Raw genomic sequence first — 72089 nt, forward strand, 5'->3', positions numbered from 1 at the left:
TTTAAAAAAATCTCTCCAGGTGATTTTAAAGCACGGACAGGATTGAGAACCACGGGCTTAGCACAATACAGAACCCTGGGGACTGTGGCCACGTAGGTAATATTATACTGTTCCAAAGTCAATGATCTTTCAGGCAAAGATTATCGAGGTAGAACTGTAAAATACTTCAAATAGCATGAAACGTGGTGTGGCAATTTTAAAATATGGCCCCAAATTCTTTGTCACTTCTCCCATTGAGAAGTAGGGTATATGTCCTCACCTCTTAAATATGAATGGATCTTTGACTGCTTCGTTTTAAAAAGTACAGCAGAATTGATGCTATCTTAGTTCTGAGGTTACATCACAAAAGTGCGCAAAGTAAAATTTCCACTTTGTGGGCTAGGAGACTCTTTTTGGAGCCCTGAGCCACCATGTATGTCCAACCAACTTGAATCACCACGCTGTGAGGAAAATCAAGTCGCGTGAAGAAGGCACATTTTCTCGATGTCCGACCTGAGCTCCCAGCCACCATCAGCTTCAACTGAGAAACTGACAGATTATTTACAAATTCTGGGACTTGAAAACATCAGTATAAATAAGTGGTACAATATAAATGGAGTACTGTCTCTGAATTTGCCCAACAAACATGCATTTTCTAGTTATTGTTTTGTTTTGTTTTTTTTTGCAGTACGCAGGCCTCTCACTGCTGTGGCCTCTCCTGTTGCGGAGCACAGGATCCGGACGCGCAGGCTCAGCGGCCATGGCTCACGGGCCCAGCCGCTCCGCGGCATGCGGGATCCTCCCGGACCGTGGCACGAACCCGTGTCCCCTGCATCGGCAGGCGGACTCTCAACCACTGCGCCACCAGGGAAGCCCACATTTTCCAGTTTTCCTCCAAATCTAAGATCACTCTTGCTTTAAGCAATCAATGAAATTACAAGTGTTTGAGGCTCCATATTGTTTTTTGTGTTTTGAATAGATAGAGGCTACATTTTAATTGAAATAGATGGAAAAAATACTCTGAAAATGATATAAGGTCTGTAACATAAAACTGCCTAACTTCAAAGAAACAACCAATATTATTTTGAAATATTAGAGAAATGAATGGACTTTAATCATTGAAATGGTGATCTAGAAGGCTGAATGGGGGTCCCCAAAAAAGGCACATCCATGTCCTAATCCCTGGAACCGGTGAATGTTACCTTATTTGGAAAGGTCTTTACAGACGTAATTAAGGCTCTTGAGATGAGATCATTCTAGGTTGTATAGATGGGACCTAGATCCAATGACAGGTATCCTTTCAAGTGGCACAGAGGAGAGATTTAAGACCCACCAAGAGGAGGCAATGTGACCACCAAGGCAGAGATCTGAGTGAGACAGCCATACATTCGTCAGGACTGCTTACAGCCACCAGAAGCTGGAGGAGACGAGGAAAAGATTCTCTTCCAGTGCACCAGAGGGAGTGTGGCCCTGCCAACATCTTGATTTCAGACTTCTGGCCTCCAGAATTGTGAGAGAATAAATTTCTGGCTTACCAACCAGTCTGTGGTAATTAGTTACAATAGCCACAGGAAATCAATACAGTTGGGAAAAAAAAATCTTCATCTAATTTTCTGCTTCTACACAAGTGCAAAATTTAATAAATTGCAATTTTATTCTTTATAGTTGTCTCCTTATGCTTCTACTTACAAGACAGATTTCAGCTTAAAATATCATTTCTATTATAAAAGTGTCAAATTTTTATAACTATTGTTATTTTTCTTTAAGTTTAATATTTCCCATGCTTTTTTGGGGGGGCTTTTTAATGTATGATCTAGCAGTGATTTTTAGGCTGTATTTATCAGCAACCTAAATAGAGTACAAAGTGAAGCACTTGAGTGAGCATTCTGAATTGTGCAGAAAGTTTGTTTAAGTACGTTTATATGTTTAATATATAAATTCGGGAGGTGAGGGGTGGAAAGTGAAGCACTTGGTACAGAAAGGATAATAAGGAGAATGATATCCTTGCTAGAAAGGATACAGTTTGTAGGGAAATGTCTGCAGACATGCTTTAAAGAAGGCTGGCAAATTCCAATAGTGGAACATCCTACAAAAGAACTTACCAGTCAGTACTCCTCAACATTGTCGAGGTCATCAAAAATGAGGAAAGTATGAGAAATTGTCACAGCCAAGAGGAGCCTATGGAGACATGAAGACTAAATGTAATGCTGTATCCTGGAACAGAAAAAAGGACATTGGATAAAAATTACGGAAATCTGAATAATGACTTTCGTTAAGAATAATATAGCAATATCGCACTACACAGTAAACGCACTACACAGTAAAGATGTTCATGAATAGGTGAAACTGGGTGCCAGATATGCGGGAACTCCCTGTGCTATCGTCTCAATTTTTCTGTAAATTTAAAGCTGTTCTTAATGTCTATTAACACACACACACACACACACACACACACACACACACACACACACACACACACACGGCTGTCTCTATCAACATTCCTATTTTAAGTAAGAAACTAAGGTTGAGGGAAGTGAAACATTTCATACAAATCAGCAATGTTGAGGAAATTTTCTCGACTTTCCCAGAATGCTAGTCCATACTGCAGAGAGTTATTTAATAAGGCTAATTATTGGCGATGATCTGAAAAGGTAACAACACCAATAAACTTTTCTGGACTTGCAAAGAAAAAACAGCTGGTTCTGCTGGCAGTCGAGTTTCCACAGCTAACTGGCGTGCCATCTGCTCGCAGCATAGAGTGGTAACCATGGTTCACGTGTCACACCAGCGTTCGTGTTAAGAAGTTTGCCCCAACAAGCCTGGACAACTTCGCTTCCGCGCAGGTTGCTGGGGGGAGGGGTGGCGGCGGCAGCATCCAGAGTGTGTATATCGTTTTTCCACACTCCATCTGCTCTCCCCTCCTCAGGCTGTGCCCGCGGTCTCCCCGCGCCGCAAGCCGCTGGACGGGCGGGTCTTTTACGCATAACAAAAGAGTCCTCCTCCTCCTCCTCCCGCCGCCCCGCGCCGCCCCCACCTTGGCTTCCCGCGGCCGCCCGGGCCCGCGTACCCGGCAAGAATTGGCTCCCGGGCCCGAGGTTTCCAGGTACCCGGAAGGGGGAGGGGGCGAGGCGGCAACAATTGGGCGGGTGAGGTCGAAACGCGCGCCCAGGAGCGCCAAGACTCCGAGGGGCGGCGAGCCCGGGCCGTGCCGCCGCGCGATTGGCCGGCGCAGCCTCGCCGGCCGCCGCTGATTGGTGGATTCTCAAATTCGGTCTCAAGGCGCCAGAGGAGGTGTTTTAGCGGGGACTGCGATCCGGAGCTAGAGTCGCGCTCGGCGTGTCGGAGCGCTGGCGCTGCCCGGACGCCGCGGGGTCCCCGCTAGCGCAGGGCACTCGGAGCGGGGAACTGCGCGCCTCGCTTTCCCCGCCCGATGTCGCCGCCCGGCTGCTGATCGACTCGCCCAGCTGATCCCGCGCTGCTGTGGGGTCGTGGAGGTCCCGGTAGAGGCAGGAAGGCTCCTTCGCAAAGGGGGAGTAAGTAGCGTGCGGCCCCGGCGCTGGCGGGGAGGCGGGAATTGGGGCGAAAGGGGACCCTCCCGCCCCGGCTGCCAGCCTGCCACCCTTCCCCTCCCCGGCTGCCGCAGGACCAGGCGTGCGAGGGGTGTCTGGGCTCCAGCTCTCCCTCCGGCCGGGCACTAGGGAACTTGCCCTTCCTCACGATCTGGGGGTTTCATTGGAAAAGTTTATATTTGGGGTCTGCTCGGAGGCCTGGGAAAGAGCTGCGCTGAGCGCTGAGTGGGTTTGGTCTAGCGATCAGGTTTCCTTCCCCCCTGATTCAAAACCCCTCAAAGCCGAATTCCTCCCCGTTCTTTGCGCCAAAATTAACTGACCTAGGAGACCCTGTGCTTTCTGACAGATTTGCCCTACACTCTCCTGACTTGAAACTTAATTTTGTCCTGTTGCTTTTCATTAAAAAGTATTATTTTTATCAGGGTTTTTTTCTTCACAATTTCAGTAATTACTAAGCACACTTAAGTGTTTGTGCTCGTTCGTGTGCGTTTCGGAGAGTTGGAGTGGCCACAATCCTGAAAATTCCCAGGATGAGTTTAGGGAGCGGAAGTTCATGTTCATGAGCAAGTAATAGATATTTTTGTTGAAGGAAAGAGTATCCAATTTAAAGTCATTTTCTAATGTAACTGTGCATTACAGATGGAGGTAAATTGTTTAACACTAAAAGACCTGATCAACCCCAGACTAGATTTTGCAATTGAAGATGGGGAAAATGCCCAAAAGGTAAGTGAACTTAAATACCTTAGGTTCTATCATATTTACGATGGTGATGTCTAATTCAATTCAGGATTCCAAAATGCCACTTGTATTTGTCTTAAAAACATAATAATCTTGATGAACATTTTAGGACTATGCTTTTCTTTTTTTTTTTTTAATGGAGGAGGCATCCAACCATTATTGTTGAATTTCTCAGTCATTGTGCAGTGGTTAGATGTAATGTTGAAACTGACTTATATGAATCAAAGATATGCTAGACACTGCAGTCAAAGGTTTGTAATAACTGTAGTTATCAAGAGTAGAATTAGCTAATGCTGGGCAGGAATATTAAGCCTCAGTTCCCAGGAAAATAGACTTTTTCACTCTAAATGCTAGATTATTAAAGTGCAGTGAAATGTTCTTCATCCTGATGGACCAGCTCCTAGAGGTGGTTCCATTCTCCCAAGAACATGACCAGTGTCTCCCATATAGGGAGATAAAGTGACTGAGCTCACCAAGGACTCTTTGAATATTTTACAGTGTTACTTCTGGTTTTGCACTGAGCTTTCCCTTGTGGTTTTTGCATGACTTGTGATCTGTAAGACAATAGTAGCGTCTTCAAGAAACATTACAAAGTGAACCGGCCATAGCAATGTCTAAACAGGACCCATGTCAGCACCAATGCCCTCACCAGCCGGTGCCCTACCGAAAAGGTGTAATAGCTTGTTAGTAGCGAACATCTAAGCATTTTTGGGCAGAGGCAAGTAGATATGACAGACCTGGGTTTACAAAGTTTAAATATCAATCTGAGCATAGCAACTTCCATAGGCATTGAACTTCTCTGGTTCCTGGGCTTAATTTTAGGCTTAGCACCCACAATGAAATTGCCTGGTTGCAAAGCACCTGTTATATGGGCCTTTGAAGAATACTTGACAACCGTTAATTTTGGGTAGGTGTGAAACTGTATGCTTTTTCATGTAGGGTTTTTTTTCCCTCTACCATTTGATTTATTTTTGTTAGGAAAAGAAGTATACCAAAACATTATTCTTTTAAAGAGCATTTTTAAAGAATTCGCTATGCCATCTGAGAGTGGCAATGCCCAGACTTTAAAGTATATATTCAGAGTTTTGGCTTTGGGAGTTTCAGAGCAAAACTTTTTGTTTTCCTTTGTAATTTGGATGGGACAGCCTTGAAAGAATGTGTATACTTTTATATAAAGTCAAAGTGTCCACCTCTTTCCTTCTGGGTCAATGACTTTTTATCGTGCCTTCAACAACGTTACTTCTCCTACTCTAGTTAGCCCAGTAAGTGCTGTGCCCAGCTGAGCTTTCATATTTTAGTGGGTGTAGAGAAAACCTCAAATGACGCCATAGAGGTTTGGGAAAGTGGTTAAAATGTTTGAAATAGAATACACGAGCAGGGCTTATTTCACCTGTCAAAGAGACGGCAAAAGGAAGAGAACAGAGCGCTCCTGCGAGATGCTAGGCTGGGCTTTTGTCTCCCTTTTCACATTGCTGTGAAGTAAAGGAAGGAGGATTTCTAGGGCTGCCGAGAACGTGGGATTCGGAGTCAGAGAGATCTGGGTGTGATTTCCTGCTTTACCATTTGTTAACTTCATAACCTCAAATAAATATATTTATTCAGTCTTTCAACAAATATTTATGTTTCAGGGGCTGGGGGTACAGCGGTTTAATAAGTCTCCTAGCTTCCCTAAGCCTATTTTTTTCTTCCATAAATTGAAATTAATAAGTAGCCTCTCCTCTTTGGGTGTCTGTAAAGCACCCAGCAACCCATACTGTTCACACCTTACTCGTTTTTTTTTTTTTTTTTTTTTTGCGGTACGTGGGCCTCTCACTGTTGTGGCCTCTCCCGTTGCGGAGCACAGGCTCCGGACGCGCAGGCTCAGCGGCCATGGCTCACAGGCCCAGCCGCTCCACGGCATGTGGGATCCTCCCGGACCGGGGCATGAACCTGTGTCCCCTGCATCGGCAGGTGGACTCTCAACCACTACGCCACCAGGGAAGCCCCACACCTTACTCATTTGAACTGACAGCCCAAAGATGAATATGATGCAGGCCTGGCCCTCGGTTACCTGAGACACTTTCAGGGACTGAGATGTAAAACTCACCAACTAGACTGTGATTTGGTAAGAGCTATAGGAGTGGGAACCAAGTGCCCCAGCAGAACAGAAGATTAAGAAAGAAATTCATGGGGAGTCTAGGGAAAGTTGGAAAGCTTCACAGAGGTAATATCTGGGCTGAGGACTTCAACTATAAGGAAACAAGAAGGAGTAAGAAGGTCATTATAGGCAGAATCTATATGAGTATATGTGCTGTGGACATTCAAGAAATGTTCAAAGTTTCCAGAGTGGCCAGAAGCTAGTGGTACTTCTTGAAACCCTCTGGTGGGTGCCTGGAACAGTATCCTATGGGTCAGTCGGCATTTAGAGGACTTATCTTTCTTGACTGTCTGATCTTCATTGCTCAAGGTCTACAGGTAGGCATGCATCTTCTTACCACTCACGGAGAAACTTTTCTTTAAAACATAGAGGAGTTTTCAATGCCATTACCCAATCTTACTGTGCCCAAGTTGTGAGATTATAAGCAAGACTCTCCTCTTCAGTTGTCTACAGTGCATTTAGGAATGACAAAAGTAGAAAAAGGATGGTTTGGGATGAAGCGGTGGACAACAAGGATTGAGCTGTTGGGAGGGCTTTGTGAAGGAGATAACACTTGAGCTAGGGCTTGAAGGGATGAGTGCTAAGACTTAGGCAAGTAGAGAGGAAGGAAACTAGTAAAGAAGTAAATCAGCATGGTAAATTTGGGGACACACCTAGACTTAGTGGGCATGGGTTTTCTTTGAAGGTCATTCATCTTTTGGGAGTGGTTAAAAAAGAAGGTGAGTTCAACTTGAAGCATATATTTGTACCCGTGTGATTACAGGTAAATAAATATGTACAAGAGGCAGTTGGTTGCCTGATCTGGGAATTCACGGAAAGTCCTAGCCAGATACAAACTTGGGAATTAACAACATACAGGTTGGTTTTAAAGCCTTGTACATGAGTGGGTGAGCTGCCCCAGAGAGAGCAAACAGGGAGGTGTGGAGGGCTGAGTTTCTAAGAGTGGAAAAAGAGGAGCCAGTGAAGGAGGCTGAGAAGGAACAGTCAGAAGAGAACCAAGAGAGAAAAAAGTGGTAGCTCAGAAGGACTGAGAGTTTTATAAAGCAAATAGTCAACAGTCTTAACCGTTGCAGTGAGGTCAAGTGCAATATTTTGCCATTGACTTGTCAACTGACAGATGACCGAAGTGAGAGCAGTGGATCAGAGCAGACTGGTGGTTTGAGGAACCCCCTGGGAGACAGGCAGGGGAAAGCCCTCCGTGTGGATTACTAATTCTGGAAAGTGTGCTCTGAAGGGAAGGAGAGTTGTTAGTCAATAGCTAGAAGGAGACGCCTCCTGACGTGCCTGTCATATTTGCAATGAGTCTTAAACAGCAGGTCGGGTTTCAGTGGGCAAAGCTTAGCCCGTGGCTTTAGAGTCAACGTGATGGTGTGCGCAACGGCTCAGATGTGATAAAATTTGGGGCAGGTTTGAAGAAGAACGATGGACTGTTTGGACAAAATGTGGGACGTGCATGAGATGGGACCGGAAAAGAGGTTGGCAAAATGTCACCAAGGGCCTTGAACAGGCTGATGTCTATGTACTATTTGAGGTAACATGATCAAAGCTGTATCTGAGACAGAAGCAAGACTAGAACCAAGATCTTCTAATTACCAGGTCCTTTCCATGTCAGCTTACAGCTCAGTCATAATGCCGGTATAATAAATAATAATGATGATGATGGTGATGAACATTTGCACAGCACTTCACAGACTACAAACTGCTTTCACTCTCATTATCTGATCTAATCCTCACAGCAACTGCATGGCAGGTAAGCCAAGGTGCGTCACCTCCATTTGCACATGAGAACTGGAGAACCCGTTTCCTGGGGACTCTCTCCAGGCCCTCTCTAAGTGAAGAGGTGATTTCCAGGGTGTTGCAGCTTGACTTCCTGGCAAGCAGATCTGACGTGGAGATTAGTGTGCAGGTGGTTTATTAGGGAATGCCCTGAGGATGGGAGCCCATTTAAGGGAAGGGAAGGCAGCAGAATTAGACAGAGGGAGAAGCAGAGCTGCAGAACAGTCTCAGTGGAAGTTGGGTTTACCCCATAGGGAGTTCTGGGACGACCCCTCGGAGGAGTCCTGAGTCGGGGTAAGGGGACCAAGCTGTTACATGTCAATGCTGCATCTCCCAGCCACTGAGGACAGTACCGGCCTCTCGGGAAGGCGTGTGATCCCGGATGAGTCAGCCCTCTTCAGCCAAAGCGTGAAGAAGCTTACTGTTGACATTACTCCAGCAGCTGGGGAAATGAGTCATTCATTCCAGAAGTGAGCCAGGTGCATCCCAGTGTCCACCACATGGCTGGGTAGCCTTGCTGGAAAGCCTTGGAGATATATAATTTGGTCTGAACCCCTTATTTCAAAGATCTGAAAACTTGGGCCCAGACAAAATGAACAATTTGTGCAGTATCAGAAAGATATACAGTGGAGTCAAAAACCGCTCTATTTCGGAATTCTCATTCCAATCCCCTTTCCTTTGCCTTCTACAGTGTCAGGATTGCAGGATAGACAGACTGATGGATCAGGATGTGATTAGATTGCAGCTGACTTTCTGCCCACCTGAAACCTCAGAAAACAATTTGCTTGGCATTTTTTTCTGTTGAGTAGAGGTGTGATAACGATCGTAACCTACCATGTGACGTAACTCCCCTTCTACTTTAAGTATTACTTAAACTGTAGTGAAAATATATCAAAGTGCTGGAGGAAATAATTCACCTGAATTGTTCCTTGGTAGGGAAAAAGTAGGAGCTCAGTGTTCCTGGGAGGACAGGTACCATGAGGGCTGTGGAGAAGAAGGATGAATCTCTGCACCTCAACAAGCCTGGGACACGCCCTCCACCATTAGGATACCTTTTGAAATAACTAGATAATCAAGGCCCTGTGTTCCTTGAGCACATGCGAAGGGGAAGGCATTGTGCCAAAAACTGTGAGGAATGGGACGTGTGGAACTAGCTCCCTGACCTCCAGAAGTGCACAGTCTCGTCAATGAGACAAGACACGTGCCCAGGGAGTTAAATAGCTACACTGTGCTATGTTATATTAGCTCTGAGGGCCAGGATGGATGGTAATAAAGAACAGGAAGTGGAGCAGGGGGAGAGAGAATAGCTAGGTTTTATTGAGTGATCACTATATGCCAGGAACTATTCTCATAACTCTGGAGATCAGTGTTTTTATGAACTTCATTTTCGGTTGAGAGAATTAAAGTGAGAAGGGAATTGCCTGCTCTCACCCTGCTGATAAGTAGCAGAGGCCGGTAAGCTGGCCCTACCAGCCCACACGCAGAACTGCTTCCCATGCTGCCTCTCCACAGAGGCTAGTGGGGCCCCGTGGCCTGCTGGATACCTTTTGTTGGAGCTGCGAAAAAGATAACTTCCTCCCAGTTCACACCCAGGACAAGCTTACTTCTAGATGCAGAATTTTGGAAACTTCTGCTGTCAGCTATTTCTTGCCTTACCAATGACTTTTATACTGAATGAGGTTGTATGTGACCTTGGGCAAGGCACCCTCTGTGTGCCTCAGTTTCTTCATCTGTAGGCTAGAAAAATACTACTACCTCGGTTACAGGATTGGATGAGGAGTTAATAGGTGTAAAGTGCATGAAACAGGTATCATGTGTAGCACGTAATATGCACTCAGTACTTTCCCTTGAGAGTTCCCTTGTAGAAGACTTCATCAGAGGCCAACAGGCCAACTCTTGTTTTCTGGATCAGCAGAAGCTGCCAGCTAGCCATGGTGAGGTTCTGTCCTAGGGTAGCAGGAAAGGGGTGGAGATGGGGGTGACGATTTCTCACGCCACTGCCGCAGTAAGCATCCAGCCTGATGGGAAGAGCAGAATCTTTCTGGGTTTGAATGGCAAAAACTTATTTTAGGGGAAAGAAATTTGTTTCGGTAATTTAGTTATTCCAAACGCGAGTTGTGTGTACTTAGTCCTTTTTCTTAATGGATTAATGAACCCATCATTAATCTTTTCTTTTAATTATCTAAGATAATCTACTCAAAGAGTCTGGGGGAAGGTGCTAGGCCACAAACTATTACCAAGCTGCAACACATTACGAACAGAACTTGAGAGTTCAGCACTTAGAAACCTCTACAGTCATTCAGTCGATCTGGCCCCTGTGACATCTAAACCTGTGCTCAGTGGTCTCTTCTTGTCGAACAAGCTGTAGGTCAAGTTGAGTGGCAAATTCAACAGGAGAGTCACATGTGATGGGAGTTGCATATGAGTCCTATGAAGTAAGCCCATGTATCAGTCTCGGGGAGTTTTCAGTCTGTGAAAAACCCTGGTCCTTCACCAGGGGTAGTTTGAGAAGCACTGCTCTGCGGGAGTGACATTAGATAGCTGGGTGGTTTGAAACGTGGCATTTTGTTGGATGCCCTTCCATTAATCTGTCCTGGTAATTGCTCTATTAGCCCTGGTGAACATTGAACAAAAGCATAATTGCTCTTCACTAGTGCAAACTCGTAAATAGTGTTTAAAAAAATATGTCACTTAGAAGCAATATGGGCTCAACCCACATTTGCTCTTATTATCATCCCCGCCTATTACAAGCATCCACCAGCGACGCATAACACTCATGACTTCTTTCACAGAGGTGCCGTGAAAAACATGCTTAAAGGGAGTAGCAGCCACTCTTCGGTTCCCATGATCCTTCTGTTTATTTTCATTAGTCCTACCTATCCTGATGCTTTTCAGCCCTGAACGTATAGGTCTGTTTGTGTTTTCATGACTTAGTGAATAATGGGAATAAAGTGTACTGTTAGCTGATACCTGCCCTTTCTCATTTTCGCTAAAAGGTCTCTTTTTTAAAATAGGAAAATATATTTGTTGATCGCTCAAGGATGGCCCCAAAGACACCAATAAAAAATGAACCAATTGACTTATCGAAACAAAAAATCTTCACTCCAGAAAGAAATCCCATCACTCCAGTTAAGCTTGTCGACAGACAGCAAGCAGAACCATGGACACCCACCGCTAACCTAAAGATGCTCATTAGTGCTGCCAGCCCAGACATAAGAGACCGAGAGAAGAAAAAAGGACTGTTCAGACCCATTGAGAACAAGGATGATGCATTTACAGACTGTCTGCAGGTAAACAGGCTGTGCTCCTAAGACCTTTCATAGAATTTTAAAATGTTTACCTGATTATTAAAAAGTCACAGAATTCTCAGTTTTTCAGTTACTATTGAGTCAAAAGCAGTACTCCACTTAATCTTTTTATTTATTTACAGCTGAAGTGGAACTCTTATTCTATATCTCATTTTTCATAATGAATGCTTTCTTTTCTTCTGTATGATACTGTCTTCACCAGTACACATTTTTAAATGATAATTTTTTTAAGCAATGATATTTAATAATTTTGATCTAATAAAGAAATTTGGATTTTTTTTAATGCTGCCATGAATTATAATTTTTGCTTTGATTTTAAGGGTAATATTAATCTAAATGTTTTTGACTTGGGGAATTTTAGCATTCTCACGTATGTTCAGTTCGTTGGTTTGGGGCTTTAAAGTTAAATCATCTTTAAATTACCTGTCCTGAAGGGAACCAGAGCTACTGAATAAGCAGCATATCTATACTTTTAAAAAAAAGTTTTTCTTGGGGCTTGAACTGAGCCTTTTTCAAATGTGAGTTGATAAGACAAGGACACTAGTTTAATGTACTTACAATAAGAAAGAATAAGGAAGAATAAGATTTAGCTCCCCCTGTTCAGTTCCATCAACGCTTGGTAAATTGTGAAAAATAAAGAGTTTGGTGACACACTGCAGGCAAGTACATCTCAAATTTTCACGTTAATAGGAATTACACAGGATCTTAGGAAGAGACAGATTCTGATACATCAGGTCTGAGGTGAGGCCTGAGGTTTTATATCTCTTAACATGCTCCTGGTGACGCTGATCTCAGTCTAACAAGCACACTAGTAGCAAGGGTGTAGCAACCTATAAATCAAGGCTGGAGCAACCTATAAATGACTGCATTGTTCATTTTTTATTTTAAACAGTAGACTCAGCCTCAAATCACAAAGGAGGAAAAGTTCAGTTCAGAGAAAGCAATAGGTAAAATGTTAAGAAAATTAGATTAGGAAATGTATTTTAACCAGAATCTAGGATGGTATGGATTTAGATGTTCCCCTCCACTCGCCAATACCACCCATTGCAATTTCTCTGTTCAGATGTTAACTGTGACATTTCCCCCCTCCCTCTGTCTGCCCTCTGTAGCTTGATGTTGTTGGGGACAGTGCTGTGGACGAATTTGAAAAGCAAAGGCCAAGCAGAAAACAGAAAAGTTTAGGACTCCTGTGCCAGAAGTTTCTAGCTCGCTATCCAAGTTATCCACTGTCAACTGAGAAAACTACCATCTCCCTAGATGAAGTTGCTGTCAGTCTTGGTATGTATTGTGGGATCACCTGGAGGCCTGTCTCCAGTTACGGTGAGACGTTGATTCCTCGGGCAAGCCAAAGGCTTCAGATCACCTCCTTTACTAAGTAAAGAGCTGACCCTCAAAAGAGTGAGGACAAGGGCTTCCCTGGTAGCACAGTGGTTGAGAGTCTGCCTGCCGATGCAGGGGGCACGGGTTCGTGCCCCGGTCCGGGAAGATCCCACATGCCGCGGAGCGGCTGGGCCCGTGAGCCATGGCTGCTGAGCCTGTGTGTCCGGAGCCTGTGCTCCGCAATGGGAGAGGCCACAGCAGTGAGAGGCCCGCGTACCGCAAAAAAAAATAAAAAAAATAAAAGAGTGAGGACAGAGGAGCAGGTAGAGCTTTTCTTCTGTCATCATCATTATGCATAGAATTCCAGGGAGCCTTTTAGGCCTGAGGGTCAAACAAATATTTGGTTTTTTTAAGCTTAAAAAATATGTTTACAGAAGACTCACATTACAAATTAATATCTAATATCTTAATCCCATGTTATTTCAGACAGACTCAAAAGATATTTAGAAATATCCTTCTGTTTATTTTTTAAAATGCTTCAAAGAGTTCAGAACTGGTGTTATTTTTGTTATAAAGCACGATTTGAAAGCAAGAGCATTATGTTTGAAGCCCTATACTGTGACCTTCACAGCAAGTCTGCCCAACTAGTAAAAGCACATCTGGATATAACTCAAACAGCTAAGCCTTATAACAAAGAGGAATACATGCGTTCGCATGGCGTGGGTGTGTGTAATGTGCAGTGGTGTCTGGACTATAAATATAGACTGCCGATTCAGAATAGAGACTCCTAGTGGACGTGGATTGCAGTTGGTTTCAGAATGAACATACTGTTGACAATAAATAAGTAGAAATCACATGATTTGAAGATATCAGAGTGTCCCCTTAAAAGATTAGGAGGGTTTGCATACAGGGGAAAGAAAGGCTCGAAGAAATCAGCCCAGTAGGCTTTATGATAGAGTATATTTTTAGTTTGTTTATTAGTTCTATATCTTCCCATAGCCCAAAGAATGTGACCCAGTAGATGGTTATCACTCTGAATTATTCAAACTGATGGCTAAAAAGATTTTATTTGCTGGAAATTGAGGTAATGAGGAACCAGTGTGTTGTGATGGGAAGACCATGGGCTGTACTTTGAGTAAGACAGAGCTGGATTTCAAGCCCAGCTCTCTAATTTATAGACTGTGAGAGCTTTAAAAAGTTAATTATTCTTTTCTCAACTACAGCCTAGGGACCATAGCACCTACCTTGCAGAAACTTAGAAAAGTTGGGGATAATGTCAGTAACATGCCCAACTCAGAGCCTGGCTTACTCTTATTGCTACATGGAACAGTTTCTACTCAGCTCTCATTAGAGGTACTCCCCCCACCCCCTCCACCTTCTTCAAGCCATCCCGTGATCCTCTACAGCTAGGAGGACGCAGAGGGCTTTGACGGGGGGCCATTTTAGAACCCGGAAGTAGAATACAGTATTCTGGCATTGGTAGCAATGAACCAAGAAGGGGAAGGTGAGCCAGCTGGACAGAGGCTTGGTGTAGACATAGCTGAGGAACTGGGTCCGGAAACTAGTCTTAAGAAGATGAGGGTAGGGACTTCCCTGGTGGCGCAGTGGTTAAGAATCCGCCTGCCAATGCAGGGGACACGGGTTTGAGCCCTGGTCCGGGAAGATCCCACATGCCGTGGAGCAACTAAGCCCGTGCGCCACAACTACTGAGCCTGCGCTCTAGAGCCGCGAGCCACAACTATGAGCCCTCGTGCCACGACTACTGCAGCCCGCGCGCCTAGAGCCCGTGCTCCCCAACAAGAGAAGCCACTGCAGTGAGAAGCCCGTGCACCGCAACGAAGAGTAGCCCCCGCTCGCCGCAACTAGAGAAAGCCTGCGCTCAGCAACAAAGACCCAACACGGCCAAAAATAAATTTAAAAAAAGAAGAAGATGAGGGTAAAACAACAGATCATACGATGTCTTTCTCATTGGGGTTCACGAAGCCACCTTCTTCCATATACCCAGGCCTCATCAAGAGTCCTTGCACTGATATCAGTGCAGAAGACAAAAGATTAGATGTTGGAAAGCTACATTACAGGTCCCAGGGAGGACAGAAGAGTGGGATCCTACTCTCATATGGGCTGTAAATCCCCATGTTATAACCGCCTGGAACAGAATGCCAAAGATTTTTGCAACAGCTTCCTGCTGTCTCACAATTTCCAAGACCTGCCAGATGAACCTGCCATCTCTCTTCACGTGAGATCGTAAAAATGGAGTCCCTTCCTAGAAGCTGTTTCAGGGGTAACCATCTCCTGGGGTTAAGTCTAAACTCCTGCTCTATCCCAGGTCACAAGCTTTAAGGCCATATTTTAACCAACGATGTGCAAAGCATTCAAATTGCATTCATTCCCAGTTTCTGGTCTCATGTAGATTCGATACTGATATTATAGATAAGAGGTTAAAGAACTGGGAGTGACTTTAGTAAATGGAAAGTTACACAGCCTGGGAAACTATTTATTGGGCTGAGATGCTGTTGATAAGCTCTATGGGGCATAAGGGAAGCATGGTAACAATTGGTAAATCCTCAAGGGCGTAACTAATGCCATGCCTACGATTAATCGGATTGCCTTGAATACAAAAGAAAAAGAAGGCTCAGTGCCAGGGAAGACTTTCCTGGCAGAGCAAGCCCCAGAGTTACCTGCAGGACTTGAGACCTGTGACGTGGGACGTTTAGGTGCACCCAGCCAGTGGACAGTTAGTCCAGATTGCAAAGGTGAGTGATTATTCAGGCAAGTAGCTGCCTATGGGCTTTTGCCAGCACCACCTTCTGAACACTTATGGTGCACAGCAAGCATCATCTTCCTCTCTTAGTTGTCCCAATCTTCCTTTATTTCTTGAGATGTCTAGCCACTAGATGGAGACTTAGCAGCTTGTGTCTAATACAGAATAACAAAACAGCCAGACATATGGCTGGCCCTGGGCTGTCTCAGTTGCATTCACATGACATTTCTAATGGGAAGGTTTGTAACGTTCCACTCTCAACAAGATGTGTTAATATATGAAAACAGACTGGAATAAGGAGCCAGGCAGATCCGGACAAGGGGCTGCTGACTGCTCTGGCCAACACCTTCCAGCAGGCATCTGGCACCAAAGCCTGAGCTTTTGAGAGTGAAGAGCCTTTCCAGGTCACGAGCCGAAATGTTCTGACTGCAAAACGCCTCTTCATGCATGGGGTAGAATTTCCTCTCAGCTCCACAGTTTTCATTGTAACCTGGTTATTTCTTGTGTTAAATCTTTGAAAGGCCAAGAGCTACGTGCACCAAGTCTGCCCTGATTATAGAACAGCTCTTGGCAAGTGAAGAGAAAGAAGGCATTTTTGTACCTGGGCCAGTCTTCTGAGAGATGCCTGGAGGCTTTTGTTACGGATACTTAGGCGAGAGCACAAGGGGCCAGTTGAGTCCCCAAAGCCTAAGGGCCTATTGCATAACAGGATGAGTCAAGATGGAAGATTTAAAAATCTGTTTCTACTGTCCCCTCTTATGCTAGCAGGAATTTTAGGTATCTCCAGTGCCACGCAGGAAGTACTGATATTTACCAAATAACATACAAAGAGTAGATAAATTAACACCTCTCAGAAACCCTTTAAGTTTATGATCACATTTAATCCTCATCATTTTATGAGATAAATACTAAGGCACAGAGAGATTAAGTAACTTCCCAGGCTCACCCGACTAGTAGGGGATAACGCAGGGATTCCAATTCATGCCGTCTGACCCTGAAGCCCCCGCACTTAACCAGCGTAAATATTTTTAGTAAATTCAATAGACTGCTCGTAATCCTGGCTATTTAGGGCGTGTTGGGAAAGTGGGCAGGGAATTGATGAACTGGATGGTCAGCCTCTGCTAGAGTTTCTGTGCTTTATCCATGGGCTGTTTGGCAGGATACGGTGAATGGGAGCCCAGGGAGAGTTGTCCACAGGTGTGATGAGCAGAGGGCGGCCTGTACGTTGTTCCTGCCCTGGCACTAGCTTCCTCCAGCAACTTGAGAAGGGTGCCCAAGCCCTTGACTCCTGAGTTGCCAGTGCAAAATGGGAAACAGAATATTTACCATCTGTTTTCCTTACTGGCCATTAAGAGAATTAACAAGTCATTTTTTCACATCATTCAAACTCCAGGAAAGGAGAATATGGTCCAATAATGAGTTAACAGTTACCGGACACAGTTCTATAGTCTGTATAACTAGGATCACAAGTCAAAATCAACCATCCAACATTCATCAAGCATTTATTACTATGACGTGTGTTGCTGAAGCCCACCCGTTTTAACGCACTGAAATGTTCAGGTGGTTTGCCTAACAGGTCCAAAGAAAAGTTGCTCTACTATTTATGTAATACAGATGGAACTGTCATCCATCTCAAGGTGGATGTTTATCCTAGATCTTATCGAGAGTTGGATCCCAAGAAGAAAAACATTTCTTTTGCTTGCATTCATATAGTATGAATTTGTTGAGCAATTTTATTTGCTGGGCAGAGTATCACACAAAATAGTCCACAGACAAGGTCCAAGCCTTCAAGGACTTTATACTCAAAAATGTTGGTCGGCATGATGATGGCTGGCTTCTCTTTTTCAAACAGGCGTTGAAAGGAGACGCATCTACGACATTGTGAATGTGCTGGAGTCGCTGCATCTGGTCAGCCGGGTGGCCAAGAATCAGTATGGCTGGCACGGACGGCACAGCCTGCCGAAAACCCTGAGGAACCTCCAGAGGCTAGGAGAGGAGCAGAAATACGAAGAGCAGATGGCGCACCTCCAACAGAAAGAGCTCGACCTGATGGATTATAAATTTGGGGAACGCAAAAGAGATGGCTGTCCAGATTCCCAGGATCCACAGTTACTGGATTTCTCTGAACCGGACTATCCCTCTTGTGAGTCCACGGTACCCACACGAGTAATGGCAGGGAGAGGGCGATGGTGTCTTCTGAAGAGAGTCACTGCTAAGATGGGAGGAACCAAATGGACCACCCTGGAGGGAGATGTCCTCTTATTCTCTCTCCTGAAGACAGGGAGACAGATGGCTTCCCGACTGGGCTGCCCACTCAACCTCACTGAAAAACTGTGTAGTGGCAGTTTCACTTGGTATTTGGTGTGTTTGGACCGTAGAGCTCGAACAGCGCTCCCGTTTCAGATTGACAGCCCCATGCTGATTCCTGCTTGTGAGCCTTTAAGGAAAATTTACTTGGAAAGAATTTCTCTCTCCAAAGGATCCTATTTGTTTAATTCTATACTGGAGTAGATGACTTAGAAAAGAACCCCATTAGCAGAAAATACTGATTAGAAAGATGGACAACCTTTATTTGATGCAGATTTTTTTTTTACTTATATTACATTGTTCTTCCCCTCCCAGCTCATATTTATGCTGTCCCTCCTTTAACCATTGATCTTCATTCTCACCCTGCTGCTCCTTGCTAAGATAATAAAGTGCAGGTATCCCTAACGTTTCACTTGCATTTATAAGCAATAGGAATGGAAGGGTGGGCCTGGCTTTCATTCCATTTACTACCTCATGCCTTTTAATTCCACCCTATGAGCCAGTTCTTATCCTCATAACCAGAGGAGACAGCCATCTGTCGGCGATGGTTTGCCTGCCATCAATGGCAACACACATCTAATCAGTGTCTCCTATTTACTTATTGTTTATTTCTTCACTTATTTCTGAAAAGCAATGGAAGAGGTGGGTGCCTACTATGTGGAGGGTACAGTCTAGCTATTGTGGGCTCAGAGACATAAAAGTGGAGACCTTGCCATTGAGGGAAGAGTTGATGTTCTGAAAATAGTTCCTGGTCCCTAACTCTATCCTTTTATCCCTCTACTTTGATCTTTTCCAAAACTGCTTCAGGAAAACTACTTCATGGCTTCTATTCAATGAAGTATGAATATAAAGCATTTCAGAATTTATACCTACTGTAATTTTATGACCCACAAGAAAATCCGTCTTATTTCTTTGTGAACCATCTTTTTATGATGTGTGTCCAACAGGCTTCCACTGATCACTGTTACAAGAGTGATGTTTCCATCTGCTGATACAGTTAGATAGGTCTGGCAAACTAGAAGTACAGTCTCTCTTGTGGTAAATTACCTTTTGACGCTTTTGTCTTATTCCCTTTGTAGCATCTGCAAACAGTAGAAAAGATAAGTCTCTGAGAATTATGAGCCAGAAATTTGTCATGCTGTTCCTGGTCTCCAAAACCAAGATTGTTACTCTTGACGTGGCTGCCAAAATACTGATAGAAGAAAGCCAAGATACGCCGGATCACAGTAAATTTAAAAGTAAGCATCTTCACCTAAATCCACTTATTAGCACAGAAAGAGTGGGATGTCATATGCTGATGTTTGCTGCCTCAGAGATTTAAAAAAAAATTTTTTTTTTTGAGACGTGCACTCCTTCCTGCCTTCATAAAGGTTCTTGGTGCTGTGAGAGGTAAGCTGGTCACATACCAGAATTCCTGTGAAAGTTCTGTCTGATGCCTTTTCCCCGGCAGAGTGGATGGTAGAAGCAGAATGGCATCCCACAAATGCAGGTCAGGGAGGATGTAAGAGGCTTTGCATTTCTCTTTAGTATCGCTGCATCCAAGACGGAATGTCTGAGTTTTCTTTCCCTTCTTTCCTTGCCCCCTGCATACTCTTCTGATGGGTGGACATGAAAGTTGTCTACAGGTAAGAACCAGAGGAATGAGCAGGGTAGGGTATAGGGGTGGTGGGACATGGCTGCTGGACGAGGAAAGTGTTTCCAAGTTTCACACCCCGTGCATCTTCCTTTTCCATCAAACCTGGGTCCTGAGCCAAAGGCCCCTGGCTCCTGGTAGCTCATTCAAGCCCTGAGAAACCATGAGCTGAACATTCTCTAGCTTTTTTTTGTTTGTTTCCAGCTAGAAGTATAGCCACCCTGTGGGAGAAATGACTAGATAAAATCCAGCTCTATCAGGATTGGGAAGACTATGGCATCTGGGGTGAATGCTTGATGTTTCTGGTCGGTAATCAAAGCCCTTTGCTTGATCCTAGCCCTAAGTTCAAGTAGGTTTCCGACCTATACGTTGATTTCTTGAGTAGAACTTACTTTGTGGGCATGATCCTGCCTGTTTAATGTGTTACCACCCCTCTGAATTTCTCCCCCAATCCCTGTACTTTCAAATGTCTCTCACAAAACCTCTTCAGGCTCAGGGAATGCCCATCCCACCCCTCCCCCACTGGGTGGCCAGAACACTGGGATTAAAGGTGAGGCGCTGCCTGTCTTCAGCACAGCCATACCTCGTAACCTTGAGCCCTAGACAGTCCGTGTGCCCAGCAGTGCAGCCTCTCAGGAAGCTCTGGGGAATCCCTGTCATTTTCACAGCCTAGCTGCCTGATGGAGCAGGTGCCACCACCTCCTGCTGGAAGAAACTCCAGGCAAGCTTTTGACGAGCCACAGATCAGAATTACATTTCCTAAGCCTTTCGTTACAGCCCATTTCCCTCTCTTGGTACGTTTGCAATCACAGCGATCCTGGCCTGTCACCAGGTTCCTCTTGTACGAGGTGTGAAGTTGTGGAAATGGGAGAACACAGTGACCTTCCCTTAGTAGTGTCATCAGATACATAAATCCTGGGTGATTTCACGCCGGAGCCACTGGTCTCTTCACGCTACCCCACTGCTCTCTGCTAGAGGCTTATATATGGTGGCTAGAAAGTGACCTGTCACATAAACTAAAACGTAATGGTGTTGCTGACCAATGTATGGTGTGACCGCAACTGTCTTTATATCTTCTAGCAAAGGTACGACGCCTCTATGACATAGCCAATGTTCTGACCAGCTTGGCACTGATAAAGAAAGTGCATGTAACAGAAGAGCGAGGCCGGAAACCCGCCTTCAAGTGGATTGGGCCTGTGGATTTCAGTTCCACTGGTAAGGCATGGTTTTGCTAGGGACCATTTTATGTATAATCCCCAGTTCCTCTTCCAAATCATACACCCACCACACAGTGAGACGGATCTTCACCTTCATTTCCCATCACCCACATCACATTCAAAATTACACTAGTGACATCAGTCTTGGAACAATGAGCCTTAGTCTACAAATGGTTATGCTGGTTGGCTTACACACAGGTAACTTAGAACCTGGCAGTTTCTGGAACTATTAAATCACAGCTCTTTTGCATTTTTTATTTTATTCCAAAGTTCCTGGAAGTTTGGGACTGAGGATTAAAAATGACACTTCATAAAAGAAAAATTTTTTTAATTTTTTTAAATGATACTTATGAACTCTGGTTGTTTCTGCATTAGCAGAGTAAAAAACATTGTTTTTCTTTGAAATTCCAGATAATGTAAAAATTATATCAATTACTATCCCAAAACTAATATGTGGTAAGACGGCTTCTAAATATAGTATGGATGTAATGAACACCTTTTCTGTAATTTATTTAAAAGGTTGCTAATGTCATAATTTTACTAAATTAGAGCAAAAGAGGGTATTATCTTCTGCTTACTTCAAAAGTAATATTTGCACAACCGGGGACTGGATCTTTCTGCACCAGCTACTTGATGTATGGCTATGCTGCCTGGAAAAAAGCCATTAAAGTTATTTTTAAGTTACCTTTCCAATTTTAGTCTTAGTAGTATAAATTCCGGCACTTAACCCAGGCTTATAAAAGATATAGCTCTCTACCTCATTTGTAACACATTATTCACTTAGGAACTAGATGAAACCACTTAAAATCAAGTCTAATTAATTCAACCCAGCAAGTACTTACTGCATGTGGACTATACAGGCATACTTCATTTTATCACACTGTGCAGATACTGTGTTTTTCACAAATTGAACGTTTGTGGCAACCCTGCGTTGTCAGGTGACGCTTAGCATTTTTAGCAATAAAGGATTTTTTTAACTAAGGTATGTACGTTGTTTGTTTAGATGTGATGCTATTGCACACTACAATATAGTGTAAACCTAACTTTTATATGTACTGGGGAACCAGAAAATTCATGTGGCTCGCTTTATTGCAGTGGTCTAGAACCAAACCCGCAATATCTCCGCAATATCTCCGAGGTCTGCCTCTTCTAATGCCGTGAGAGATTCAAAGACGTATGTGATACAGCCCCTGCCAGCGTGAAGTGTACAACTTTGCCACTTTCTACGCCTCTGCTTCTGGCTTCTCCCGGTCTTTTCACCTGTGAAGCTCTCTTCCCCCTTTCAACATAAAAATATTCTACTCAACCTTCAAGATGTCACTCAAACATCAGCTCTTGCATGAAGTTTTCCCTGATCACCCAGAGCAGAGCGTCTCATCTAAACGATTGCAGTTTAGCGTCATGCTATTGTACTTGGTGATATTATGCTTTGTCCCCGCTGTACAATTTTGAGGGCAGACACAGTTTTTATTCACCTTTGATTACACCCTCGTACCCAAATCAGTGCTTTATGCACTTCAGTTGGTTAATGAGCTTCTGTTGAAGGTGTATAATTAGCCCACATTTGAAAATTAGATAACTCTTAAGCACTGCACATGGCAGTACCGGCTCGGTAGGAATTCAGAGAGGATATGGGTTAAGTTCTTCCCAGTGATCTCTAAGGGATCACTGTCCTGATGTCCAGTGTCTTGAGAGCCATTGTTTTATATATTTTGTCCAGTATTTTATTTGTTTCAGGAAGGAGGGTAGATATGATCCATTACTATCTTGACCCATTTTCTTCTTTTTGAGTCTATAACTTCTGATTTTTTTTTTTTAACTTCGGATTTTCTAAACAGAACATCTGTTGGGGTTTTGTTATAAGAAAAAGAAAACTGTGAGGTGATTTTCTTTTTCAATATTTGTGTGTTTCAGAAAATGTAAGTCTAGCTGGGCCTTTCAGTTTATTAAATCAGTCTTATAATTTGAATGTACGTGCTTTGAACTTACAAAAAAATAGCACAGATGAGCAGGGTAGGAATGACTATCTGAACAACAGGGGTCATTTCTTTGTAGAATATAGGCCTGGTTCTGTATAGAAATTTCTGTCCTGATTTCACACAGGCTTATTTAAGCATAAAATGTGCCTCCGAGGCCCAGCCTTCTATTATCCTCACTGTTCTGCAGCATTTCAGCCGTGAAGTTTCTGCTGACCTTATTCCTTTGGTCACTTAGTAACTGAGCCTCCTACTGCATAAGAAAGAAATAATAAAGCATAATAATAGAAAACAGAGGTTCTTATACTCATTGCCCTAGGGCTGTGGCGTAAGAGGCTGATCTCAATTAATGTTAAAATCTCTAAATCTGCACGTTGGGCTGAGTATGATTGGGTTTTTCTTGGATATCTCTGCCCAAAGAAAGCATCTAAAATGCCAGGTCCATTCTAATTTGGGTTATAGAACATCCTGTTCTACTTTTGTTGCAGTTTAGATAATTTTAGAATATATATGGATTCAGTCTTACTTTAAAGTCATCCACTAACTTTTAAAAAGGACTAGTACAATACATTGAAAGAAATTGGGGTTTGACACAAGGCTCATAAAATTCCTTTGATTGTCTCAGTTTTTAATTTATAGGGTCGCTCCATTACAATGTTATGTCCTCAAAGCCATATCTTAAAAAGGCTAAAATTATCCTGAATTATAGCTGTATAACAGCACTACCAATTCTCTTATTTATTTAGATGAAGAACTAGTGGATGTTTCTGCATCTGTCCTACCAGAATTGAAAAGAGAAACATACGGCCACATTCAATTATGTGCAAAACAGAAGCTTGCTCGACATGGCTCCTTTAACTCAGATCAGGCTTCTGAGAGGATCCAGAGGAAAGTGAACTCAGAACCCAGCAGCCCTTACAGAGAAAAACAAGGTATCTGCCTTTACTTAATCCATGGAATCCATCAGTCACCATGTAATTGCAGCCCGACCCATGCACTGTCATTTTAAAGTGAGCTGACTCTAGGCTGTGCCTGTTTTTTCCACTTACCTCAAGTGAAATGATTTGGGGAGCGGGGGGCGGGTAAAAGAGTTGGTGACTTCAAGGTTATAAACATAGCCCCATGCCTGAAATTATTCTAGCCGGCCTTAAAAGACCGAAGATCATTTGGTTTGCCATGGTTGGCCTGTTTGATGCATCTCAGCAATTCATCAGACTTACAAAGCGATACTTGCTTTGTTTTGTTTTCTCACTAATCTTTGATGAGACCTGCATTCACCATTAACAGCTAGCTTCTGGACATTTCTCTATTTGAATCAAAACCAGAATGCATTTGAGGTAGTCTTATAATCCCTGAGCTGTGAATAATGAATCCTGCTGTATATAATTGGGGTGTGTAAGTCCCTTGCTATATTCACGAGACCTTCATTTTCCTTTTTAGGGTCAGGGGGCTACTCCTTAGAAATCGGAAGTCTGGCAGCTGTCTACAGACAGAAAATAGAAGACAATTCACAGTAAGTAGTCTTAAAAACTCCAAGTATATTTTTTTCTATTTCCTAGTCTTAACTTTGACTAAATTGAAATGCCACCCATCAAAAGGTAAAATTTAACGGTCCTGCTCAAAAGTCAGCCATTTGTTTATTAAGAATTTTGTAAGTTTCCCCCTTGTGCCCAACACCGTGCAGGATATGGCATCAGGGACACAAAAGTATGAAAAATTTATTCCCCTAGACCATGAAAGCTTACAAGGAAAAAGATAAATAAAAAAACAAATACAATGAGAAAAGACAAGTCACTACTAATGTGACACTGAGAAATGACACATCATAGTCCCATGAATCACTTTGTCATCATCGTAGCTAACGTTGTTTATGAACTACCAGGTACTATTCCTGAAGTTTTATGTGTATTATCTCATCTAATATCACAAAAACAAGCTTTTGAGGTTGGTACTATTATCCTCATTTTACAGAGAGGAAACTGAAATCCAGAGAGGTTAAGTAACTTGCCCAAGGTCACAATGCTATTAAGCGACAGAGCTGAATCAGATTTGGGGTCTGATTTTCAAGGAAATCATATATTAGCAGAGGAAGCAGAGGAGATGCTAAAGCGAAGACAGGGGGGGGTTTATAATGCCAGACATGGGAAGAAACAGATTGTTGAGCCAGGATCAGGGAGTGGAGGGGAAATAAACTGGTTAGTCTGTCCTTAATGATTTGTCCAAATAGGATCATGAAAGAAAGTATTTATAAGAAGAACTTGGGACATTGGAGGTAAGTAGGTCAAGTTGGCAGAAAGCTTTGAAAGCCAAGTTGAAGAGTTTGGATTTATTTATTGTAGGTTCACTGGAGAAGACCATTCTGGCTTCTTTAAGCAGGTGGGCTTGGAATAGAGAAGGGCTTCAGATTAGGAGATCATAGAATAGAGCATTCCTAGTCATTCTGGTCTGCTGTGGTGCTGGTCTGAGCCGTGTCAGCTGGGAATGGAAAGAAATGGAAATCAGTATAAGACAGTGAGTCGGCAAGAGTCACTGAAGTAGAAAGGAGGCATCACAAAGAACACCTGGGTCTCAGGTGACGGTGATCTTACTGGTGGAGATGGGGAGGTTGAAGGTGAACGGCCAGAGGTAGGGCAGTGGGTGCGACCATCAGCGTGGGCACGTTGTTTCATGGAGCTGAGTGATAGCCATCACTTGTTCCGGGAGGCTGTGGTTGGAAAGCTTTACTCATCTCTGCAGCCCTGTGCACTCCGCTTATTCCCAGCACCACAGGGGGCGAGAACGCGGGCAAAATTGCTCTCAGCGATTCCCTCACAGAGGTTTAGGGAAATCCCTGTTCTCTATTTACTAGTCCTTAAAGGAGTCTCAAAAGAGTCTTCCTCATCTACTTGCAAAATAATACTAAAAATATAAACATGCTTTCTAGTATTTGGAAATTTTTCTCTATAAAAGGCCCAGACATCGTTTATAATCTCCTAGATTGAGGGGACTTAATTTTGAATGTGTGCTGCCTAAAAATTCTGTAGTAATATGGAGCAGAATGGGACAAGAATGACAGAAAATAATTTTGTAGATAAATTTATTTCCTCACTCACTGCCCACTTCATTTATCTCACAGAGGATTTGAGACAAACTAGGTGTGTCCTTTAAATCAATGTCTGGCCTAGACTCTGTTATCTACCCAGGATCTCTCACAGTGACTGACTGTGAGGCCCCACTGGGTGACCTTCAGTGGGTGGATTCGCCTCTGAGCTTCAGTTTTCCTCCCTAGTAAATGGGGGCAGGGGGGATGGATGAGAGTAGCTAGTGTTATAATAATTTTGTGAAATTATTACCCTATTATGCTAGTCATCGTAGCATCTGTGTGCCTGGGAAGGGGTACGTGCTGGGTAGCTGATGGCTACTGGCTGTGGGAGAGGCAGGGGAGGAGCCTCTATTAGCCCTCACCTGAGATCCCCCTACCCCAGCCCTAACCATCCATCCAGGTGATATGGTCATCTGCCTCTGGAGTCGGCTCACGGGCTCAGAGAGTGCGCTTTAATGGCATCCTGAGCAGTATTCTCTCACTCCTGCTCTGGTACATCTCTCTTTAGGAAAGCAGAGCTGGGAGTTGGTAGAATGTGGTAACTGGATGGGTCCCACTCTGTTTCTTTTATTCCAGGGCAGAAGCTTTTGCCAATCAGAGAGCGATACCTCCGTCAAGCAGCCTGGAGGCCGCTGCTCCTTTCCCCGGCCTCTCTGTTGACTCAGAATACTGTGTTAATGCCTTGGCCCACCCAGTACTTTCCGTGGCTCCAACGGACTTGCAGGCCTTCTCTGCCCAGAATGGTCTGAACGGACAAGGAGGTGTCTCCCTCGCCTCTGCCGCCCTGGACGCGGAGAGCCTGAAGCCAGCTCTGCTGGCCGGCCAGCCCCTGATGTACGTGCCCTCCACCTCGCTGTTCATGCTGTGTGGGAGCCTGCAAGAGCCGCCGTCCCCGGGGTCAGGGTCAGAGAGGGACAGCAGGGGCTCGGAAGGCACAGCAGAGCGCTCAGCCACGCCCTCAGTTCAGAAGCGCCTAGGGGAGGAGAGGAAGCCCCAGGAGGAGGAAGAGCCGGCCACGAAGAGACAAAGCAGGGACTACGAAGACGGCCCCCTCTCCCTCGTCATGCCCAAGGTAAGGGGTTCCCGTGGACGTGCTAGCTGATTGGCCCGTCGACCTGTAGTTCCTTCCCAATAGAGACACACAGATAAGCTACTGAGTCTGAAATAGGAAGCGGTGCATGTGTCACTTGTATAATTAAGCCCAGGACTGGCAGCCCCAAATAATCTTGCCGTGAAGTGGTACTGTAACAAAAGTGATTTTTATAAAAATCACACTTTGCATAAAACGCTAAAAAGTATAAAGGGAAAAAAACCTACCCATGATCCACCACATAGAGGCAATCACTGTCAACATGTTTGCATATTCTTTCCCAGTCTTTTTTGCTATACTTTTTTTTTTAACACGTTGATGAAATAATCATCTTAATCCAGGGTGCACCTGGGGTCCACAGTCAAGAATGTAGGTGCCGTTTGGCCCTCAGTGTCTATGTCAGTGCTCGGGTCACTGCTCAGAGGGCCCGTTTCCCTAGCCACAAAATGAAAAGAACAAACATCTGAGCTGTCCACAGTAGCCTTTCGGAGGTTAATGAGATATGACTGGTCAAACTCCCAGGAAGCAGAAGCACTCTCCCTGCAGCCGTTTGTAGAGCATCAGGGAGGCACACCTCATGGAAATCAGTCCATTAATTAAGACCCTTCCTCCTCTATGCCTTCCTCCTGCCAGAATGAATTTTTCTAGTTTTGTATATAGCCTGGGGTTGCAAAACGGAAGGAAAAGACTGACTGGTATATCTATATATATGTGTCTTAGATAACCAAGACAGCTTTGGGTCAGCCCTGCAATTCTTATCAAGCCCTAAAAGCCTGCAGCATCAACACCCTTCATGTGTTCCAGCTCAGAAATTTATTTCACAGTCTAAACACCATACCCAGTTTCCCATTATTAAAATCTCCATCGTTTCTGTGCTTAAGAAATCATAAGCCTACAGAAGCGCATGACGTGACAGTGATCTTCAGGCCGTTCCTATAAATATGACAGAAACAACTGACATACACTAATCAGGGTGGCATACAGCTGTGTCTGACCTTTTTGTTTATATGTTAGCTATTTGGAGAAAGCTGTTATTACAATTTACTGCTGGGATTTTGACTTGCTTTTCTGGTTCCTGGTTGGGTTGTGCTTAGAAACCCTCAGATTCCACAGACATTGCCTCTTCCAAGACCGTGGATAAAAGGGGACCTGCACCCCATGAAGACATTCACATGAACGGACAACTTTCTGCTGCAAAGGAGGTTTTGGGGAAGGCTACAGCAGACTGCTTCATTTCTTCTGAGTGGGGAAATCCTTCTAGAAATACAGAGATAGAAAAGCCTTCGAAAGAAAATGAAAGCACCAAAGAGCCCTCTTTGCTGCAGTATCTTTACGTGCAGTCGCCAGCAGGTAAGGGGTGTCATGTCTTCGAGTCCCTTGGGGTACTCGGGTCATAAATTTGATGTTTAAATTTTTGTTCATGTCACCCGACCGAGCTGGTGCATTGATGAGCTGCCTCTGAGTCATTTCAGTCCTAGCCCCTTGCTTTCTCCATCGACGAAATGAAGGCAGAGGCTGCTTTCACTTTCACCAACCTCACGGATGAGGAGAAAACAGTTAGGGCAGGTAATTTATTTTTAATGCATTCAACTTTACTTGGTAAAAAACACAATGTATTCAAAAGGTGATTCTGTTTTTATAATTCAGCTGAATCTGGCAGTGGTTCAGTTTAACAATGTGAACGTCCTGGCCACCATGTGCAGCTCACATGCTGATCTCTTCAATATTCAGAAGTGCTGACATGTCCTTGTGGTCGAGTGCAGGGCTGGAGTGAGAGGGCTGGACATTAAAACCACTTACTATCTGCGTGAACTTAAGTATTCAGCCCTCCTCATTGGTAAAACAGCAATAATAAGAGCACCTGCTTCATGGGGGTGCTGTGAAAATTGGATTAAATTTAATAAGATAATACATCTAGAGCACTTAGAATAATAGTGCCTGACGCTTAGTAAGACTCAATAAATGCTCTTACTCTTGAAATAAAGCTGAAATATAACAGATACTTAATTTTTAAAATATGCACTGTGTACATGAGGCTGCTCTCTTACAAAGAGACTTAAAGTGATTTTCTTCAATCCCTTGTTCCCATCACAGGTTAGGTAGGTGTTTGTTATTTCTCATTTATCTAGAAAACATTCTTTATTCCTTTAGCAAATATTTTGTTAGGGCTTCGTCTAAGCACGCTACTCAGTGTTGCTGATACCCTAATAAATAAAAAAAACAGACCCGGCTTCTTCAGAATGAAAATGACAGCCCAGCATAGGGATCAGTAGCTTTTTCTGGGCCATGGGCTCTTGGACTCTATGGTGAAGGCTGTGGATTCCTCCTCAGGATGTTTACAAATGCAGAGAATTAAATACATAGGATTACAGAGGAAGCCAATTATATTGAAATCCAGTTAGAAAAGGAATTGTTTTAAATTATAGTAATAAAAAGATCTGACAGCAAGTGCAGGCCTCTCATAACTTCAGAGTTGTGGGGACCGTTAGACTCTTAAGACATCTGCCATCGTGGTGACATTACATGAATACACCTGTGCTTTTTACTAGTGATAAAGTCAAGGTACCATTCATTCTGTTGTGATTTGTTGCCCGTGGTCTTAATTGAGGGAAATATAAATTTCTGTTTCAAGTTTTGTAAAAAGGAAGCTATCATTGTTCCCAACCAAGTTCACTTTCCTCCTCAATTTGGGTTCAGTGGAGCTCATGTTAATAAAGTCTCTCAGGAGACTCGGGCATCCACCAAACTGTCACATAGGTAACTGTGGGAATTCAGCGGCGGCCCCTGTGGCAAGGAGGCAGTGCGGGGCTGGGAGAGCACAGAGCGGGTGGCCAGGCTGCGGCATGAGGGTTGATTGACAGTGGGCTCCCGTTTGAAAGGGCCCTGAGGGGTGGGAGCTTGGATGGTGTCTTCACATTGCCCTGACTTTCACCTTGTTCTGCTTCTGTTCCAGGATTAAATGGTTTCAGTGTGCTCTTATCTGGCAATCAGACCCCCCGTGCTGTGGGACCGTCTTCAGGTCAGCTGCCGCCGCTCAGTGTTCCATGCATGGTCTTGCCATCGCCGACGCTGGGCCCTTTTCCTGTTCTCTATTCACCCACGATGCCCGGGCCGGTGTCCTCTGCTTCCAGTGCTCTCCCAAGCACGGGACCTGTGAATCTTGGCTTGCCCGGCCTTGGATCAACAGCTCACCTTCTCATCGGCCCTGCTGCCCTGGTTAATCCAAAGTCATCGACACTCCCCTCCACAGATGCTCAGCTTCAGGGTCCACACTCACTTAACCTGAGTCCGGTGATGTCAAGATCACACAGCATCATCCAGCCCGAGTCCCCCGTTTACGGAGGACATCCAGCCTCTGTGGTTAAATTACAACAGGTGAGTCCTGAAGGTTCATTTCAGCTCCGCACAAGAAGGAGCATCACTCCATGATAGCATTTGCCTGCGTTTCATCAGATTTTAGTCAAACAACCGTAGGACAGGGGTGCTACAGCAGATTCTGCCTGGCTTCCATTGTAGACCCAGAGGTATCTGCTTATTTCATAAAGCATGGAGACAGAAGGTGGGAGATCCTGTGCTTTAGAGGCAAAACTCGTTTCAGGTGTCAATCTGTTTCTTAGAATCAGAAGGAACTTGTTTAAAGCATAGTTCATGGGGATTTCTGATGCAGGCTGAATATTCAGATGATTTCTCCAAGCTCTCATTTCATTAGGTCAATAACGGAGACCATCCTGAATTTTAATTGTGCAGCTATAGAAACAATCAAGGGAAACGAAAGTCTTGATACTAGCTCAAAGATTTTTAGCGTCTATCATTTCATAAAATGCATTGTTTAGGAGGCAATGGCTATATGTTAATATATCCATTGTTTCCTTGATGTGTATATATATACATATTCAAAATAGATACAGATGTACATAGATAAATGTCTGTAATCGATATAAATTAATCAGTACTTTATTTGCCTCCCCCAACTCCATCTGTAGCTCAGTCAGTGAGCATTTGCTGAATTCCTGTTATGCATTAGGCATCGTTCAGAGTAATTATTTCTCTCCCAGAGAAAGAGTTACGTTGTGACCAAAAGTATTTTAGATAAGTAATTCAGGGGCTCAGAAGTCTGTTAGACATTGAAAGATACATGTTAGTTTTTAAATAAGGCGATTATAATATAGCATATGCTTCTTGATCCCCAGTTACGTGCCAGGCACTGACCTAGGCAGTAAAGATGTAACAGTAAACAGGATAATGGTCCCTGCCCTTTTAGGGCACATTAAAGGGATAAATATTTAACGTGAGAGGATAAATATTAGCAAGTAAACAAAAAGAGCAAAGACACATGCACATACTACTTGCCTGGCATGATCTAAAGTGCTTTATTAATCTCACCTCCTTTAATTGTTGCAACCCTGCTAAGTTGGTACTTTTATCATCCCCATTTATGGATGAAGAAACTGAGGGACAGACTGGTTAAGTAATTTGCCCGAGGTCACACAGCTAGTTATGGCAGAGCCCAAACCCTGGCTGCAGGTGTCAGTGCCACACTTGTGACCTCTTCGCTAGGCTGCCTTTCTGCACACAGAATAAATCAGCTAATTGCCAACTGTGGTAAGTGTTGTGAAGGAGATACATTGGAGGAGTGTGACAGAAAAGCAGAGGATGGAACACCTGCGTGGGGATCACAGCGACACAGGTCAAGAGGGGGCTCCTACAGTGTTAGTGGGAATGTAATTTGGTGCAGCCACTATGGAAGACAGTGTGGAGAGTCCTCAGAAAACTAAAAATAGAATTACCATAGGATCCTGCAATCCCACTCCTGGGCATATATCCAGACAAAACTATAATTCAGAAAGATACGTGCACCCCTATGTTCATAGCAGCACTATTCACAATAGCCAAGACCTGGAAACAACCGAAATGTCCATTGACAGATGAGTGAATAAGAAGATGTGGTACATATATACAGTGGAATACTACTCAGCCATAAAAAAGAATGAAATAATGCCATTTACAGCAACGTGGATTTAACTAGAGATGATCATACTAAGTGAAGTAAGTCAGAAAGAGAAAGACAAATACCATATGATGTCACTTATATGTGGAATCTAAAATATGGCACAAATGAACCTATCTACAAAATAGAAACAGACTCACAGACACAGAGAACAGACTGGTGGTTGCCAAGGGGGAGGCAGGACTGGGAGTGTGGGATCAGCGGATGTAAACTGTTATATGTAGGATAGATAAACAACAAGGTCCTACTGTAGAGCACAGGGAATTATATTCAATATCCTGCAATAAACCATAATGGAAAAGAATATAAAAAACGAACGTCTTTGTGTATAACTGAGTCACTTTGCTGTACAGCAGAGATTGGCACAATATTGTAAATCAACTATACTTCAATTAAAAAAAGAAAAAAAAAGAGGGGGCTTCCAGTTGAGAGACTGGGTACAATTTGACTTCACTTCTGTTTTTATGTACTCTTTTTTTTTTCTTCTCTATTTTAGTCACCAGTTCCAGTGACCCCCAAGAGCATCCGACGCACACATCGAGAGACGTTTTTCAAGACGCCTGGCAGCCTCGGGGACCCTGTCCTCAGGAGAAGAGAAAGGAATCAGTCACGAAACACCAGCTCAGCACAGAGGAGGCTCGAAATCCCCAGCGGCGGGGCCGACTAACCTGACGCTTTGCCCAGCAGGGGTGAGATGGAGGGGCCTGAATTTCCCTGTGTTACAGGTCATGTCCTAATGGTGAACAGAAACTAGAACGCAAACCATCTGGTCTTCAGCATGCATCCTTCCTCTCTCCTGCATCCCCTGGTTCTAATGTTAACTATCCATCTTCAGGAAGCACCTATTTTCCTGAAAGTAATTTTTCCTAATTGTGCATTTCTTACCAGTTAGAGTCCAGACTCTGTTCGTGGTGTCACAGTGGAAGCACCAACTGACTGTTGTGGTTTTCATTCAAGAATCATCTTGTTGCTGGAAGGAGATCTGAACAGCCTCCTGGAGCCTTGTGGTTTTTCTAAAGTGGGGGAGGCCCGTCTAGCACTTAACTGGGTTGAGCGTTCTTGACGTGTATTCCCACTCACCCCGAGTAGATCTGTGGTGAGAGAAACTTCCTTTCTGCAGTTTGAAAAAGCTACTGCTTCCTTCGGCTTCATCAGGAAGCCAACTTCAGTTTGAATCCTATGGTATTATTTATTTTTTTCCTGAAGTGGGATTTAGTGCAAAAAGTTTACAACGACAGCAAAACACATGTTTTTCAGGGTATGACGACTTGAATGTTTGTACTTTTTTCCTATAATTTGCCCTGCACTTACTTTACAACCTAGTAATAATGTGGATAAGTGTATATACATGACGGAATGTCAAGACCAAAATAACTGTGAAGACACACCTTGCTATAATGAACTGTGCTAACCTGAGCTGGGCCTGAGAATTAAGATGAACTCTAGCAGCCAGATAGCTGCTTCTCAGTAACTGTGTGAACAGTGAGGTTTTACTGTTCGTTTGTAAAAAAAAAAAAAAAAAAAAAAAAGTCCTACTATGTTCAGTTTCCTTCACTACATGCCCTTGTGTTTTAATTTAAATGTTAACTGTAGAACATCAGGTATGGGATGTCTTCTAGCAATTGCTGTTTATTGAATAAATCAGGATGGTAGAAAGGAATTATATGGAAAATTGGAACCTAGTTGGGACCTTTTAGTAGAATTCTGAAGAGTGACAGTGTAGAAATTGATGTAGGACAATAGGTGATACTTTATTTTTTTTCTTTTACTTTTTTTTCTTCATGTTGGGAAGAATAAGAGGGAAAACAGACACATTGACGTTCAGAATCCAAGAATATTCAAATCAGAGTTATTTTTCCTAGAACTGCAAAATAAGAACAGAGAGTGCAGGGGATCGTTGTTCTAGCATAAATATAATTCTGGAAATTTACCAGTATCCCTTTGTTAAATCGTATTACTTTAGGGTTTCATTAAGTAGCCAAACTAGATCTTTGTATGCCTAGATGTATTATTTACCTCATTGTCTCTTCAGAGTAAATGGCTTCCTCCTTCCCTCCCTCCCTCCCTCCTCCCTCCCTTCATTTTTCCCTCCTTTCCTTCATTCCTTCCTTTCTTTATTCCTCTCTCCTTTTTTATACTTCTTAGATGTGGAATCTTGGTGTAGGATTTTATTTTTAATTTTTGGACCCAAGAAAATGTTATATGAAATAATAAAAATATTAATTTAAGAGACTCTGGGAGTCTGAATAAAGTAGCTTTATATTAACTACAGGATAATATTAGCCTTATCACCCCCACAAGATTTTTGAAAACTTGAGGTAGGTAGCAAGATTAAATAAATTTGCTATTATATAAAATTTTTATCAACACTAAACTTTTAAAGTTTACAAGATGATATTTTTCCCCCTTGTTCACAAGACTGTGAACTCTCTAGAGTTTAATTCTCTAGAGTTAAACTGATAAAAAATGTGATTCTCATCATCAGCTAATCTAATTGCATGGTAACGATTACCCTGAACTAATATGATGGGTTCCCTATCGAAACAAAAATATGCCTTTTTCAAGTAGATTATAAGACACATGGCATATAAATCTGCATAGGATACATGCATTTTAAATATATCAATGCTTCAGACCTTCCACAAAATATTTTCACTTGAGAGGTCTATATTTAGATGAAAACACAGACACTGTTCTTGGATGCCCACCACTTTAACTTCTCTGCTATCTTTTTTTTTTTTAATTCTGTTCATGATATGACCACATAAACCTCAGAGGATTCACAGTTCTTGAGGGGTGTTAAGAAACAAACCCATAAATGAGATTATGATTCTGTGACCATACTTAGCAATAGAAAACCAAGAGCAGGTTCCTTTTGTTTTCAGTACCCACTTCTTCATGTGTCTTTGTGATGTGTAGAAATAATAATGCAGTGGTTGTTTCCGTCGGGAATATGAATTTGTTTGTTACAGAGCAACTGATGGTAGTGGAGCAGCTGAGCTAGACTTGGATATCAGGGGTGGTGAAGAAGCCGTGGCAATCTTGAGTCTATCATTGTATAATTTCGTAAAAGAAGAAAAAAAGAAAAAGATTGTCAGTGATCCTGCTAAGGAAATGCAGCTTTGAGTCAGCACTGAGGGAGGTGTGTGTGTGTGCCCTACACTGTCCAGGGTTTGTGAAACCCTTTCATTCTGGTACAAGAGTTGGGGGTATAACTTTTATACTTGAATCTACCTACCAAGTTTACATTTCTCAGTTCCTTTTTGTAAGGTGCTATTTCTGTATTTAAGTAACTTTTCCCAGTGTAAAGCTCTTTCTGCTTTATCTATGGCGCTGCTAGTTTTGTGTAGGTATTAATTTTATTGCTGCTTACTGCCTTTTTTGTATCACTTAGCTCTGCTCTTTCTTCTAATGGCTATATTATCTATATAATTTTTTCCTTTAGCAAAGTATTAAGCTTTATAAAATAGCAATAAAAGTTAATTCATTTTAACAAGAGTTGTTGGTTGTGTTTGTTGGGCTTTCTGTGGGTACCGATTTCAGTAAAACCATTCACTGTTGCAGAACAGCCAACCAGACCTTCATAAACCCAAGTGAGATCGTTTTGCTGAGCCCTTCCAGTGGTTCCCAAATGCCAAAACTTACTGTATCAGAATCATGTGGGAGCTTGGGAGGGTTGAGGGACTATACTGTTGAGCTTTTGATTTCTACCAGAGATAGAATCACTGGGGGGTTGGAGCTTCCAGATGACTCTGAAGCTTCACCAATGTAAGAATCACAGGTGAGACTACCTCCTGATTTCTCATGTCACCTGCAAGGTTAAATGCTTCTCAGTCTAGCAAGTGCCCACCTGTAGTTCAAAGCCAAATTCTATTGTTAACCCTCACTTCTAAATGAACCTCCACGCTGACCTACTCTGACTTTCCTTAGCTCCTGTGATCTCCGGAGTCCGTTAGTGGTTGCGTTGTTGTCAGTCTCCACCGCTAAATCGTCAGGTGCTGGGGAAACAGCTTTGAAACCCCAGCGTCAAGCCTGGCACTTGGGACTCCGGAAACCCCCAAAGCCTTCAGTTAGATTCAGCACATCACTTCTTGTCCCAGTCTTTAGCCTTCATCTTACAGATGTGTCTAAAATAACCCAGGATAGATTTGCTTCTATACACGCGACAGGATTAGGATTTTACCAGCCTATATTTAGTGGCATGTTACGTTATAACAAGGCCCTGCTGTATTGCAGCCATCTACCAATATCTTCTCACACATGCCCGTCTCGGTTGTCTTTAACGGTGTAAAGGGTACATTGAACAAGCAGAACTCATGGGGTAATCGTGGAAGCAAGTTGGTTTTGTCTCCCAGTGTCCCTTTAAGCCTGGTCAATGGGGGTAATGCACTAACCCTTGTAGAAACATGAGGTCAGGTGTTGTGACCTCCTTGTTACTGTAAATAATAGAAGCTCTATAGTCATTTTAAGTTAAGACAGTCTCGGTTCACGATGCCGAATGAGCATTTAATACTTCTGCCACTGGGGCTCGCTGTAGCCTGGTCACCGATGATGGTCCTTTGTCTTTCCTCTGCTGGGCATCTCTCCTCTCCCAGTGAGCTGGCCTAGATTTCTGTGCCCAGCAAGGTCAAAGCAGGGGCAGTGCGAGAGGTAAAGGCCACAGCATGTCAACGGTTTAACAGGCACTGTCGTAAGCAGGCTTCTCATACGGTGGGACTGGCAGAGGTTGGAGCTGTTTTGTGTGGACAGTTCCTCAGAAGCCTCAGCGTGGGAACACTTGCCTGAACTTTCTGCGCTGCAGGCAATTCATTTTCCTCCAGCGGATATTCTTCCCCAGTCTCTGGTTTTCCTGCATCCACTCCAGATAGCCTACTGGGCAGGATTTAGAACAGCCCCAGGCTGCCTCTATCTGCCGTCTTAGCCCACATCCAGTGCTCTTTGTCTGATTCTTGGAGAGAAGGCCCAGCCAAACTCACGCAGCCTCCCCGCTCTCTGCCAAAGCTGCGATCCCACCCAGATCCCCCAGGCCAGAGTCATACAAGAGAACGCGTCTCAAAAGCAGGCAAGAGGTGAGGCGAGCAACACCCCACAGCTCCCCTTAGTGGAGCCACAGGTGAAGAACCACAGCGTAACTCTCCACAAAATCCGTTTCTATTTCCATTTGCTCCACCCTTTCAAGGCTCTTTCAAGGCCTTGTGGGTTAAGGGGTTCCACAGTGTGTAACTGGTTTGCAAAAGCTCCTTGATCAATGTTTTGGAATGCAACTATAATTTGCTGCTGCGGCCAAGCTCACCATTTAACATCCTGTTAAAATAGTTATAACCTTCCACTGTCCAAGATTTGCATCTTCCTAGATGATTGTTATGGCACTTAATAGCTCATCCTTAAGAAATTAAGTTTTGATAGCTATTAATGTTTTTAGTATTAAGATTGGTTTGATGAGTTCAATGTCCTTTCTGTCCTGCAAATGCTTCTGAAATGAAATCATACCTGAAGCTACAATAGTTTTCTTCTTTTCATTCTCTCATATCTAAACCCTTTTCTTGTAAATAGCACAGTGGTAGCCTTCAGTTTGATTGGCTCTTCTATACAAGCAGCTGGTCTTTCCCCAACTGTGCTCTGAAGAACTCAACTGCTGATACATATTAGGAGTCAACAGTGGGTAATTTTGGTAAAACAAAATTAAATAGTTAATGTTTTACTACAGAATTTATTAGAGGTTGAAATTTGCAAGAGAAAATAAAATACAAATTCTTTAAACCTGGTTTGATAGTGGGACCATTTTTTTTCTTAGCATCTTACAAGATATTCCTCTTACAGGGTTCAGCAGAAGTTACTTTGAGAATCAATGAATTAATCTACCAAATAACCCTCTAAAACTTTCTTAGTCTTTACCGAAAAGAAAAAGGACATTAGCTTCTTAATGTCAGAGACCACGGGTGCTTTATATCTGTATTCACAATGCCTGCCACAAAATGTGCGCCCAATGAAAAAATGGGTGATGAGTTAGCACAAATACAGTTAACGCTTGAATGACGTGGGCATTAGGCACGCTGACACTCCATGCAGTTGAAAACCCATGTATAACTTACAGTCTGCCCCTTACCCTCCATATTTGATGCTCTTCCACATCCTGGCTCTGCATCCACAGATTCAACCAACCCCAGATCGTGCAGTAGTACTCTAGTATGTATGTATGTATGTATGTATGTATGTATGTATGTATTTATTTTCGCGGTATGCGGGCCTCTCACTGTTGTGGCCTCTCCCGTTGCGGAGCACAGGCTCCGGACGCGCAGGCTCAGCGGCCATGGCTCACGGGCCCAGCCGCTCCGCGGCATGTGGGATCTTCCCGGACCGGAACATGAACCCGTGTCCCCTGCATCGTCAGGCTGACTCTCAACCACTGTGCCGCCAGGGAAGCCCTCTAGTATTTATTTGTGAAAAAAAAAAAAAAGTGTAAAAGTGGATCCGCACAGTTCAAACCTGTGTTGAGGGTTGACTGTACATAATTTTTAAAAAAACCTTTAGAGGACTTTTTCATTGCATGGTTATACATATATTATTTATTTAATAAATTATTGTGGTATAGAGCTTGGGGTTTCCTTCGTTTAGAAGAATGGCATCTACTATGCCATCAATGCTTATAAAACCGATTGAATTGTGAAAATCCTGCTTTTAACTTTCAGTGGCATCCCATGCAGCATTTTCTGATACTTTTAGCATGCCTTTCCAGTCCCCTCACAGTCTGGTCCCAACTTGGCTTCCCAGCTATGCTAGATATTGTCTATTGACCCTCAGCATTCATTCCCAATCCCTTTCTGAGTTCTTTATCACAGGGTCTGGGAGGCTGGGAACTACATTTCCCAGATCCCCTTGCTACCAGGTTCTAGATGTGATCCTGTCAGTTAAATACACTCATGCAGGATTTGGTAGAGAGAAAGGAAGCTGAATTGTTCTTCCTCTTACACTATAGTAACAGATGGCATCAGGCTGGGTTTTTTACCAGCCATACTTTATTCTACTGTCCAATCAAAGACTATGTACCAGCTGTGATATTGGCAGTGGTTTCACACTGTTCCCAACCATTGTGAGGAAACAGCATCCCCCAACCTCTGGGTAGCAGCCGTGGTGACATGATGTAAACACTGCACAACAACCCCCTACTTCATTTCCATCCCTTCCAGCAATTTTGTAAGCACCTAATTCTCTCCGTTAAAACCTTCCTACTAGAAATACCTGGAGTGTTTTCTAAATCCTCCCACCACCTATCCTCTGTTGATCACTCTACTCTCAGTGCTCTTCATATTCTTTTCTGCATCCATGCCTTTGCACCAGCTATCCTCTCTTCCTAAAAAGCCCTCCTCCCAACCCCATTTCTCTTTCTCTATTGGGCTATCTCATATACATTTTCCAAAATCCAGTTTAAATGCCCCTACCTTGGGAAGCATGAATTGTTTTCCCCACCACGGTGGGAGATCCTCCAAAGCAGGACTTGAGTTTTTCTCATCTAGTGCCTAGCACTGTGCCCAATGAGTATGTGAATAAATGGTCAACCAAGCTGAAGAATACATAATAGGGTACCCTAAGTTATCAAGGTAGCTATAGCTACTAGCAGCTATAGCTGCTAGTAAACAGCAGCTTCTTACCAGCATCAATATTTGCATAGCTCTACCTACCTCACCAAAATCATGCTAATCATTTATTCACTCCACATTTATTGTTACTATGAAAATGGCAATAGTCTTTGGGGGGGGGTGCATTTTTCTCTCCCTTCCTTTATCTCTCTTTGATAATGGTAGAGAATTATAGAAATGTAGAGTTCAAAAGTACCTTGAAAATTCATATTCACTGTATTTTACAGAGGGGAAATGGAAGGGGCTTAAGTGATTTGGCCTGGATTACACTGCTACTTAACCACAAAGCTGGACCAGAACACAAGCCTCCCAATAACCGAGTCCAGCACCCTTGTCCTATGCCATGCCAGTTATCAGGTGAAAGCAAAATCTTCTAACAAGATGTTGAAGGAGACATCCATACAAATCTATCAAATTTTCAGGATGTATGAATTTTATAGACTCACAAACTTGGGTGTGCAGAAAGCTGTGACTTTATTTCCCAGGCAGTCCTCTCTCTACACAGCAAGATGAAACTGCAAAGCAATCTTAACACCTGACCTGGGTTTTGAGAAATGCATATGAGATTGCCAGGTAGAGAAACAGAGGTGGGAGGAGGGGCAGAAGGAATGACTGGTGCAAAGTCACGGATGCATAATTACAATTGTTCCGTGATCTTTAAACATTTTAATCAAAACATTAAAAACTTTCTTACTGTTGACTATAAACATTTAGGGAAATGAAAAAGCAGTAAAACTAATATTGATTTAGTATGAGATTTAAAACATTAGAAACATTGAGAATTAAAGTGTTTTATTTCTTTATAAAAAAAAACTTATCAAGAATAGTTTGGGGACTTCCCTGGTGGCACAGTGGTTAAGAATCCGCCTGCCAATGCAGGGGACATGGGTTCAAGTCCTGGTCTGGGAAGATCCCACATGCCACGGAGCAACTAAGTCTGTGTGCCACAACTACTGAGCCCGCGTGTCTCGAGTCCGTGTTCCGCAACAAGAGAAGCCACAACAATGAGAAGCCCGCGCACCGCAACAAAAAGTAGCGCCCACTGGCCGCAACTAGAGAAAGCCCACTCGCAGCAATGAAGACCCAACACAGCCAAAAATAAATAAATAAATTTATATTTAAAACAAAAAGAATAGCTTGAATAGCGCCTAACTTCTCATCCTACAAATTACAGAGAGTACTGATCATCTTTTCTATGTCTTGATGGACTATTATACTCCTTCCTAAGTTTGAGTCAGCTTCCAAATTTTATCCTTTGCATTTTCAATTTCATGAAATATCTCTATGAGGTCATTTAATGTGGCGTTTTTGCAGGCATCACTCTCTCTGGGGGCATCTATATCCTTTTCATCCCAATCGCTTTCCTTGCTTACATTGATAAATTCACCTTCATTAAGTTCTTCTAACTGTATATCGATAGTCTCTCAAATGGTGGCAGGGTCTACATCCTCACTATCAATTTTTTTCTTCCTAACTACATTTATATTCAGTTCAAATTTCACCTCCAGCATTATTGCTTTTTTTCTTTCTTTGCTTCACTTTCATCTTTTTTGGCCAATTCTTTCTTTCCAGTATTGATTTTATTAAAATATCATGTGTTTGCATCACTGGGAAACCCAGAGGCAACATGACTACATGCCTTTCTGTCTGCATGAACAGACTTTGTGCATGAACAACAGACTTTGAAAGAACTGACGTGATTGGTCATTGGTCACAATGGGATCTGTTATTTAGGTAGTGATTTGTGGACTGAAACAGCGAAGTTGATACTTTTATCCAGTTACACACAGTTAATATATCACATCAGAGTAACTGGAATTTGAACCATGTTTATGTAACTAAACCATGGTAACTGACATGCATGGCTATCAGAACTGTGCAAAGCAAGGACTGCTTGTATATATTCTGTGATTAAAATTAATATCTATTTGAAGGCTTAAAGACTTAAACATAAGACATCACACCATAAAACTCCTAGAAGAGATCATAGACAAAACATTCTCTGACATAAATTGTACCAACGTTTTCTTAGGTCAGTCTCCGAAAGCAATAGAAATAAAAACAAAAATAAACAAATGGGACCTAATAAAACTTAAAATCTTTTGCACAGCAAAGGAAACCATAAACAAAACAAAGAGACAACCTATGGAATGGGAGAAAATATTTGCAAACGATGCAACTGACAAAGGCTTAATTTCCAAAATATACAAACAGCTCATACAACGCAACAACAAAAAAACAAAAACCCAATCAAAAAATGGGCAGAAGACCTAAGCAGACATTTCTCCAAAGTAGACATACAGACGGCCAAACAGGCATATGAAAAGATGCTCAACATCACTAATTATTAGAGAAACGCAAATCAAAACAACGACGTATCACTTCACAATGGTCAGAGTGGCCATCATTAAAAAGTCTACAAATAGCAAATGCTGGAGAGGATGTGGAGAAAAGGGAACCCTTCTACACTGTTGGTGGGAATGTAAGTTGGTGCAGCCACTATGGAAAACAGTATGGCGGTTCCTCGAAAAACTAAAAATAGAATTACCATATGATCCAGCAATCCCACTCCTGGGCATATATCTAGACAAAACTATAATTCAAAAAGATACATGCATCCCTATGTTCATAGCAGCACTATTCACAATAGCCAAGACCTGGAAACAACCTAAATGTCCATCAACAGATGAATGGATAAAGATGTGGTGTATATATATATACAATGGAATACCACTCAGCCATTAAAAAAATAAACCGAAATAATGCCATTTGCAGCAACATGGATGGAACTAGAGATTATCACACTAAGTGAAGTAAGTCAGAAAGAAAAGACAAATACCATATGATATCACTTATATATGGAATCTAAAATACGATACAAATGAAATTATCTACGAAATAGAAACAGACTCACAGACATAGAGTAGACTTGTGGTTGCCAAGGGGGAGGGAGAGTGTGACAGGGATGGACTGGGAGTTTGGGGTTAGCAGATGCAAACTATTATATATGGGATGGATAAACAACAAGGTCCTACTGTATAGCACAAGGAACTATATTCAATATCCTGAGATAAACCACAATGGAGAAGAATATAAAAAAGAATGTGTATACACGTATAACTGAATCACTTTGTTGTACAGCAAAAATTAACACAACATTGTAAATCAACTATACTTCAATAAAAAATTAATTTCTATTTTAATCTCTCATTCTACCTTATGGCAGAAATTAATCTCAGTCAATTTGGAATAATATCATTCAATTCAGCACACTCCCCATTCCTCAACTTACACTTCCTGCCACTCTCTAGAAGCAGTACTTGTAGTGACAAGTATTTAAAAACATAATTCAAACAGGCTTAAACAATAAAGGGCCTGGTTTGCTTACATCATTAAAAGCACAGAGGTAGAACCATGATTCAAGCTCAGTTTCACTTCAATTCCTTTGGTTCTGCCTTACTCCACATGCCAGTGTTATCCACAGGCTTCAGCAATTGCATTTCCACTCAAGCCAAGTTCAAAGGAAGAGAAAAACAATGTGTTGGAAGTTCTTCCAAAGGAGTAAGAAAAGACTTTCTCAGAGTTCCCCCAGAAAAATCTCTCCTCAGTTCTTATTGGCTCAAATTTTATTACAAGTCCATTTTTAGACCAATTACTGGCAAGGGATGTAGGATTACCTTTATCCCATTTACACCTATATTTGGAACTGAAACATATGGGCTCTGTAGGGGAAGGGTTGACACCTGAACAAAATTGGGTTCTAGTAGAATGGGAAGAGCAGGAAGTAGCAATTGCAATTTCACTACAGCCCATGGCATCAGGGCACCAGGAAGGATATATGGGTTCTCAGTCCTTATCTGTTCAAATTGACATCAGCTCAGCTGTACATTTTTCCTTTCAATCTTTGGTCCTTATTACCCTTTTGATACTAAGTCCACTCCCAGCCCCGGCATTCCCCGTTGGGCCATTTTCATCCAACCCCAAGGCATCTCCAAATCTGCTGGTTCTCAATCCCATGTTCACCACACCACTCACAGCCCCCAGGAAAACCTAGTTTTCTACGATGATGATCTTTCATCTGCTTTGGGCACAATTCAGAGGCCCAGGAGAGCCTTGTGAAGCTGTCTCTGATTCTCTCTGCCCAGACAGTTTCAGGAAGACTGGGCCACAGTGTCACTTTTTGTTGAGTCTGCCCCTTTGGAGCCACCATTTGTAAAGCTTCAATTTGGTATGCAAAAGCAATTAGCTTTTCGACCCTGCAAGGCCATTCTGGTGAAGTGTTTCAATCAATTAGAGGGCATAAATCTTAGAGAAACTCTTGTCTTATACACAGAGATACATATATAGGTGTTTATCATTCCATTGTAACAGCAAAAAGCTATAAATGAACTAAAGTTCCAACAGCATGGATAAAGTGTGATCTATACATTATCTCATGCTACTGCTGAATACTTTAAATGAACAACCAGATCTATATGCATCAACACGGATACAACTAAAACATATAATGTTGAGTGGAAAAAGTTGTAGAAAGATATATACATTTCACATCATGTATATTTTTAAAGCACTTTGTAACAAATATATAAAAGAATAGGCACAAAGAAAATATACTAACATCAGAATAGGGTTAATTCTAAAAAGTTAGGGGTTTAGAAGGGGAAGGAGATGGGATTACTGGAGGTGCTTCACCTGCACCTACAATGTTTTATTTCTCTTTGTGACAAAGGGATCTGAGGGAATATGGCAAACGTTAACAGCTGGTAATTTGGGGATATAAGTACTCACATCTTTGTGATATTAATCTCTATACTTTTCTTTATGTTGGAAATATTTTATAATTCTAGAATTAAAATAGCTATTTTAATTTAATAATTTTAGAAAATGATTACCATCTGTTGACTGTAAATCAATGGTTCCTAGAGTTGGGGTTTTTATGGATGTGGGGGGCTTGTACTATCTGTCAGAACATCTGTTGCCTCTTCCTGGACCAAGTCTGTACTTCCTCACCGTGTTGAACTCAGCAGAGGCCATGAACTTACTTTTCTTTTCTTTTTTTTTTTCTTTTTTCTTTTTTTTTTTTTTGCGATACGCGGGCCTCTCACTGCTGCGGCCTCTCCCGTTGCAGAGAACAGGCTCCGGACGCGCAGGCTCAGAGGCCATGGCTCACGGGCCCAGCCGCTCCGCAGCATGCGGGATCCTCCCGGACCAGGGCACGAACCCGCGTCCCTTGCATCGGCAGGCGGACTCCCAACCACTGCGCCACCAGGGAAGCCCATGAACTTACTTTTTCCAAAGAAATGTAGACGGAAGCGATGCGTGTCCCTGGGAGCAGGAGTTTTAAGAGAATGCTCATGATTTTCTGTGCCACGATCCAGCTGTCCGAGAGAGGGGCTGCTCTGTCATGGTCTTAAGCCGACCTGCAATGAACACAGAGCGTGAGCAGAAATAAAACTTGTTCTCAAATCACTGAGATTTGGGCTTGTTTACTACCTCAGCCTATTCAGGCTATTCTAACTGGCACAATTTAAAAAGCACTGTAAGTGAGACACCAGCATGGCATGGGCTTTCAAAATCAATACTGACATCTCTTAGCACCATATTTCTTTTTTTTTTTTTTTTCAATGCAGAAGACATTACAGCAAAATAAGGAAGAGTTATTTAAAGTCAGCAAATGTAACACTTTGAAAACTTAACAATACCCCCCTCTGCCCCTACCACCACGGTCCTATTTGGCATCAGACTTATGGAAAGCTTCATCATAGACTGGCTTTTGGGATAAACCAGTGACTTCAACCTGGGATGTGCAAAGACTTTGCAAGATATATATAAATAATTTAAAGGGAATACATTTCCCTTGTATCTTCAAATTCCATTTGTATTTGTTTCCAAATTTGATAATCTTGGTAATTTCTAAAACGGATAAACTTGATAGCCCTGGTAATCTCTGGCCAGCTGTTATGCTGGTATAACTGTGATGCTGTGTCATGTTGTTTTGTGTTGTATTGTTATAGTTCTCTGTTCCCGTCTCCCCTTTTTCCCATTAAAAAAGAAGAGCTTGGGGGGAGGGGGGGCTCCCCTGGTGGAGCAGTGGTTAAGAATCTGCCTGCCAATGCACGGGACATGGGTTTGAGCCCTGGTCCGGGAAGATCCCACATGCCGCGGAGCAACTAAGCCCATGCGCCAAAACTACTGATCCTGTGCTCTAGAGCCCACGAGCCACAGCTACTGAACCCACATGCGCTCTAGAGCCTGTGCTCCGCAACGAGAAGCCACCGCAATGAGAAGCCCGTGCACCGCAACGAAGAGTAGCCCCTGCTCGCCGCAACTAGAGAAAGCCCGCGGGCAGCAAGGGAGACCCAACACAGCCAAAAATAATAAATAAATAAAAATAAATAAATTTTTTTTAAAAAAGGAGAAGAGCTTGGGGAGTTCCCTGGAGGTCCAGTGGTTAGAACTCAATGGTGTGGCCAAAAAAAAAAAAAAAAAAAAAGAGCTTAATTCCCACACAACCAAAGTTTACAAAGGTACGCTGTTTGGGATACAGGTATCTATGGGACATCCATCACAGGAACAATTTTAAATACTGGTATCTGTGCTGAGAAAGTAAATGATTCTAATGACTGGGTTTCTAATCCTTTTGTGGGTCAGGTAGCTTCCAATTCTTTTGCTCTTAATAGCATTGAACCAAACTTAGCCAGTTGCCCACTGATCATTAAAAAATATATCTTGAAAGAGTACTCGGTTATATTTAGCAAGTAACTTAGAAATCATTCAAAAAATTGAGTTACATTGCCTAATAAAAGTTCATCCAGTCCCATTACTTACTGCTGTGAATGAAAGTTTCTTGAGGTTTAAAACTAGAAAAAATGATAAAAACAGAGAATATGGATGCTGACCCGTCTCTCATGCTAGCAATAATGAATATTCATCACAGATAATTGAACTAATTTTTTAAAATCCCTATATCCCACACTAAGATGTAAATTTCCAAGTAAAACACTACTTTATAATTTTTTATAATTGTTGATCAACATTTATATTTGTTTTTAATCAAATGTACATGTAAAAAATATAGATAACCAAAACCTACAGTCACAGAAATATTTTGTAATTTAAAATCTAATTTACATATTTATTTTTTTACAGAGAACATATATAAAACTTTATATATATAGCATTTTATATATATAACATTGTATCTTATATATAAGATATATATGCTTAAAACATTACAATATAAGACTTTTGGGGAAGTAAAATTCAAATACAAGTTTAAGGAGAAAAAGAATTGTGTGAAAATTATTCATTTAAAATTTCTTGCTCATGTAATATTACAATGGCTGATGGTGTACATCAAATCCCTTTGGCATTTAGCTTCCATTGTATACATTTAAAGGAGTGTTACAGCAGTTTTATTTTAAAATGTCGATTTCCACAACCACAGGAAAATCTATTCCTTACAACCATTCAAACTTATAATTTAAAATTTTACATACAAAGTTAAAAGTGTACTTGAATTTTTCAAAATTATTCTAAGGGGTAGAGACCACTATCATATTCCCAGAGATGGACCTTCTCTCATGCCCATCCTTCACCCTTCATCTCCCAGTAGGCTCCCAGCATTGTCCACATGGTGGCAGTAGTGTCTGTGCAGAAGGACGGATTTCCAAATCTAGATGACTTCTAAATCATTCCCATATTTCATTTTCAATCAACATGTTAAATAAACAGTGTACATATAGCATTAGAACAATAAAATGTCCACTGTGACTTACCGCTGCTGAATTTTAAAATATTTCATTAAATTTTCCAGTCATGTAACAAATAAGCTGTAGTTATAACTATCAGAGCTATGTAAATCTCTTTTCACCCACCTGGGAATGACCTGGACATTAAATTCATTTTTTACACTCCTCTCTGCTTTTCTCTTCCCTGCTGCTTACACAGTCTCTGGCCACCCCCCAGCTTCAGTTGCTAAGCAACTAAGAGAGCTTCCTTGTTTTTGAACACTAACCATTAACTGCCCTCATTTTCTCTAATGAGAACATGGCTGCAGCCCAAAAATCACCTCCTTTTTCTGAAAAACAGAGCAGGATGCTTATGACTTATGCTAATAGTAAAGCAAATCCATCTCAATAGAAAAGTGCAGGAAAAGGAAACCCAGAATGTTTGAGCAACTCTGAACACAATACCCAAACACTGTGCTAATAAGGGTTCAGTTTGCCTTATTTTTAAAAATCATGATATTATTAAGCACCTATTATATGCCAGGTACTGTGCTAAGTGCTTCACATTTATTATTTCTTTTAATCTTCAAAATATTATTTCTTTTAATACTCAACCCTATTTTTTGAAGGTTTTTACAACACTGGACAGAGTAACTTTATAAGATTCAGTTGAGTGCAAGGAATAGGAAAATTTGACAGGTAACCATTCACCAGTCATTCTTAGGCAAATCTGTTTTTTTTAATTTTTATTTTTATTTTCATTTTTCAGATCGGAAAGCTGAGACCCATAGAAGTTAAAGGACTTGCCTAAGTCACAGAGCCAACAAATGGCAGATTTAGATTCTGTCTGACTTTTACACCATTATGGCACACTGCCTCTTGCTCATATTAGGTTCAGAATGTGACAGGAATTACTATCTTAGCTCATTAATTCATAAAATGGTGCACTTTTTCCAACATGTAAAAGTATGATGAGAATTTCAGTAGTAAAGCTCTAGCAGGCTCTTCTCTATACACAAATGGAATGTTCTCAGTCCCTGTGTGAGCAGAGTTAAACTAACCCAAGTTTAAACTTTGCCTTGCCACTCGTATAACCTGAGAAAGGGAGAAAGTCGCCTCCTTACATTGAGCCTCAGTTTCTCCTCTATAAAAAAAAAAGAGCATCTATTGCATAGAGATGGTTTGAAAATTAATGTTGTATGTTCAGCAGGATATGTTAAACTGTTGCAACACATGGACTCCCAAATGTATAACAGCTCAAACAGTACAGGAGCTTCCTTCTCACTCTCACTTTAGCTCAAGGCGGGTGTGCCTCTTTGGCAGCACACCTCTCTTTCAAGGTAGCAGGTTGCTAGCAGTTGTGCTACCTTCAATAAATGACTTTTAAGATCACCCTGGGCATCAGCTCCATCCAGGTAAGCTAGACAGGGGAAGAGTTGGAGAAGCAAGTTTGAGAGGCTTTGTAAAGTCACTGGAGGTGGGATACCTCACTTCCAGTCACATTCCATCTGCTGGAACTCAGGCACATAGATGCAGCCATGTGTAAGAGCCTGGGGATGTAACCTGGCTGAAGGCCCAAGAAGAAAATGACCTCGAATTTGGGGAACATCTCAATCTCTGCCAAGGGATCATGTTTCTGTGACCATTTCTTACCACACACAGAGTAAGAGTTGAGTAAATGTTAGTTTCTTCTCTCCCTCCCTTCTTTCTTTCTTGCTTTTATTTTTTTCTTTCTGTCATCCATTCATCTATATAGGAAATATTTCTCATATAAGACATAACCGTTCATTGTGGTGTGATAACTCTTCAATTGACATTAAAACAGTAAAGTAGCGATGAGATGATTTTTATAGTAAACAACATTTTGTCAAGCGGGAATCTAAGTCTTCTCAATAAACATTAGCTGTTTTCGTTATGATTATGATTTCCCCTTTTTTAAGTTGTCATTGCCTATAAAATACTTGATCTATTAAGTCACAAAATAAAGAAATATTTGAAACAATACTGGATCCTCCATGTTTCACTTTGTAAATATTCTAGAATACTGTAAGTTCTCAGAGTTGGAAGGGCCTCTCAAGGTCAATTTGACAAATATCCTCAGTTCAGAGGTGAGAAAAATAAAATGCAAAGTGAGGTGATATGCCCAAAATCCCACAGCTAGTCCATGGCAGGGCTGGGTCTTTGCACATCTAGTCAAGCTCTTATCAGTGATCAAGAAATGGTGTAAATATTGAAGAGGTGCATGCAAAGCTCTTTGAGAACCCAGAGAAGCTTAACAGAAATGTAGAAACAATTCTGATTTGCTCAGAAGGCTGATGTTAAAATGCCAATTTTATCTAGAATCAACATCATTTTGGGTTGAAGTCATTTATCAAAATAGCTAAATAATTTCAAGGCAAGAAAAAAAAAAGTAGGAGAATTGACTTTTGATGGAGGGATAAAGTGAGAACTGGGGAAGGTCCAGACCAGGGTGTGAGGAGGGATTTTGAAAGACAAACATAAGTGGAGCAGAAGATATGTGCATGGGGGAGGGATTGGGAGAGGGGTGGGGGAAGGGCTTCAGCTACCAAGAACCAGCAATAAAGCCTTTGAACATCTCAGACAGAGGGTTTTTTAACCTTATTTATTAAGAGTTTATATAGCAAACAAAAACAGAAACAAAAACAAAAAACTCAGAAGGCGGATAGTGAGAGCTTATATAGCAAAAAAAAAACCCTCAGAAGGCAGATAGCAGAACATTTTAAAGATGAGCAAGTTAATGTTCAGAAAGCAAAAATGACTTGCCAAAAGAAATAGCAGAGCTGGGATTTGAACCTGGTCTTTGGACTCTGAATCCATTAAACTTTCAACTAACATATGCTATAGGAAAGGGAGCATTGAGTTACCAAAGACAAACTTCATTCACTTCATGAATTCACTGTTACAGGCCATTGGTAGACATTGTAAATATGGCCTCAATTCTCCACTCACCCTCATTTATCCATTGCTCATTGCAATGCAACTTTACAAATTCCTCCTCTCAGTTGGTAGAATCCATTTTCCCATATCTTAAATCTGACTGGCCTAGTAACTTGCTCTGGCTAAAAGAATGAAGCAGAAATCATGACATGCCAATTTGAAGTCAAACTATAAGAGACTTCATGTGTTTCAGCTTTCTCCACTTTGGACTTCTGCCTCTAAATTAAGAAACAGTTTGGTCTAGCCAGATGGAAGATGAGAGACCATTTGGTGTAGAGATAATTCATGCCAACAGAGACCTTCCTAAACTAGCCAGATCCCAACCAACCCACCAGCTAACAGGAAACACATGAAGAATCCAGACAATATCAGTCAAACCTGGCCCAGATCAGCAGACCTGCCAAGTAGACCCACAGATTAACAATAATAATGGTTATTTTAAGCCATTACATTTTGGGATGATTTGTTACTCAGCAAATGCTAACTGATACAACGGGAATCTTGCTTCAGAACTAGCTTGAGGATCAGCATAGCCCAGCAATCCACAAAGATTTGCCCAAACATTAGAGGAATATACTGAAAATTTGTGCCAACTACCTCTAGTTTCCACAGTTTTCTTTTGTAACTGGCAAAATATATATTGCTCCTCCTCTGCAAAAGCAGAAAATATCCTTAAATGAAAAAACAAAAATCTCTCCTCTCAGTCACAACCATACCCCATTAAAGAAATGCTGAACAAATGTCTTTTAAAAATTAATCCTAAGGTCATCAAATAATTAGGTTGTCAAAGAGCCTCTTTGTTTTTGTTCAACCTTGTCTGCTTTGTGTATAGATCATGGCATAGAGATGCTAATAGGGTCATGTACTAATTGTCCTCATTTCCTTGGAAAACATCAAAAGAGAACAGCAAGAAGAGTACTTTTTTAGTCCAGAAATAGAGAAGTTATTAGGCCTTTGAGAGGTAATATCAGGTCAAAAACTGATGGCTGAAAAAGATGTCTCATTCCTCCAGTCTGTAAGTCTCCCCTCTTTCCTAAACAACTCGTCCTGTGTAACAGGCTAGCCTTTAGAGTATCAGTTCTAGACAACAACTCATCTTCAGACTTTGCTGAGTTTGGAGGGTCAAGTTTCAAGAAAACCAGGCAAAGTCAATTATGAGTTATGTGAGAATGGAAATTCCATATGGTTTCTGACTTGTAAAAAAATATTTTTTTTAACTCTATCTTCTCCACCCAAACTTGTTTTTTTTAAGTATAACCTTGTCTTGTGGTTACTCTCTAAAAGAAAGTATTTTAAAAGGTCTACTTTGGAAATAAAAAAGTACTTCAAGTTCACCTTTGGTCTGTGTCAGCAAGTGTTTCCACAGGCTGTTTGCCAGCAGGCTATTGGTGCCGTGCAATTTGTTCAAGGCAGCCTGCCCTTCTTCAGACCTACGGTAGATGAAAAAAGGAGAGTGATTTGACAGTTACATTTTAAATCTACTTAATATTGAAAACATTTAAATAGAGCATAAGGAATTCAGTTCTCTTATGCCAGAGGCCAATTATTCCCCCACTTAACTTATGAGAAGGTGTTATCCCATGGTTGGGAGCATGGGTTTGACACTCCAGTTCTGCCGTTTACTTGCTGTTTGGCCTCAGTTTCCTCCTCTGTAAAATGGGCTGATACTAATGTCACAGAGTGGTTTTTAGGAAAGGATGCCAGGTACATAATAATAAGTGGCCAACATTTATTGAGCTGAGCCCTGCACTGAACATGCAACACCTCATTTAAATCTCAGATGAGGAATTGAGGCTTGGCGGTTTCATGCTTAGGCTATAGCTTGCAAATAGCAGAGCTCATATTTGAGCTCAAATGTGTCTGATCTGAAACCTCCTCCACGCACTTCCTCTTCCCCTTCTGCCAGCTCTTTGCAGATAAAGAAGACTCTAGGGAACAGCTGAGACACAAGCAGGAAGGGATTTGAATTGCTGATTCCACACGTGGAGGGCAGCCTTGCTCTGGGAGGTGAGTGAGAGAGTAATAAACTTCAATTAAGTTCGAGCCATTGTATATTGAGGTCGGTCTCTTTGTTACAGCAGTTTGGTCCACCCCAACCAATACAGTTGTCAAGTACAGAATTCAACACCAAATATGTTAGCTGAATGATGTTAAAGGCTAGTGAGATCAATCTGTGATGATCTAATATCCCCACCTCCTGAGGAAAACATACATGAGAAGCAGGAGAGCAGGGAGGTAAGAGCACGATCTTCCATTTCAGACAGACCTGGCTTGAGCCCAGCTCTGCCACTAACGAGGTGTGAGAGAGCAGGTAAATTGTTGAACCTCCCTGAGCGTTGGTGAACCCAGGTGTAAAGTGGAGATGATAATAACCACCTAAGGTCTTGTCAGGATTGGATGATATCATAACATAAAGTGCTCAGCACAATTAATAGATTCTATGACAATAATCATATCAAAATGCCATCCGATTGGGTGAGAAAGTTTCCACCAGCTGGTCAGAGCACGCTTGCTAAAAGACAGCGATATGGTGACATGTAGACAGTTCTTACTCTTCAGGCTGTCCTTCTTGTCTCCGGTTTAACTTACTCATCCTCCTTGCTCCAAGGGTAGTCTTTCAGATGTAACAGTAACATTAGGTAGGGTACCACTTTCTCTCACATTCCATCTAGATTTGATTTCCAGTCCTTGCCATTCTTCCTTTTGACCTATGACATTTCCTTTTTTTTAATGCTATTTTACCAATTTAACTTAGACTAAGAGAGCAACAGTATTTCCCTGTTTCCAAGGTTGAATGCACTCGTTCCTCTGAGCCCCAAGTACTAATCACAGATATTCAATTCTAGGCTCACCTTGCCCGCTCATCAGTGGGAAGAAACTCAGATAAAGAAAGAATATCTTCACAGGCCAGCCTGGCCACTCCACGGAATGAAAAGAACACCCAGATCCACTTACAACTGACAAGTAGCATCCACCACTGGAAAATAGCCCCACTGAAATTTTCTACATCAGCTGAGGCAATGACACCATCTGTGTGGGCTTGCGTCACGTGACAAATGACGCAGAGTCACCATCCACCCTCATTTATCCTGATGAGGTGAGAATCTTGGGATCTGCCCAAAAACCAGAGAGACAACCTGAAAGGGGCAGGTGGCCCCTCACTGAGGTGGCGGCTGCCATGAGGAGAATGTCCTGGGTCTTGAAAACCATCTTGTGTCTAAATTTCACTTCTTGCCGAAAGCTTGGGGCAAGGCAGTTGTATAGCAATCTGCACCGCAGGCCAGGAGGGTTAGATCATTTATTTATCCCCTTTCCATTGCCTTCCACCCACCCCCTAAATCCCACTAGTGGTACAGCTCTTCAGGGTGTTTGGTTGTATGTCATTCTCCAAAGGGAAAATTCCCCTCCCTCTAAGTCTCACCCTTGCCATTTAATGATTTTTCTTTAAGATTTTTTTGATGAGGACCATTTTTAAAGTCTTTATTGAATTTGTTACAATACTGCTTCTGTTTTATGTTTTTTGGCCACGAGGCATGCGGGCTCTTAGCTCCCCGACCAGGGATCGAACCCTCACCCCCTGCACTGGAAGGTGAAGTCTTAACCACTGGACTGCCAGGGAAGTCCCCATTTAATGTTGTTTAAGTATTTCTACTTTGTTTTGTCTTAATATTTCTTGTAATGGACTAGATTCAACAAATATGAGTGCTGATTATTCCTAAGACAGTCTGCTCAGTCTATATTTCCAAGTTTCTAGTAAAATCCCTTTGGCTTCTCTTGGGTCCAGTCACCATGATCATAACCAGACTACCAAGTTCATAAAAATCTTCCATAACACATTAAGTTGCACTCTAGTGCACCATTTTTCAGTTGACTAAATTGGTGCTACTTGGCTACAGCTGTATGACCGTTACAGTATTTCCTGGAATAACATTTACTTTATTGCAAAATACTACAAACCACATTGTTTCACAGTAATATTCAGCTAGTATTTTAACTCCAGTATGCCTGGCACACCTAAACTTTTTCCTCCTTTTCTCCTGTTCTAATGTTCTTCAGTATCTGAGACAAATGGGCAAGTAGGAGTTATTCAAGAAGTGGATATGATTCTTTGGAAAATGTTATTTTTTTCCGAACCACAATTCAACCAGTGTTACTGGAATCTCTACCAATGTAGGAATTTAAGCAGCTGTATATATTCTCTCTCTCTCTTTTTTTTGATAGCAGTTTCTCAGTGCTATAGATTAGGAGTTGGCAAACTATAAGCCCCAGCAAATCCAGCCTGTAATCTGCTTTTGTAAGTAAAGTTTTACTGGAACATAGTCATGATCACTTGTTTTGTATTGTTTGTGAATGCTTTCACGCTACAACGGAAGAGTTGATGGCCCACAAAGACTAAGATGTTTATCATCTGATCCTTTACAGAAAAAGTTTGCTGACTCCTACTGTAAATGAAACACTTAAGTGAATCAATTTGTATCTGTGAGGTTGGGGATGGGATGGAAGAGATGAATTCCACATGATTGGCAGGAAGGTTATATTTAGGATTTCCTCTCCATAAGGGGTTGAATAGCATCCCCCCAAAATTCATGTCTATCCAGAACCTGTGAATGTGACCTTGTTTGGAAATAGGGTCTTTGCAGATGTAATCAAGTTAAGATGAGGTTATATTATGGATTAGGGTGGGCCCTAAATTCAGTGACTGGCATCCTTATAAGGAGACGGAGGTTCGGAGACACACATAAAAGAAGGCCATGTGCCAACAGAGGCATAGATGGAAGTGATACTATTATAGCCAAGGAACGCCAAGGATTGCCACAGCTACAAGAAGCCAGGAAGGGGAAAGGAAAGATTCTTTCCTAGAACCTTCAGAGGGAGAACGGCCCTGCTGACGTCTTGATTTCACATTTTTTGCCTCTGGAAATGTGAGAGAATAAATTTCTGTTGTTTTAAGCCACCTTGCTGACAGTAATTTGTTACAGCAGCCCCAGGAAATTAATACACCCTCTATTCGGGTTTTAGCTGTCAAGTCCTTTGACTAGCTTTCTCTTCACCATGAAAGGACGACCAAGCAGCTAATGCAAATGCAGGTCACAGGTGCACAGAAAATTTTACATACATGTAAAAATGATTTAAAATATTTTTTCAACTATGTAAGCTAGGACTGTGTTAGAGTAGAGATGAGAAAGTAAGGGAGTAAAATCAGATAACTAAGAAAGTATATGCTCTTACAGTGCTCACAGTTTTTACTTTAGCATGTAGAAAAAGATTATTACCTCTGTCAACACTCAGAGCCACATATTAAACATTTTCTTTCCCTCTAATTTGAGCACTCTTTTTCCTATAGCCACATTGCTCACTCCCTTGTTTCCTTCAGGTCTCTGCTCAAGTGATACTTTATCAAAGAAGCCTTCTCCTGCCACCTTACATAAAACACACACATACACACACACACACACACACACACACACACACACATCTTTGCTCAGTCTCTTTGTATCCTCTTCAACCTGACTTTTCTTCCAAGCACTTATATTCATTTATTGTCATCTCCCCTCACTAGACTATAAGCTCTGTGAGTTCAGGGACTTTGTTCTCCTTTGTTCACTTATGTATCTCCAATGTTTGTGTTTATGAAGCAGGAACATGGGGAGATAGGGAGAGTGGCCTGGGTTCAAATTTTGGAACCAGCATCTCCTAGCTATGTGATCTTGGGTAAGTTTTTCATCTCTCTGAGCCTAACTGGCCTCACCTATAAAGCAGAAATCAGAAGACTGGTAACAATACATGCTGAACACATTGTAGCTTCTGATATAACATTATAGTCCATGTGGAAACACCAGACTTTAAGGTAGAGTAATTCCAGTCTTCATTCTCCATTTTCTGGAGCAAGTGGGGCACTCGTGGCTTCACAATTGAGACACATATGAAACTGACCTTTAAAAATAACTTTTCATACTCAGAATATGCAATATAACCAAAATGTCTTCAAAGTCGTAAGATATGTAAGAATTGGTTTGCCATTTTATCTTTGAGAAGGATAAGAAAAAGAGAAGACTGTTCAGTTAGTTTAAACTAAAAGGGGATATTTTAAAACTAGGTGAGAACGTGATATCCAAGATGAGGACTCAGAAGGGTCTATCTGCGAACCAGGACAGTCAGGAACCAAGGCATCTTCTCTCTTCTTTTCTGCTCTGCCCCTCCCTCCCTCTGCCTCCCTCTCTCCTTCTCCTTCACGCTAGCTTATTTAGAGTAACAGACTCACTTTTCTCTGTTTCTGCAGGCACACAACGGTGGCTGTAGTCCTGGCTCCACACAGTCCTGGCTCTCAGCTGACCTGCCCAGCAAGCATCTAGGGCCAAGTTTCAAAGTGTGATTTGCATCAGAATCTCATGGAGGTGCTGGTAGAATATGGACATTTCTGGGACCCACCAGAAGGGGAGCAACTGGACTCTTCCTTCTTCACAAGCGCTTCATGACCCTTATGCACCTGAAACTTGAGGGCCACAGAACTGAAATCTGTGTTCTAATTCTAAATCACAGGAGACAGAGACTGATTGGCCTAACTAAACATATGCACTGGTCTCTAGTCATCTATGGGCAGAAGCGGGCAGAGTCACAGAATATGAGAGCCACAAAGGCCCATATCTGAAATAGGACGTCAGCCTCACAAATAGGAATGACTTTTGCTAAAGTTACATCTGCCTCTAAACACCCAGAAAGGACTTCCCTGATGGCGCAGTGGTTAAGAATCCACCTGCCAACGCAGGGCACATGGGTTCGAGCCCTGGTCCAGGAAGATCCCACATGCCGCGGAGCAACTAAGCCTGTGCACCTCAACTACTGAGCCTGCGCTCTAGAGCCCACGAGCCACAACTACTGAAGCTCGGGTGCCTAGAGCCTGTGCTCCGCAACAAGAGAAGCCACTGCAATGAGAAGCCCACACACCACAACCAAGAGTAGCCCCTGCTCACCACAACTAGAGAAAGCCCACAGGCAGCAACAAAGACCCAATGCAGCCTAAAATAAATTAACTAATTAATTTAAAAAAATAAACAAACACCCAGAAAGCTGGAGACTGGACCTTGGAATGCTGCTGTGTGAAATGTTCACACATCCAGAAACTTACATGCTAGAAGCAATGGCCAAGAACCACAGGAAGAGGGTTTCTACCTTATTTCCACCTTTCAGATCTCTCTTGGGTGCATTAATTAACAGAAACAAATTAACATTCAGAACCCTAGCTGCAAGGGAGTCTGGAAAATGTAGTTTTATCTTTTCAACCTCTCCAACTGGAAGAAATGGAGGTTGAGTGAGCTAAAGTATAGTATCTAACATAAATGACATCCTTTACTATTTTTGTACTTCTGTAGCATGGTAAGAATCAAGTCACCATTTTATCTTTAGATTTTCTTCTATTTAGATTTATGTTTAGATCCCCCCCTATTTAGAAGAGGAAAACTAAAACACGTTCAAAAGCATTCTGACACCTTAGTAATAAAAGTACACTGTTAGGACTTTAAAGCAAATTTGGCCAGTTTGCTTTAATGCAATCCAAATGTCATAAAGAAACCTTCCAACCCCCAAACCCCAGTAAAACCAGTTTAAACCCCAACCCTAAATACCACAACTTGTGCCAGCATAGAGCCCACCCCCAAATTCTCATGCACTCCACATGGACTTAGGTTCCCAAAATCAATTTGATCTTGGGGCTCCTGCTTCCAAATATGGTCTCTCTGTTATGCACCTTTTTGATCCAGGTGAGGAATTTAACCCTTGCTAATTTCCGCAAGATTTCATTCACAAAATATTAAACAAGCAAATAGGTTTTACTACAATAACACAGCATTGCAAACAACTTTGAACAATAGGCACTGTAATTATTGAAAGATCCTCTGTCCACTCCAGTGCCATGAGGTTTAATGACCTTAGTCTCTACTTAGTTTCAACTATACTCCATCTTGTCAGCTGAGTCATCTGTTCTTTGGAGCAGGGGGGAAATCTCACCCAGAAGGGTTTAGTCTTATTAATTGACAGGAATAGTATTTATCTGCAAGTAAAGAAACAGAACTACAATGACCTAAACAAATAGGAGTTTATTTTTCTGATATAACAAGGTGTGCTACAGAGAGAGGCAGTCCAGGGCTAATATAATTTAGTCAGTGATTGCATACGTGTCCCAGGCTCTGCCAGTCTTTCTGCTCCACTATTATTAGACATTGTCATTTGTTCTCATGTATATGGCCTCCTGGTTACAAGATGCCTGCTGCGTTTTCAAGCATCAGGTTATTCTCCAAGTGATTCTAAGGCTCAAGGTCAGATACATGTTAACTATGATATTCATTATGTATTTTTAACTACCATGAACCACACTATACACAAAATTTCAGAAACTAACACAGAATTAGATTTTTAGTATATAATTGCCTGAGCACATGCCAATGGATGTCCTGGTACAGAGATAAGATAATAAAAATATTTAAAATTATAAGAGCTCCTCTATCTTAAATGTCTCTGTGTTATGTACCAGATAGGCATTTTACATTTTATTTAATTGTCATGACTCATCATTTTACAGATAAAAAGACTGAGGTTAAGTGTTGTTAAATGAGTTGCAGAAGGTCACACAAATCCCATGCCTGGTGAGCCTAATTCCAAATTTCATGCTGTACCTCCAGGGCGTGGAGCCTGCCTTCTTTTTTCCACCAAAATCCAAAAGCACCCAAGCCACAGTCCCTGAGGACTTCCAATGCATGTTTGTGCCCTGTGATTTTTAAAATACATGAAAGAAATGAAATATATTTTATGAATGTTCTACTTTAAGATACGTTAGTGGTAGTGTGAAGGTCGTTATATTAACGACCTTAAAATACACCTACAACATTTACTTATGATGAGATAGGTTGTGGATCTAGTCTTTGACTACATTCTGTGGCCCAGATATTACACCATACTATAACGGTGCCTCCATTACAAAATCCTCTGGAAAAAAGTTGTGTTTAAGAAAAATGTATAAGTTATGCAAAAGAGCTGGCTGTGTTTGCAGCTGTGTGAAAAATGACCCTTCTATAGGGCTCCAAAGGGCACAGGGCCAATGGAAAGAACACAGTCAATCAGAGCTAGACACAGTGTTTAGTTAGTATGGCATCTTCAGTACTCTTTCTACAACTTATCCATCCTCATGGATTTCCTTCCTTTGTTTTAAGTATGGTAAGAGCTCTAGTTTTCCTCACTACTTCACTCCACCAAAACAAGGAAGGATTTATTAAGTGGGTATGTGCGTTTGTTACAGCTGACTAATGACACTTTGCTGAAACATATTCAAACTAAACATTACTTCATCTAGACATTTGCATTCTGTTTTTCACATTAAATTGCAGTGTGAAAGATTGCTGCTAGTAAAGGAAATTGGCATGTGCAAGTACACAAGGAAATATGCAGAGAGAATGAGCAGAGGGACAATTAAAATAGAGTAGATCTCTTCTGTTAAACCTGAAGGCAAACTTAATTAACTCCTGTTAAGGAGATTTGGGGATGAAAATAGGAGGAACTGGTAACCTCCTCTTTCTTCTCCTCCTTGCGATACCGATTTCAAAACACAGGGTACCAGAATATTGATCAGCAACAACATCTTTGTCATCGTCATCACCATCCTAGCACACTGTGTCCCTGCATCTGCAATATCATCTGAGATCTGACACTCCTCTCACTCTGCCCTGACCCAGGTCCATCTCTGCAACACAGAAAGACACAAGAGCTGCCCTTCTGTCCACCAATCATGTGCCAGGCCTGTGCCCAGTGTTTCACAGGCATGATCTCCTCACCTCTCCTATGAGATAGAATTAAGTATTTCCCAAAGGAAATTGGATTGTGTCAGAATTACTTGAGGTGCTTATTTAAAATGAAGATTCCTGGGCCCTGCACCAGTTTTATTGCAACACAACCTTCCAGCAATCTTATGCACACCAAATTTGGGGTATAGCTAGGTGCAATCACTAGCCCAGTTTTACAGCACAGAAGTATATAAAGAAGTTCAGTAACCTACTCACAGACACCTGGTTACTAAGTGGCAGGAGTCTGGCTCCATAGTCCCTGCCCTTAAACTCTAAGCAGTCTTTTTCTTTTTTAAACATATTTATTGGAGTATAATTGCTTTACAATGGTGTGTTAGTTTCTGCTGTATAACAAAGTGAATCAGCTATACATATACATATATCCCCATATCCCCCCCCTCTTGCATCTCTCTCCCACCCTCCCTATCCCACCCCTCTAGGTGGTCACAAAGCAACGTGCTTATCTCCCTCTGCTATGTGGCTGCTTCCCACTAGCTATCTATTTTACATTTGGTAGTATATATATGTCCATGCCACTCTCTCACTTCATCCCAGCTAACCCTTCCCCTCCCCATGTCCTCAATACCATTCTGTCTGCGTCTTTATTCCTGTCCTGCCCCCAGGTTCTTCACAACCTTTTTTTTTTTTTAGATTCCATATATATATGTGTTAGCATATGGTATTTGTTTTTCTCTTTCTGACTTACTTCACTCTGTGTAACAGACTCCAGGTCCATCCACCTCACTACAAATAACTCAATTTCATTTATTTTTATGGTTAATATTCCATTGTGTATATGTGCCACATCTTCTTTATCCATTCATCTGTTGATGGACACATAGGTTGCTTCCATGTCCTGGCTATTGTAAATAGAGCTGCAATGAATATTGTGGTACATGACTCTTTTTGAAATATGGTTTTCTAAGGATATATGCCCAGTAGTTGGATTGCTGGGTCGTATGGTATTTCTGTTTTTAGTTTTTTAAGGAACCTCCATACTGTTCTCCGTAGTGGCTGTATCAATTTACATTCCCACCAACAGGGCAAGAGGGTTCCCTTTTCTCCACACCCTCTCCAGCATTTATTGTTTGTAGATTTTTTGATAATAGCCATTCTGACTGGTGTGAGGTGATACCTCATTGTAGTTCTGATTTGCTTTTCTCTAATGATTAGTGATGATGTGTTTGTTGGCAATCTGTATATCTTCTTTGGAGAAATGTCTATTTAGGTCTTCTGCCCATTTCTGGATTGGGTTGTTTTTTTGATATTGAGCTGCATGAGCTGCTTGTAAATTTTGGAGATTAATCCTTTGTCAGTTACTTCATTAGCAAATATTTTCTCCCATTCTGAGGATTGTCTTTTCATCTTGTTTATAGTTTCCTTTGCTTTGCAAAAGCTTTTAAATTTCATTAGGTCCCATTTGTTTATTTTCATTTTTATTTCCTTTTCTCTAGGAGGTGGGTCCAAAAGGATCTTGCTGTGATTTATGTCATGGAGTGTTCTGCCTATGTTTTCCTCTAAGAGTTTTATAGTGTCCGGACTTACATTTAGGTCTTTAATCCATTTTGAGTTTATTTTTGTGTATGGTGTTAGGGCGTGTTCTAATTTCATTCTTTTACATGTAGCTGTCCAGTTTTCCCAGCACCACTTATTGAAGAGGCTGTCTTTTCTCCACTGTATATTGTTGCCTCCTTTAACAAAAATAAGGTGACCATATGTGCGTGGGTTTATCTCTGGGCTTTCTATCCTGTTGCATTGATCTATATATCTGTTTTTGTGCCAGTACCATACTGTCTTGATTACTGTAGCTTTGTAGTATACTCTGAAGTCGGGGAGCCAGATTCCTCCAGCTCCATTTTTCTTTCTCAAGATTGCTTTGACCATTCGGGGTCTTTTGTGTTTCCATACAAATTGTGAAATTTTGTGTTCTGGTTCTGTGAAAAATGCTGTTGGTAGTTTGATAGGGATTGCAATCTGTAGATTGCTTTGGGTAGTAGAGTCATTTTCACATTGTTGATCTCTCCAGCTGCTTGTATCATCTTTAATTTCTTTCATAAGTGTCTTATAATTTTCTGCATACAGGTCTTTTGTCTCCTTAGGTAGGTTTATTCCTAGGTATTTTATTCTTTTTGCTGCAGTGGTGAATGGGAGTGTTTCCTTAATTTCCCTTTCAGATTTTTCATCATTAGCGTACAGGAATGTAAGAGATTTCTGTGCATTAATTTTATATCCTGCTACTTTACCAAATTCATTGATTAGCTCTAGTAGTTTTCTGGTAGAGTCTTTAGGATTTTCTATGTATAGTATCATGTCATCTGCAACAGGGACAGCTTTACTTCTTTTCTGATTTGGATTCCTTTTATTTCTTTTTCTTCTCTGATTGCTGTGGCTAAAACTTCCAAAACTATGTTGAATAAGAGTGGTGAGAGTGGGCAACCTTGTCTTGTTCCTGATCTTAGTGGAAATGGTTTCAGTTTTTCGCCATTGAGAACAAAGTTGGCTGTGGGTTTGTCACATATGGCCTTTATTACATTGAGGTAAGTTCCCTCTATGCCTGCTTTCTGGAGGGTTTTTATCATGAATCGGTGTTGAATTTTGTCAAAAGCTTTTTCTGCATCTATTGAGATGATCATATGGTTTTTCTCCTTCAGTTTGTTAATATGGTGTATCACATTGTTTGATTTGCGTATATTGAAGAATCCTTGCATTCCTGGGATAAACCCCACTTGATCATGGTGTATGATCCTTTTAATGTGCTGTTGGATTCTGTTTGCTAGTATTTTGTTGAGGATTTTTGCATCTATGTTCATCAGTGATATTGGCCTGTAGTTTTCTTTGTGACATCTTTGTCTCGTTTTGGAATCAGGGTGATGGTGACCTCGTAGAATGAGTTTGGGAGCGTTCTTCCCTCTGCTATATTTTGGAAGAGTTTGAGAAGGATAGGTGTTAGCTGTTGTCTAAATGTTTGATAGAATTCACCTATGAAGTCATCTGGTCCTGGGCTTTTGCTTCTTGGAAGATTTTTAATCACATTCTCAATTTTAGTGCTTGTGATTGATTTGTTTATATTTTCTATTTCTCCCTGGTTCAGTCTCGGAAGGTTGTGGTTTTCTAAGAATTTGTCCATTTCTTCCAGGTTGTCCATTTTATTGGCATATAATTGCTTGTAGTAATCTCTCATGATCCTCTGTATTTCTGCAGTGTCAGTTGTTACTTCCCTGTTTTCATTTCTAAGCAGTCATGCATCTAACACCACGTTACTAAAGATTCTGTGTATAGCAGGGGCTATCCTCTCAGACAGCTATCCCAGCACATTCAGGGTCAAGTTATTCAGCATTTGAGGATATGACAACTTCTATCAAAGTGCCTGGGTTCAAATGTTGGCCCCATCCATTATCAGCTATGTCATCTTTTACTTAATCTTGCTGTATCTCAGTTCTTCTATCTACAAAATGGGAATAAATGTACCTACTTCATAGGGTTCTTGTAAGGCTTAAACAAATTACTACACAGAAAATACTTAGAACAATGCCTAATATATTGTAAGTACTCAATGCATTGTGTGTAAGCATTTCCTGGCCAGACAGCACCTCTAAGTCGAGGCATATTTAATACCTTTTGGGTCACTTAATCTTTTTAGTTTGTATCTAATCTTTTTTTTTTTTAATTCTATAGCTCTGATCTAGCTGATTACTGGAAGGTGTTACTCTTACACTAATTCTACCCTTGTGTTTCTGACTAAGGGGATTATTTGATATTTTTAAACTTGGAAAAGCAGCCAGCTCAACGTTATTTTAGAGCATGGTTTATATTAAGATTTATGGATAAATGTCACCATTCAGAAATAATTAATGCCTGCAAGAGCTTGACCTTTATGCTAGTATGTTGTAGACATTTTGGAAGATCTTGAAGACATCAAAATACACAAGATAGCCTATTTATCACTTGCTACCATTTCCCTAAAAGTGTGTCCAAAAAGGAAAAAAATAAGACCTCTGTTGGAATATATGGATGATGGATGTTCTTCTTCTTGGTGTCTTCACTGTATTTATTCTTCCATGGGACTCTTAGACTGAATAAACTGATGTAAACAAGATTAACTAGATTAGGAAACTGTTTGGTTAAAGTTTCAGCATGAGAAAAGTCACTAAACATTAAAGTGAAGTGTGTTAATTCTTTTAGGCAGAAGCACTTGAATTTAAAAAAAAGGAGAGAGAGTTTTGAGGTTAAGTTTCAACTAAAAATTATCTTTGCTAGTTCCTAAAGCCACCTGATTTTTCCACATTAGTAACAGTTTTCCTTCCGTATGGCTAGATTCTTACCTCAGAATCCAGTCATTCTTGATACTTTTACAGTTTGTCCATAATTATTTAAAGTAAAATGCTTTTAAGATTACGCCAACTGAGCAACAGCTGGTGAAGTTTCCAATCTTGTGACAAAAATATCATATTCTCTTACTCACTAACCAACTCACTTTTGTGAAACTTTGCTGTGACCAATTTAAAATAACGGGTGGTGAAGGTAAGCTTTCAAGTTGAGTGAGTCTACTTCAATGAATAAACATCAGTTGAATCAAGAGCTACACTGTTTTTGTTGGAGTTAGGAGTGCTATGGTTGGCACTAACTGTATGGCAAGCAAGAATTGCCCAAGGAGAGGTTCCACAGTAGAGAGCTGGCCTCCAAGGACAAGCCCTGCACTTCTTTGCAGATCCCTGTTACTCTTTAAGCTGTCACCTCATACCGCTTCACCAATTGCCTCATATGATCAGCATCAGTCAGTCAGATAACTTATCTTCCATTGGTTTGGGAAAAGGCACCTTACTTTATCTAGTCAATGAGAGGTGAGTAAATATTTGCACTGGGAGGATTTCTGGTAAAGGTTTATCTACTCCTTAAAAATAGAATTGGATGAGAAGATTCCTCTTCTTTTTCTAGATGCTGTCAAACCATGAAATTCTGAAGGTGAAGCTAACAGAATCAGGCAGAGCCCAGAGGTTACAGAGAAGCAGAGGAAGAGCCAAAGCATTGATACAATGTGCCTGGAGCCCACTGTGACTCTGAATTTCTCATTGTAGAATACATTTACTATTATTTTAGCTAGTTTGAATAAGAGTTTACCATTACTTGAAGATGAAATCATCCCAAATACAGTCTCCTTAGTCCAGTGAATTGCTCCAGCTTTGGTTTGCTTATGCTCATCCTCTATCTCTGTGCTGGAGCAGGGAAACGTGAAGTACAATTGATGAATTGTTGAAGGTTCAGTGTGGTTTTGATCTGAGAGATAAAAACTCTGGGGGCACCTAGTCATCAGGAGGCTCCCACACTTATCTGAGTTTTAATATCAGAGAAAAATATCCCCAAGCTTCTGGTGGAGGGAGGGGAAAAGGAACCACTTTTTTTTTTTTTTTTTTTGCAGTACACGGGCCTCTCACTGTTGTGGCCTCTCCCGTTGCGGAGCACAGGCTCCAGACACGCAGGCTCAGTGGCCATGGCTCACAGGCCTAGCCTCTCCGCAGCATGTGGGATCTTCCCGGACCGGGGCACCAACCCGTGTCCCCTGCATCGGCAGGCGGACTCTCAACCACTGCGCCACCAGGGAAGCCCAGGAACCACTTTTAAATACAACAGAGCATTCTATTCTTAACGAGTTCTGCCCTCAGGAGAAACTATATAACCTAAGCCCAAACTGTTGGAGTTTTATCAGAGCCTAACTGACTTGGGGGAAGGGAAATACACAGTTCCATCTCCCTCTAGCCTTCCACATGGGAGAAGGGAAATATCCAACTCTAGCCATCCTGTCCCACCTAAAGGGGGCATGGGGAACAACAAAGAAATACCTGTGAGGTTCACAGTCCAGGGGCATAGTGTCACTAAAAGAATGCGATCTAATCATAGGACTGTAGAACACTTTCACCCCGCCGACAACTTATTACCATATTACTAAAAACCTATTTACAGCAATTCCTTTTACCTGGTATAGTAAGTCCAGTTGTCAAGAAAAATTTACAAGGTATATAAAAAGGGGGAAAAAACACAGTTTGAAGAGACAGAGCAAGCATCATAAGCAGACGCAGATATGGCAGGGATGTTGGAGTTATCAGACCAGGAATTTAAAACAACTATGATTAATATGCTAAGGGCTCTAATGAATGAAGTAAACAGCATGTAGGAACAGATGGGCAATGTAAGCAGAGAGATGGAAATTCCAAGCAAGAACCAAAAAGAAATGCTAGAGGAAAAAACAAATCTAACAGAAATGAAAAATGCCTTGGATAGCCTTATTAGTAGACTAGAAACAGCTGAGGAAAGGAATGCTGACCTTGAGGATATCTCAATAGAAACCTCCAAAACTGAAAAGCAAAAGAAAAAAAGGACGAAAAAACCTCTCCAGAATATAGAAGATCATCTATGGGGCAGCTTCAAAAGGTGTAACAAATGTGTAATAGGGATACCACAAGGAGAAGAATGAGGAACATCAGGAGAAATGTTTGAAACAATGGTGACTGAGGATTTCTCCAAATTAACATCAGACACAAAACCACAGATCCAGGAAGCTCAGAGAAGAAAAGACAGGATAAATGCCAAAACAAACAAACAAACAAATTACACCGAGACATTTCAAATTACAGAAAATCAATGATAAAGGAAAAATCCTGAAAGAAGCCAGAGAGACAAAACATCTTACCTATAGAGGAGCAAAGATAAGAATAAAACATGACTTCTCCTTCAAAACCATTCAAGCAAGAAAAGAGTGGGATGAGATATTTAAAGTGTTAAGAGAAAAAACCCATCAACCTAGAATTCTGTACCTGCAAAATTGTCCTTTCAAAAGTGAAGAAGCGGGCTTCCCTGGTGGCACAGTGGTTGAGAGTCCGCCTGCCGATGCAGGGGACGTGGGTTTGTGCCCCGGTCTGGGAGGATCCCGCATGCCGCGGAGTGGCTGGGCCCGTGAGCCATGGCTGCTGAGCCTGTGCGTCCGGAGCCTGTGCTCCGCAGCGGGAGAGGCCACAGCAGTGAGAGGCCCGCGTACCGCAAAAAAAAAAAAAAGTGAAGAAGCAATAAAAACTTTCTCAAACAAATAAAACTGAGGGAAATTTATCACCAGTAGACTTGCCTTGCAAGAAATGTTAAAAGAAGCTCTTTAGAGAGAAGGAAAACAATACAAGTCAGAAAACTGGGTCTACATAAAGAAAGGAATAAATGAAGGTAAAATAAAAACTTTTGGTTTTTTAATTTTTCACTGATATAACAAATAATAATTTGTTCAAAATAATGAAAGAAACAATGTATTTGATTATGTATGATTATGTGTATATATATGTATCCTGCATATATACATACACACATATACTTATGAAATGAATGACAGCAATGATACAAGAGATTGGAGGAAGGAATTAGAATTATTTTGTTATTAAAAGTTATTTACGCTACCTGTAAAATGATATTGTGTTATTTGAAAGTGACATTGCATATTGCAAATTGTAGGGCAATCACTAGAAAAAGTAAAAACAGAAGTATAACTGCTATGCTAAGAAATGAGAGAAGATGGAATCATACAAAACGCTCCTTAAAATTACAAAAGGCAGAAAAAGTGGAAGACAAAAATAGGAAGAATAAAGGCAACAAACAGAAAACAGTAACAGATAAGTACATATTAATCCAACTATATGAATGATTACCTTGACTGTCAATTGTCTAAATTCACCAATTAAAACACAGAGGTTATCAGAGTGGATCAAGAATATAAGATCCAACTATATGCTGTCTATAAGAAACACACCTTAAATATAAAGACACATACAGATTAAAAGTAAATGGATGGAGAAAGATACACCATGCTAACACTAATCAAGACAGAGCAAGAGTAGCTATATTCATTTCAGACAGAGCAGACTTCAGAAAGTTATCAAGGATAAGGCGGTTAATTCTCCAAGACGACATAACAATCTTTAACATGCATGTACCTAACGACAGAGCATAAAATACCATAAAGCAAAAACTAGAATTGCAAGGAGACATAGATTAATCTGCTACTATTGTTGGGGACTCCAACACCCCATTATCACAAATGGACAGATCTAGCAGGCAGAAGATAAGTAAGGACATAGCTGAACGTAACAACATTAATCAACTGGATATAATGGACATCTACAGACTACTTCATTCAAACCGCAGCAAAATACACATTCTTCTCAAGTTCACATATAGAACACTCACCAAGATAAACCACATTCTAGGCCATTAAACACACCTTAACAAATTTAAAATAATAAAAAATTTACGATGTCTGCTCTCAGACCACAATGGAATTAAACTAGAAATCAATAACAGAAAGATAGCTGGAAAATCCCCAAATACTTGGAAATTAAACAATATACTTCTAAATAATATATACGTCCAAGTAGAAGTCTCAAGAGAAATTTTAAAATACTTTGAACTTAATGAAAATGAAGACATCAAATGCTAGTGAGGGTGTGGAGCAGTAAGAACTCTCATTTATTGCTAATGAGAATGTAAAATGGTATCGTTACTTTGGAAGGCAGTTTGGCAGGTTTTTTTACAAAATTAAATGTACTCTTACCATATGATCTAGCAATCATGCTCCTTGGTAGTTACCCAAAGGAGTTGCAAACTTATGTTCATTCAAAAATCTGCACATGGATGTTTAAAGCAGCTTTATTTATAATTGCCAAAACTTGGAAACAACAAAGATTTCCTTCAGTAGATGAATGGGTAAACAGACTGTGGTACATCCAGACAACAGAATATTATTTAGCAATAAAGTAAATGAGCTATCAAGCCATTAAAAGACATAAAGGAAACTTAAATGCATACTACTGAGTGAAAGAAACCAACCTGGAAAGGCTACATATTGTATGATTCCAACTATATGACATTCTGGAAAGCCAAAACTATAGACAGTAAAAAGGTCAGTGGTTTCCAGGAGCTGGAGGAGGGGTAATATGAACAGGTGGAGCATAGAGAATTTTCAGGGCAGTGAAAATACTCTGGCTGATGGTGGATACGTGTCATTATAGATGGTCCCTGACTTACCACATTTCAACCTAATGATTTTTCAACTTTATGGTGGTGTGAAAGCGATACACATTCAGTAGAAACCGTACTTCAAATTTTGAATTCTGACCTTATCCTGGGTTGGCGATACAGTACTCTCTCCTGATGCTAGGCAGCAGTAGTGTGCCACAGCTCCCATTCAGCCATGTGATCAAGAGGGTAAACAACTTGATACAATGTACACATATAACATATAACAATGTACACATTGTTATATGTTATATAACATTGTACACAATGTACACATATAACATATAACAATGTACACATATAACCATCCTGTTTTTCACTTTTAGTACAGTATTCAGTTAATAACATGAGATATTCAACATTTTATTGTAAAATAGGCTTCGTGTTAGATGATTTTGCCCAACAGTAGGCTAATGTCAGTGTTCTGAGCATGTTTAAGGTAGGCTAGGGTATGATGTTCAGTAGGTGTATTAAAAGCATTTTTGACTTACAATATTTGCAACTTACAATGGGCTTATCTGGACATAAACCCTGTAAGTCAAGGAAAATCTGTATATATTTGTCCAAACCCATGGAATGTATACCAAGAATGAACCATAAAGTAGACTATGGGCTTTGGGTGATATGATTTGTCAATGCAGGTTAATAAATTATAATAAATGTATCACTCTGGTGAGGGGTGTTTATAATGCAGAAGCTGTTCATGTGTGGGGACAGAAGATATATGGTAAATCTTTGTACCTTGCACCCAATTTTGCTGTGAATCTAAAACTGCTCTAAAAAAAAGTCTGTTTTTTTAAACGAATGATGATGATATAGGTTCATAATCTCTTATCCATAATTACAAAATCAAAAGATCTCTAAAAACCAAAAGTTTAAAAAGAATTTTTCCATGACACAATCTGACCTGAATTAACATGAGACTATTTATGATATACTTTATATGAATATTCATGTGTTTCACTACAGAAATACGAATGTATTTAATTTGGAAGTGCTGGTGAAATTGTGCAAGATACTGTATATCTCTCTTATTTCTATTTTAAACATCTAAAAAAAATTGAATTCCAAAATACATCTGATACCAAGCATTTCAGAGAAAGAATTATTGGCTTATAACATAACTGGTATTTACTAGGAGCTATTCTAAGCATTTTGTGTTTGTTAAAGCAGTTCATATAATTAGTGTAATTGTGGTGTTTCCAAAACTAGGGCACCTCCAGAAAGACATGCAATCCAAGAGTACATGAAAAAAGAAAATGTTTCGTGTACACCAGTCTTTTGGAGAACTTTGATCACTCTCTCCATGTCACCTGGCAGAACTCAAATCTCAGGGATCCAACTTTAGAAAAGATGTGCTGCCAATCCCCTCTTGAAGGTGGAGACGAATTTCAAAACCTTTAATCTACATATTAATTCATTGAAGCTTAGAGAAGAAAGAAAAGAGCTCTTTCAATGTTAGGTCTTATTTTTTTGACAACAACTGGTGAAAAATAAGTGTGAAGGGGAAAAAATGAAGCAAACAAGAATGAAAATCTAAAATATATTTCCATTTACAGTAAAATCATTAGACAAATTTTACTCCATAGCTCTGACCAGTTACTTCTTGAGAAAATATATACTGGAGGTATGAAAATTACTTATGGAAATGAAATTTTTTATCTGATGAGAAGATTTCATTTTTCAACAGAGTACTGAATAAATATTTATTGGTTTCTAAGGATGAATGACTAAGGAAACGGCATTGAATTAATACTGTAATTCCTTTCTTTAGTTATCTACTTCCTGATGCACAGAACTAAATCAAATCAATGGGAAATTGATTTCATGCTGGGCTTGAATAGTAAAATATAACCAGTTAACCTAATATTCCATGTTACTTACTACACCTCCATTATATAGAAAAGAAAGGCTAAATAGGCCTCAGTTAGATGACATATCATCATATTACATTGATTACAAGCTTGACTTCTACAGCACACGGCCTCTAATTTCAAGAACTATGCAAATGAAGCTAAATTAAAAAGCAACAAAAAGAACACTCCCCTTGCTAACACAATATAAAAAAAAAAGGCAATTTATCATACCTGAGCGAAGAAGTGGTAACTGCCCTATTCACCTAATTCTTTGAACTTTTTCAAAAAAGTTCAAGGAGGAATGCATCTTTGTCATCTAGCCCTTAATAGTGGTTTACAGAAGTAAAGCATTTTTTGTCTGGGAATATCAGACTAGTTTATCCACAGGAATTATAATGAGAGATGCAGAATTTTCACTTAATATGTCTAGATGAAATCCCAAATAAAATGACAACTGACCCTGTATCTTCCATTTATTCACTAATTTAGCTGACTTGGTATAAACCTTACTTCCAGGTTCAATAAAGAATAAGATAAAGTATCAGAATAAGCTATGACTCCTGCTTATCTTCAAAGAGCAAAGAGCTTTTAGTCTATTGCAGAAGATAACAATATTATGTTGTTGAATTCAATTTTTCAAAATCATTGAGTCTTTGGAAAGCAATATTTGACCTATTATCTTAGTTGGAGTCCCCAGAAGCAGACCCTGAGGTGAGGGTTTGTGTGCAAGGAAGTGCTCCCAGAAGAAAATGGTAAGGAAGAGAGAGAAACACAACAAAGAAGAAAGTAAATCAAGAAGGTTTTAATTTCAGCAAATTCCTGGGAGAGCAGTTTCAGCCTGATTCCACATGATGTTTCTGGAGTACAAGTTACAGCCGCAGAGCTGTGGTACCTTAAGGCTAGGGGCTGGACTCTCATCTCCCAATGTGGTCATTCATTAGCTAAGCATTACTTTAGGGAATCATAAATTCCCAGGCCCTTCCAGTTCTCTGTGTCTGTGGGCAAAGCTGCTGCAGTAGTCTGAGGACAGTCCTTTGAGGAAGAGTAGCAGCTGAGGAAGTTGAAAGCAAAAGCACATTAAGACTGGGAGAAGGTACACGGAAGAGGTAAAAGGAGTCTGAGGGTACCT

At 41.2% G+C, this 72089-nt stretch overlaps 1 protein-coding gene across 1 annotated transcript; it reads left to right on the forward strand.

Moving 5' to 3' along the window:
- Positions 1 to 4187: 4187 nt before the first annotated feature.
- Positions 4188 to 33015, forward strand: E2F7 (E2F transcription factor 7). Its single transcript, XM_060165284.1, has 12 exons — positions 4188 to 4271; positions 11214 to 11489; positions 12617 to 12785; positions 17441 to 17731; positions 18975 to 19133; positions 20609 to 20743; positions 23468 to 23653; positions 24162 to 24234; positions 26380 to 26875; positions 27988 to 28243; positions 29847 to 30268; positions 32398 to 33015. Exons 1-12 carry the CDS (start codon positions 4188 to 4190, stop codon positions 32566 to 32568), a joined length of 2718 nt encoding a protein of 905 aa, XP_060021267.1. The 3' UTR covers positions 32569 to 33015.
- The last annotated feature ends 39074 nt before the right edge of the window (positions 33016 to 72089 follow it).

This window comes from Lagenorhynchus albirostris, chromosome 11, assembly GCF_949774975.1.
Source record: "Lagenorhynchus albirostris chromosome 11, mLagAlb1.1, whole genome shotgun sequence".
In the NCBI taxonomy this organism is placed as follows: Eukaryota; Metazoa; Chordata; class Mammalia; order Artiodactyla; family Delphinidae; genus Lagenorhynchus; species Lagenorhynchus albirostris.

Bases quoted from the DNA above. Each gene is read 5' to 3' on its own strand.
- E2F7 (XM_060165284.1), top strand. From the start codon at position 4,188: ATGGAGGTAAATTGTTTAACACTAAAAGACCTGATCAACCCCAGACTA. The intron at 17,732-18,974 runs GTGAGTCCACGG...TTCCCTTTGTAG, and splicing joins TGAACCGGACTATCCCTCTT to CATCTGCAAACAGTAGAAAA. The intron at 20,744-23,467 runs GTAAGGCATGGT...TTATTTATTTAG, and splicing joins TGTGGATTTCAGTTCCACTG to ATGAAGAACTAGTGGATGTT.